The sequence below is a fragment of the Hyla sarda genome, unplaced genomic scaffold (assembly GCF_029499605.1).
Source record: "Hyla sarda isolate aHylSar1 unplaced genomic scaffold, aHylSar1.hap1 scaffold_1846, whole genome shotgun sequence".
NCBI classification, from domain to species: Eukaryota; Metazoa; Chordata; class Amphibia; order Anura; family Hylidae; genus Hyla; species Hyla sarda.
In genome coordinates, this window is record NW_026608495.1 from 1 (window position 1) to 66245 (window position 66245).

The 66245-nt window shown below is 46.1% G+C and overlaps 25 non-coding genes across 25 annotated transcripts; all 25 read right to left on the reverse strand.

The window, feature by feature from the left end:
• Positions 1–1965: 1965 nt before the first annotated feature.
• On the reverse strand, positions 1966–2156 carry LOC130314716 (U2 spliceosomal RNA). Its single transcript, XR_008862348.1, has one exon. It is a non-coding gene; the product is annotated as a U2 spliceosomal RNA (small nuclear RNA).
• Positions 2157–4255: 2099 nt separating this feature from the next.
• On the reverse strand, positions 4256–4446 carry LOC130314728 (U2 spliceosomal RNA). The gene has a single exon (XR_008862359.1). It is a non-coding gene; the product is annotated as a U2 spliceosomal RNA (small nuclear RNA).
• A 2080-nt stretch (positions 4447–6526) lies between these two features.
• LOC130314741 (U2 spliceosomal RNA) lies at positions 6527–6717 on the reverse strand. The gene has a single exon (XR_008862370.1). It is a non-coding gene; the product is annotated as a U2 spliceosomal RNA (small nuclear RNA).
• Positions 6718–8794: 2077 nt separating this feature from the next.
• LOC130314742 (U2 spliceosomal RNA) lies at positions 8795–8985 on the reverse strand. Its single transcript, XR_008862371.1, has one exon. It is a non-coding gene; the product is annotated as a U2 spliceosomal RNA (small nuclear RNA).
• Positions 8986–11068: 2083 nt separating this feature from the next.
• LOC130314743 (U2 spliceosomal RNA) lies at positions 11069–11259 on the reverse strand. The gene has a single exon (XR_008862372.1). It is a non-coding gene; the product is annotated as a U2 spliceosomal RNA (small nuclear RNA).
• A 2083-nt stretch (positions 11260–13342) lies between these two features.
• LOC130314717 (U2 spliceosomal RNA) lies at positions 13343–13533 on the reverse strand. Its single transcript, XR_008862349.1, has one exon. It is a non-coding gene; the product is annotated as a U2 spliceosomal RNA (small nuclear RNA).
• A 2077-nt stretch (positions 13534–15610) lies between these two features.
• LOC130314719 (U2 spliceosomal RNA) lies at positions 15611–15801 on the reverse strand. The gene has a single exon (XR_008862350.1). It is a non-coding gene; the product is annotated as a U2 spliceosomal RNA (small nuclear RNA).
• A 2081-nt stretch (positions 15802–17882) lies between these two features.
• Positions 17883–18073, reverse strand: LOC130314720 (U2 spliceosomal RNA). The gene has a single exon (XR_008862351.1). It is a non-coding gene; the product is annotated as a U2 spliceosomal RNA (small nuclear RNA).
• Positions 18074–20163: 2090 nt separating this feature from the next.
• LOC130314721 (U2 spliceosomal RNA) lies at positions 20164–20354 on the reverse strand. Its single transcript, XR_008862352.1, has one exon. It is a non-coding gene; the product is annotated as a U2 spliceosomal RNA (small nuclear RNA).
• A 2086-nt stretch (positions 20355–22440) lies between these two features.
• Positions 22441–22631, reverse strand: LOC130314722 (U2 spliceosomal RNA). Its single transcript, XR_008862353.1, has one exon. It is a non-coding gene; the product is annotated as a U2 spliceosomal RNA (small nuclear RNA).
• Positions 22632–24715: 2084 nt separating this feature from the next.
• On the reverse strand, positions 24716–24906 carry LOC130314723 (U2 spliceosomal RNA). The gene has a single exon (XR_008862354.1). It is a non-coding gene; the product is annotated as a U2 spliceosomal RNA (small nuclear RNA).
• Positions 24907–26989: 2083 nt separating this feature from the next.
• LOC130314724 (U2 spliceosomal RNA) lies at positions 26990–27180 on the reverse strand. The gene has a single exon (XR_008862355.1). It is a non-coding gene; the product is annotated as a U2 spliceosomal RNA (small nuclear RNA).
• A 2087-nt stretch (positions 27181–29267) lies between these two features.
• LOC130314725 (U2 spliceosomal RNA) lies at positions 29268–29458 on the reverse strand. The gene has a single exon (XR_008862356.1). It is a non-coding gene; the product is annotated as a U2 spliceosomal RNA (small nuclear RNA).
• Positions 29459–31544: 2086 nt separating this feature from the next.
• On the reverse strand, positions 31545–31738 carry LOC130314739 (U2 spliceosomal RNA). Its single transcript, XR_008862369.1, has one exon. It is a non-coding gene; the product is annotated as a U2 spliceosomal RNA (small nuclear RNA).
• Positions 31739–38772: 7034 nt separating this feature from the next.
• On the reverse strand, positions 38773–38963 carry LOC130314726 (U2 spliceosomal RNA). Its single transcript, XR_008862357.1, has one exon. It is a non-coding gene; the product is annotated as a U2 spliceosomal RNA (small nuclear RNA).
• Positions 38964–41048: 2085 nt separating this feature from the next.
• On the reverse strand, positions 41049–41239 carry LOC130314727 (U2 spliceosomal RNA). Its single transcript, XR_008862358.1, has one exon. It is a non-coding gene; the product is annotated as a U2 spliceosomal RNA (small nuclear RNA).
• Positions 41240–43316: 2077 nt separating this feature from the next.
• On the reverse strand, positions 43317–43507 carry LOC130314730 (U2 spliceosomal RNA). The gene has a single exon (XR_008862360.1). It is a non-coding gene; the product is annotated as a U2 spliceosomal RNA (small nuclear RNA).
• A 2082-nt stretch (positions 43508–45589) lies between these two features.
• On the reverse strand, positions 45590–45780 carry LOC130314731 (U2 spliceosomal RNA). The gene has a single exon (XR_008862361.1). It is a non-coding gene; the product is annotated as a U2 spliceosomal RNA (small nuclear RNA).
• Positions 45781–47877: 2097 nt separating this feature from the next.
• LOC130314732 (U2 spliceosomal RNA) lies at positions 47878–48068 on the reverse strand. The gene has a single exon (XR_008862362.1). It is a non-coding gene; the product is annotated as a U2 spliceosomal RNA (small nuclear RNA).
• Positions 48069–50162: 2094 nt separating this feature from the next.
• LOC130314733 (U2 spliceosomal RNA) lies at positions 50163–50353 on the reverse strand. The gene has a single exon (XR_008862363.1). It is a non-coding gene; the product is annotated as a U2 spliceosomal RNA (small nuclear RNA).
• Positions 50354–52454: 2101 nt separating this feature from the next.
• LOC130314734 (U2 spliceosomal RNA) lies at positions 52455–52645 on the reverse strand. The gene has a single exon (XR_008862364.1). It is a non-coding gene; the product is annotated as a U2 spliceosomal RNA (small nuclear RNA).
• Positions 52646–54729: 2084 nt separating this feature from the next.
• LOC130314735 (U2 spliceosomal RNA) lies at positions 54730–54920 on the reverse strand. The gene has a single exon (XR_008862365.1). It is a non-coding gene; the product is annotated as a U2 spliceosomal RNA (small nuclear RNA).
• A 5126-nt stretch (positions 54921–60046) lies between these two features.
• LOC130314736 (U2 spliceosomal RNA) lies at positions 60047–60237 on the reverse strand. Its single transcript, XR_008862366.1, has one exon. It is a non-coding gene; the product is annotated as a U2 spliceosomal RNA (small nuclear RNA).
• A 2100-nt stretch (positions 60238–62337) lies between these two features.
• On the reverse strand, positions 62338–62528 carry LOC130314737 (U2 spliceosomal RNA). Its single transcript, XR_008862367.1, has one exon. It is a non-coding gene; the product is annotated as a U2 spliceosomal RNA (small nuclear RNA).
• Positions 62529–64624: 2096 nt separating this feature from the next.
• On the reverse strand, positions 64625–64815 carry LOC130314738 (U2 spliceosomal RNA). The gene has a single exon (XR_008862368.1). It is a non-coding gene; the product is annotated as a U2 spliceosomal RNA (small nuclear RNA).
• Positions 64816–66245: the final 1430 nt, after the last annotated feature.

A 66245-nucleotide genomic window follows, 5' to 3' on the forward strand; every position in this document is an offset into this window, starting at 1 on the left:
ACCTAAACCCATACCATTATTGCTAAGCAGCAAGACAGGGGGCCCATTGCACTCCCACGGGGCCTTTTTAAATGCAATCCATAACCCGGATTTGCCAGGAACCCTTCTTACTCCTCCTACTTGCATGTGACACTGGGCTTAGGATCTGCATAGGAAACACACACACAAGCACACACCTACCTTTGTTGCCTGCAGATGCCTCCTTGGCTGTCCCCAAACGGTATCAAACCAACACCCACGGGAAGCTGTAAGCATAGAGGACATGCCTGCACCCCATTGGACTTACCTGTGTGGGTTAAATCCGGGTTATTTGACAACCTATGGCGGTGATGGTTCTGCTCAGGCAGAGCAGTGCTGATGCTCCTCATAAAGCTGTCGCTGCTGTGAAGGTTCTAGGTGACATCACAAATCCCTTTGGTTACATACACAACAAAGCTGGGTTGTTGTTGTTTACACTCTGCAAGGCCTGTGGAAGTGAGTGACATCATAGCACTGTAGTTCTGAGGGTTCTAGATGGATGCAACAATCTCCTGTTGCTTCTATGAAGGCCATAATAGACGACATCACCAAACAGCTCCATAGTCACATACACAGCAAAGGAGAGATGTTGTTTACACCTAGTGATGTCAGTGGTATTGAGTGACATCACAGCACAGTGCTAAGGCTCCTGGGCCTGGACACAGCAGCGGCTGCAATATCTCAACGGAGAATACGTTTATATATATGTGTGTGTGTGCGCGTATATATATATATATATATATATATATATATATATATATATATATTTCTCCGCCGAAATCACTTTTAAACCCATTTCCCACCTTTTTTTCCCTTCTCTTCCTCTTACTTTTTTTTCACTGTTTTTTTTACGTTTTTCTCCTTTTCGCCTCTTTTCTGGGCGTATTATTCTTCTTTTTCTTCTTTTTTTTCGTCTAATGCATACCCCATCAGTGCAGCAATGCTTATTCAATACCGCCAGCAGATGGAGACACTGGGGGATAATTTTCTAAGGATTTATACTGATTTTTCCTGTCTGAATTTGTCGCACAAGAAAGTTGCAGGCCAAATATGTGTGACATTTCTGCGACTTTAGCTTCTAGAGCATTTTTACAACATTATACATAGGTGCTGAATACATAAAAAGCGACTGTTCAGCGACAGACAAGTCGCATCGGCTGAAAGTAGGCCAGAATGTCAGTCCATGTTGGAGCACGGTTTAGATACAGTCTAAAGTATAGATCTCAAAGTCTGTGCACAGAATTTAGCAAGGGCCTCGGCACCTTCTGATGCATCAGGTAGGTGCACAATAGCATAGCCTAACCCTCTGTACTTTGGTCTATATTGATGCGGGACATAGACAGCCAGCTGATGACCAATCCATTAGTGCAATGGATGGCTGGAAAGCATTTGTCTTTGCCTTTGCAATACCACAGAAGCAATGCATGGTCAATGTACAGCAATGACACACCTGTGTGAACAGCCAGGAGACCCCCCCCCCCCCCCCCCCCATGTTATGTTACATAGTTACATAGTTAGTACGGTCGAAAAAAGACATATGTCCATCAAGTTCAACCAGGGAATTAAGGGGTAGGGGTGTGGCGCGATATTGGGGAAGGGATGAGATTTTATATTTCTTCATAAGCATTAATCTTATTTTGTCAATTAGGAACATTCAGCACCCACCCGCTATCAAGGCAGCTGCCTATCATGTCATGCCCTACCTGCACAGGTGTGCTGGCTACTCAAATGATCCAATTAAGGAGGCCATTTAGTCAGCAGCAGCAGAAGTCCTGTGCCTGGACGCTCCAACAGCGGCCAGACACAAGCAGAAGCAGCAGAAGCAGCAGCAGCAGCACCACCTTTTGTTTTTTGGCTGCAGCAGCAAGGCCCACAGGGCTGGCTAGCTGGCTAGCCAGCAAGCAGGTAGCAATGAAAGTAGGAATCTTTCTTTTTAACCCTGTAAGGGGGTGGTGCACTGTACCCGAAGATACTGCCATATCGGGTCAATGCATAGGGCGACGGAAGCAAGCTTCGAAATCGGCCCCCGTTCTCAAAAATCCATTTAATATATGGTCCCCAGATAGGGGACGTATCAGATATTAAACTGATAAGAACAGATACTACACTTGATCTTAGCCAAAAGGCCGAGAAGCGATAACCGTGAAAGGGGCGGGCCCAACAAGGTCCCCTTCATGGGCACTATCACTGCTTGCTGTCAGGGAGGCTGCCCAGACAATTTTCCATGCACACTCTGGGCTGGGGGGCAGTCAACCACCCAGTACAACACAGCAGAACCTAAACCCATACCATTATTGCTAAGCAGCAAGACAGGGGCCCATTGCACTCCCACGGGGCCTTTTTTAAATGCAATCCATAACCCGGATTTGCCAGGAACCCTTCTTACTCCTCCTACTTGCATGTGACACTGGGCTTAGGATCTGCATAGGAAACACACACACAAGCACACACCTACCTTTGTTGCCTGCAGATGCCTCCTTGGCTGTCCCCAAACGGTATCAAACCAACACCCACGGGAAGCTGTAAGCATAGAGGACATGCCTGCACCCCATTGGACTTACCTGTGTGGGTTAAATCCGGGTTATTTGACAACCTATGGCGGGTGATGGTTCTGCTCAGGCAGAGCAGTGCTGATGCTCCTCATAAAGCTGTTGCTGCTGTGAAGGTTCTAGGTGACATCACAAATCCCTATGGTTACATACACAACAAAAGCTGGGTTGTTGTTGTTTACACTCTGCAAGGCCTGTGGAAGTGAGTGACATCATAGCACTGTAGTTCTGAGGGTTCTAGATGGATGCAACAATCTCCTGTTGCTTCTATGAAGGGCCGTAATAGACGACATCACCAAACAGCTCCATAGTCACATACACAGCAAAGGAGAGATGTTGTTTACACCTAGTGATGTCAGTGGTATTGAGTGACATCACAGCACAGTGCTAAGGCTCCTGGGCCTGGACACAGCAGCGGCTGCAATATCTCAACGGAGAATACGTTTATATATATGTGTGTGTGTGCGCGTATATATATATATATATATATAGTATATATATATATATATATATTTCTCCGCCGAAATCACTTTTAAACCCATTTCCACCTTTTTTTTCCCTTCTCTTCCTCTTACTTTTTTTTCACGTTTTTTTACGTTTTTCTCCTTTTCGCCTCTTTTCTGGGCGTATTATTCTTCTTTTTCTTTCTTTTTTTTCGTCTAATGCATACCCCATCAGTGCAGCAATGCTTATTCAATACCGCCAGCAGATGGAGACACTGGGGGATAATTTTCTAAGGATTTATACTGATTTTTCCTGTCTGAATTTGTCGCACAGAAAGTTGCAGGCCAAATATGTGTGACATTTCTGCGACTTTAGCTTCTAGAGCATTTTTACAACATTATACATAGGTGCTGAATACATAAAAAGCGACTGTTCAGCGACAGACAAGTCGCATCGGCTGAAAGTAGGCCAGAATGTCAGTCCATGTTGGAGCAGGTTTAGATACAGTCTAAAGTATAGATCTCAAAGTCTGTGCACAGAATTTAGCAAGGGCCTCGCACCTTCTGATGCATCAGGTAGGTGCACAATAGCATAGCCTAACCCTCTGTACTTTGGTCTATATTGATGCGGGACATAGACAGCCAGCTGATGACCAATCCATTAGTGCAATGGATGGCTGGAAGCATTTGTCTTTGCCTTTGCAATACCACAGAAGCAATGCATGGTCAATGTACAGCAATGACACACCTGTGTGAACAGCCAGGAGACCCCCCCCCCCCCCCCCCCCATGTTATGTTACATAGTTACATAGTTAGTACGGTCGAAAAAAGACATATGTCCATCAAGTTCAACCAGGGAATTAAGGGGTAGGGGTGTGGCGCGATATTGGGGAAGGGATGAGATTTTATATTTCTTCATAAGCATTAATCTTATTTTGTCAATTAGGAACATTCAGCACCCACCCGCTATCAAGGCAGCTGCCTATCATGTCATGCCCTACCTGCACAGGTGTGCTGGCTACTCAAATGATCCAATTAAGGAGGCCATTTAGTCAGCAGCAGCAGAAGTCCTGTGCCTGGACGCTCCAACAGCGGCCAGACACAAGCAGAAGCAGCAGAAGCAGCAGCAGCAGCACCACCTTTTGTTTTTTGGCTGCAGCAGCAAGGCCCACAGGGCTGGCTAGCTGGCTAGCCAGCAAGCAGGTAGCAATGAAAGTAGGAATCTTTCTTTTTAACCCTGTAAGGGGGTGGTGCACTGTACCCGAAGATACTGCCATATCGGGTCAATGCATAGGGCGACGGAAGCAAGCTTCGAAATCGGCCCCCGTTCTCAAAAATCCATTTAATATATGGTCCCCAGATAGGGGACGTATCAGATATTAAACTGATAAGAACAGATACTACACTTGATCTTAGCCAAAAGGCCGAGAAGCGATAACCGTGAAAGGGGCGGGCCCAACAAGGTCCCCTTCATGGGCACTATCACTGCTTGCTGTCAGGGAGGCTGTCAGACAATTTTCCATGCACACTCTGGGCTGGGGGGCAGTCAACCACCAGTACACACAGCAGAACCTAAACCCATACCATTATTGCTAAGCAGCAAGACAGGGGCCCATTGCACTCCCACGGGGCCTTTTTAAATGCAATCCATAACCCGGATTTGCCAGGAACCCTTCTTACTCCTCCTACTTGCATGTGACACTGGGCTTAGGATCTGCATAGGAAACACACACACAAGCACACACCTACCTTTGTTGCCTGCAGATGCCTCCTTGGCTGTCCCCAAACGGTATCAAACCAACACCCACGGGAAGCTGTAAGCATAGAGGACATGCCTGCACCCCATTGGACTTACCTGTGTGGGTTAAATCCGGGTTATTTGACAACCTATGGCGGTGATGGTTCTGCTCAGGCAGAGCAGTGCTGATGCTCCTCATAAAGCTGTCGCTGCTGTGAAGGTTCTAGGTGACATCACAAATCCCTATGGTTACATACACAACAAAGCTGGGTTGTTGTTGTTTACACTCTGCAAGGCCTGTGGAAGTGAGTGACATCATAGCACTGTAGTTCTGAGGGTTCTAGATGGATGCAACAATCTCCTGTTGCTTCTATGAAGGCCATAATAGACGACATCACCAAACAGCTCCATAGTCACATACACAGCAAAGGAGAGATGTTGTTTACACCTAGTGATGTCAGTGGTATTGAGTGACATCACAGCACAGTGCTAAGGCTCCTGGGCCTGGACACAGCAGCGGCTGCAATATCTCAACGGAGAATACGTTTATATATATGTGTGTGTGTGCGCGTATATATATATATATATATATATATATATATATATATATATATTTCTCCGCCGAAATCACTTTTAAACCCATTTCCACCTTTTTTTCCCTTCTCTTCCTCTTACTTTTTTTTCACGTTTTTTTACGTTTTTCTCCTTTTCGCCTCTTTTCTGGGCGTATTATTCTTCTTTTTCTTCTTTTTTTTCGTCTAATGCATACCCCATCAGTGCAGCAATGCTTATTCAATACCGCCAGCAGATGGAGACACTGGGGGATAATTTTCTAAGGATTTATACTGATTTTTCCTGTCTGAATTTGTCGCACAGAAAGTTGCAGGCCAAATATGTGTGACATTTCTGCGACTTTAGCTTCTAGAGCATTTTTACAACATTATACATAGGTGCTGAATACATAAAAAGCGACTGTTCAGCGACAGACAAGTCGCATCGGCTGAAAGTAGGCCAGAATGTCAGTCCATGTTGGAGCAGGTTTAGATACAGTCTAAAGTATAGATCTCAAAGTCTGTGCACAGAATTTAGCAAGGGCCTCGCACCTTCTGATGCATCAGGTAGGTGCACAATAGCATAGCCTAACCCTCTGTACTTTGGTCTATATTGATGCGGGACATAGACAGCCAGCTGATGACCAATCCATTAGTGCAATGGATGGCTGGAAGCATTTGTCTTTGCCTTTGCAATACCACAGAAGCAATGCATGGTCAATGTACAGCAATGACACACCTGTGTGAACAGCCAGGAGACCCCCCCCCCCATGTTATGTTACATAGTTACATAGTTAGTACGGTCGAAAAAAGACATATGTCCATCAAGTTCAACCAGGGAATTAAGGGGTAGGGGTGTGGCGCGATATTGGGGAAGGGATGAGATTTTATATTTCTTCATAAGCATTAATCTTATTTTGTCAATTAGGAACATTCAGCACCCACCCGCTATCAAGGCAGCTGCCTATCATGTCATGCCCTACCTGCACAGGTGTGCTGGCTACTCAAATGATCCAATGAAGGAGGCCATTTAGTCAGCAGCAGCAGAAGTCCTGTGCCTGGACGCTCCAACAGCGGCCAGACACAAGCAGAAGCAGCAGAAGCAGCAGCAGCAGCACCACCTTTTGTTTTTTGGCTGCAGCAGCAAGGCCCACAGGGCTGGCTAGCTGGCTAGCCAGCAAGCAGGTAGCAATGAAAGTAGGAATCTTTCTTTTTAACCCTGTAAGGGGGTGGTGCACTGTACCCGAAGATACTGCCATATCGGGTCAATGCATAGGGCGACGGAAGCAAGCTTCGAAATCGGCCCCCGTTCTCAAAAATCCATTTAATATATGGTCCCCAGATAGGGGACGTATCAGATATTAAACTGATAAGAACAGATACTACACTTGATCTTAGCCAAAAGGCCGAGAAGCGATAACCGTGAAAGGGGCGGGCCCAACAAGGTCCCCTTCATGGGCACTATCACTGCTTGCTGTCAGGGAGGCTGCCAGACAATTTTCCATGCACACTCTGGGCTGGGGGGCAGTCAACCACCAGTACACACAGCAGAACCTAAACCCATACCATTATTGCTAAGCAGCAAGACAGGGGCCCATTGCACTCCCACGGGGCCTTTTTAAATGCAATCCATAACCCGGATTTGCCAGGAACCCTTCTTACTCCTCCTACTTGCATGTGACACTGGGCTTAGGATCTGCATAGGAAACACACACACAAGCACACACCTACCTTTGTTGCCTGCAGATGCCTCCTTGGCTGTCCCCAAACGGTATCAAACCAACACCCACGGGAAGCTGTAAGCATAGAGGACATGCCTGCACCCCATTGGACTTACCTGTGTGGGTTAAATCCGGGTTATTTGACAACCTATGGCGGTGATGGTTCTGCTCAGGCAGAGCAGTGCTGATGCTCCTCATAAAGCTGTCGCTGCTGTGAAGGTTCTAGGTGACATCACAAATCCCTATGGTTACATACACAACAAAGCTGGGTTGTTGTTGTTTACACTCTGCAAGGCCTGTGGAAGTGAGTGACATCATAGCACTGTAGTTCTGAGGGTTCTAGATGGATGCAACAATCTCCTGTTGCTTCTATGAAGGCCATAATAGACGACATCACCAAACAGCTCCATAGTCACATACACAGCAAAGGAGAGATGTTGTTTACACCTAGTGATGTCAGTGGTATTGAGTGACATCACAGCACAGTGCTAAGGCTCCTGGGCCTGGACACAGCAGCGGCTGCAATATCTCAACGGAGAATACGTTTATATATATGTGTGTGTGTGCGCGTATATATATATATATATATATATATATATATATATATTTCTCCGCCGAAATCACTTTTAAACCCATTTCCACCTTTTTTTCCCTTCTCTTCCTCTTACTTTTTTTTCACGTTTTTTTACGTTTTTCTCCTTTTCGCCTCTTTTCTGGGCGTATTATTCTTCTTTTTCTTCTTTTTTTTCGTCTAATGCATACCCCATCAGTGCAGCAATGCTTATTCAATACCGCCAGCAGATGGAGACACTGGGGGATAATTTTCTAAGGATTTATACTGATTTTTCCTGTCTGAATTTGTCGCACAGAAAGTTGCAGGCCAAATATGTGTGACATTTCTGCGACTTTAGCTTCTAGAGCATTTTTACAACATTATACATAGGTGCTGAATACATAAAAAGCGACTGTTCAGCGACAGACAAGTCGCATCGGCTGAAAGTAGGCCAGAATGTCAGTCCATGTTGGAGCAGGTTTAGATACAGTCTAAAGTATAGATCTCAAAGTCTGTGCACAGAATTTAGCAAGGGCCTCGCACCTTCTGATGCATCAGGTAGGTGCACAATAGCATAGCCTAACCCTCTGTACTTTGGTCTATATTGATGCGGGACATAGACAGCCAGCTGATGACCAATCCATTAGTGCAATGGATGGCTGGAAGCATTTGTCTTTGCCTTTGCAATACCACAGAAGCAATGCATGGTCAATGTACAGCAATGACACACCTGTGTGAACAGCCAGGAGACCCCCCCCCCCCCCATGTTATGTTACATAGTTACATAGTTAGTACGGTCGAAAAAAGACATATGTCCATCAAGTTCAACCAGGGAATTAAGGGGTAGGGGTGTGGCGCGATATTGGGGAAGGGATGAGATTTTATATTTCTTCATAAGCATTAATCTTATTTTGTCAATTAGGAACATTCAGCACCCACCCGCTATCAAGGCAGCTGCCTATCATGTCATGCCCTACCTGCACAGGTGTGCTGGCTACTCAAATGATCCAATTAAGGAGGCCATTTAGTCAGCAGCAGCAGAAGTCCTGTGCCTGGACGCTCCAACAGCGGCCAGACACAAGCAGAAGCAGCAGAAGCAGCAGCAGCAGCACCACCTTTTGTTTTTTGGCTGCAGCAGCAAGGCCCACAGGGCTGGCTAGCTGGCTAGCCAGCAAGCAGGTAGCAATGAAAGTAGGAATCTTTCTTTTTAACCCTGTAAGGGGGTGGTGCACTGTACCCGAAGATACTGCCATATCGGGTCAATGCATAGGGCGACGGAAGCAAGCTTCGAAATCGGCCCCCGTTCTCAAAAATCCATTTAATATATGGTCCCCAGATAGGGGACGTATCAGATATTAAACTGATAAGAACAGATACTACACTTGATCTTAGCCAAAAGGCCGAGAAGCGATAACCGTGAAAGGGGCGGGCCCAACAAGGTCCCCTTCATGGGCACTATCACTGCTTGCTGTCAGGGAGGCTGCCAGACAATTTTCCATGCACACTCTGGGCTGGGGGGCAGTCAACCACCAGTACACACAGCAGAACCTAAACCCATACCATTATTGCTAAGCAGCAAGACAGGGGCCCATTGCACTCCCACGGGGCCTTTTTAAATGCAATCCATAACCCGGATTTGCCAGGAACCCTTCTTACTCCTCCTACTTGCATGTGACACTGGGCTTAGGATCTGCATAGGAAACACACACACAAGCACACACCTACCTTTGTTGCCTGCAGATGCCTCCTTGGCTGTCCCCAAACGGTATCAAACCAACACCCACGGGAAGCTGTAAGCATAGAGGACATGCCTGCACCCCATTGGACTTACCTGTGTGGGTTAAATCCGGGTTATTTGACAACCTATGGCGGTGATGGTTCTGCTCAGGCAGAGCAGTGCTGATGCTCCTCATAAAGCTGTCGCTGCTGTGAAGGTTCTAGGTGACATCACAAATCCCTATGGTTACATACACAACAAAGCTGGGTTGTTGTTGTTTACACTCTGCAAGGCCTGTGGAAGTGAGTGACATCATAGCACTGTAGTTCTGAGGGTTCTAGATGGATGCAACAATCTCCTGTTGCTTCTATGAAGGCCATAATAGACGACATCACCAAACAGCTCCATAGTCACATACACAGCAAAGGAGAGATGTTGTTTACACCTAGTGATGTCAGTGGTATTGAGTGACATCACAGCACAGTGCTAAGGCTCCTGGGCCTGGACACAGCAGCGGCTGCAATATCTCAACGGAGAATACGTTTATATATATGTGTGTGTGTGCGCGTATATATATATATATATATATATATATATATATATATATATATTTCTCCGCCGAAATCACTTTTAAACCCATTTCCACCTTTTTTTCCCTTCTCTTCCTCTTACTTTTTTTTCACGTTTTTTTACGTTTTTCTCCTTTTCGCCTCTTTTCTGGGCGTATTATTCTTCTTTTTCTTCTTTTTTTTCGTCTAATGCATACCCCATCAGTGCAGCAATGCTTATTCAATACCGCCAGCAGATGGAGACACTGGGGGATAATTTTCTAAGGATTTATACTGATTTTTCCTGTCTGAATTTGTCGCACAGAAAGTTGCAGGCCAAATATGTGTGACATTTCTGCGACTTTAGCTTCTAGAGCATTTTTACAACATTATACATAGGTGCTGAATACATAAAAAGCGACTGTTCAGCGACAGACAAGTCGCATCGGCTGAAAGTAGGCCAGAATGTCAGTCCATGTTGGAGCAGGTTTAGATACAGTCTAAAGTATAGATCTCAAAGTCTGTGCACAGAATTTAGCAAGGGCCTCGCACCTTCTGATGCATCAGGTAGGTGCACAATAGCATAGCCTAACCCTCTGTACTTTGGTCTATATTGATGCGGGACATAGACAGCCAGCTGATGACCAATCCATTAGTGCAATGGATGGCTGGAAGCATTTGTCTTTGCCTTTGCAATACCACAGAAGCAATGCATGGTCAATGTACAGCAATGACACACCTGTGTCAGCCAGGAGACCCCCCCCCCCCCCCCCATGTTATGTTACATAGTTACATAGTTAGTACGGTCGAAAAAAGACATATGTCCATCAAGTTCAACCAGGGAATTAAGGGGTAGGGGTGTGGCGCGATATTGGGGAAGGGATGAGATTTTATATTTCTTCATAAGCATTAATCTTATTTTGTCAATTAGGAACATTCAGCACCCACCCGCTATCAAGGCAGCTGCCTATCATGTCATGCCCTACCTGCACAGGTGTGCTGGCTACTCAAATGATCCAATTAAGGAGGCCATTTAGTCAGCAGCAGCAGAAGTCCTGTGCCTGGACGCTCCAACAGCGGCCAGACACAAGCAGAAGCAGCAGAAGCAGCAGCAGCAGCACCACCTTTTGTTTTTTGGCTGCAGCAGCAAGGCCCACAGGGCTGGCTAGCTGGCTAGCCAGCAAGCAGGTAGCAATGAAAGTAGGAATCTTTCTTTTTAACCCTGTAAGGGGGTGGTGCACTGTACCCGAAGATACTGCCATATCGGGTCAATGCATAGGGCGACGGAAGCAAGCTTCGAAATCGGCCCCCGTTCTCAAAAATCCATTTAATATATGGTCCCCAGATAGGGGACGTATCAGATATTAAACTGATAAGAACAGATACTACACTTGATCTTAGCCAAAAGGCCGAGAAGCGATAACCGTGAAAGGGGCGGGCCCAACAAGGTCCCCTTCATGGGCACTATCACTGCTTGCTGTCAGGGAGGCTGCCAGACAATTTTCCATGCACACTCTGGGCTGGGGGGCAGTCAACCACCAGTACACACAGCAGAACCTAAACCCATACCATTATTGCTAAGCAGCAAGACAGGGGCCCATTGCACTCCCACGGGGCCTTTTTAAATGCAATCCATAACCCGGATTTGCCAGGAACCCTTCTTACTCCTCCTACTTGCATGTGACACTGGGCTTAGGATCTGCATAGGAAACACACACACAAGCACACACCTACCTTTGTTGCCTGCAGATGCCTCCTTGGCTGTCCCCAAACGGTATCAAACCAACACCCACGGGAAGCTGTAAGCATAGAGGACATGCCTGCACCCCATTGGACTTACCTGTGTGGGTTAAATCCGGGTTATTTGACAACCTATGGCGGTGATGGTTCTGCTCAGGCAGAGCAGTGCTGATGCTCCTCATAAAGCTGTCGCTGCTGTGAAGGTTCTAGGTGACATCACAAATCCCTATGGTTACATACACAACAAAGCTGGGTTGTTGTTGTTTACACTCTGCAAGGCCTGTGGAAGTGAGTGACATCATAGCACTGTAGTTCTGAGGGTTCTAGATGGATGCAACAATCTCCTGTTGCTTCTATGAAGGCCATAATAGACGACATCACCAAACAGCTCCATAGTCACATACACAGCAAAGGAGAGATGTTGTTTACACCTAGTGATGTCAGTGGTATTGAGTGACATCACAGCACAGTGCTAAGGCTCCTGGGCCTGGACACAGCAGCGGCTGCAATATCTCAACGGAGAATACGTTTATATATATGTGTGTGTGTGCGCGTATATATATATATATATATATATATATATATATATATATATATATTTCTCCGCCGAAATCACTTTTAAACCCATTTCCACCTTTTTTTCCCTTCTCTTCCTCTTACTTTTTTTTCACGTTTTTTTACGTTTTTCTCCTTTTCGCCTCTTTTCTGGGCGTATTATTCTTCTTTTTCTTCTTTTTTTTCGTCTAATGCATACCCCATCAGTGCAGCAATGCTTATTCAATACCGCCAGCAGATGGAGACACTGGGGGATAATTTTCTAAGGATTTATACTGATTTTTCCTGTCTGAATTTGTCGCACAGAAAGTTGCAGGCCAAATATGTGTGACATTTCTGCGACTTTAGCTTCTAGAGCATTTTTACAACATTATACATAGGTGCTGAATACATAAAAAGCGACTGTTCAGCGACAGACAAGTCGCATCGGCTGAAAGTAGGCCAGAATGTCAGTCCATGTTGGAGCAGGTTTAGATACAGTCTAAAGTATAGATCTCAAAGTCTGTGCACAGAATTTAGCAAGGGCCTCGCACCTTCTGATGCATCAGGTAGGTGCACAATAGCATAGCCTAACCCTCTGTACTTTGGTCTATATTGATGCGGGACATAGACAGCCAGCTGATGACCAATCCATTAGTGCAATGGATGGCTGGAAGCATTTGTCTTTGCCTTTGCAATACCACAGAAGCAATGCATGGTCAATGTACAGCAATGACACACCTGTGTGAACAGCCAGGAGACCCCCCCCCCCCATGTTATGTTACATAGTTACATAGTTAGTACGGTCGAAAAAAGACATATGTCCATCAAGTTCAACCAGGGAATTAAGGGGTAGGGGTGTGGCGCGATATTGGGGAAGGGATGAGATTTTATATTTCTTCATAAGCATTAATCTTATTTTGTCAATTAGGAACATTCAGCACCCACCCGCTATCAAGGCAGCTGCCTATCATGTCATGCCCTACCTGCACAGGTGTGCTGGCTACTCAAATGATCCAATTAAGGAGGCCATTTAGTCAGCAGCAGCAGAAGTCCTGTGCCTGGACGCTCCAACAGCGGCCAGACACAAGCAGAAGCAGCAGAAGCAGCAGCAGCAGCACCACCTTTTGTTTTTTGGCTGCAGCAGCAAGGCCCACAGGGCTGGCTAGCTGGCTAGCCAGCAAGCAGGTAGCAATGAAAGTAGGAATCTTTCTTTTTAACCCTGTAAGGGGGTGGTGCACTGTACCCGAAGATACTGCCATATCGGGTCAATGCATAGGGCGACGGAAGCAAGCTTCGAAATCGGCCCCCGTTCTCAAAAATCCATTTAATATATGGTCCCCAGATAGGGGACGTATCAGATATTAAACTGATAAGAACAGATACTACACTTGATCTTAGCCAAAAGGCCGAGAAGCGATAACCGTGAAAGGGGCGGGCCCAACAAGGTCCCCTTCATGGGCACTATCACTGCTTGCTGTCAGGGAGGCTGCCAGACAATTTTCCATGCACACTCTGGGCTGGGGGACAGTCAACCACCAGTACACACAGCAGAACCTAAACCCATACCATTATTGCTAAGCAGCAAGACAGGGGCCCATTGCACTCCCACGGGGCCTTTTTAAATGCAATCCATAACCCGGATTTGCCAGGAACCCTTCTTACTCCTCCTACTTGCATGTGACACTGGGCTTAGGATCTGCATAGGAAACACACACACAAGCACACACCTACCTTTGTTGCCTGCAGATGCCTCCTTGGCTGTCCCCAAACGGTATCAAACCAACACCCACGGGAAGCTGTAAGCATAGAGGACATGCCTGCACCCCATTGGACTTACCTGTGTGGGTTAAATCCGGGTTATTTGACAACCTATGGCGGTGATGGTTCTGCTCAGGCAGAGCAGTGCTGATGCTCCTCATAAAGCTGTCGCTGCTGTGAAGGTTCTAGGTGACATCACAAATCCCTATGGTTACATACACAACAAAGCTGGGTTGTTGTTGTTTACACTCTGCAAGGCCTGTGGAAGTGAGTGACATCATAGCACTGTAGTTCTGAGGGTTCTAGATGGATGCAACAATCTCCTGTTGCTTCTATGAAGGCCATAATAGACGACATCACCAAACAGCTCCATAGTCACATACACAGCAAAGGAGAGATGTTGTTTACACCTAGTGATGTCAGTGGTATTGAGTGACATCACAGCACAGTGCTAAGGCTCCTGGGCCTGGACACAGCAGCGGCTGCAATATCTCAACGGAGAATACGTTTATATATATGTGTGTGTGTGCGCGTATATATATATATATATATATATATATATATATATATATTTCTCCGCCGAAATCACTTTTAAACCCATTTCCACCTTTTTTTCCCTTCTCTTCCTCTTACTTTTTTTTCACGTTTTTTTACGTTTTTCTCCTTTTCGCCTCTTTTCTGGGCGTATTATTCTTCTTTTTCTTCTTTTTTTTCGTCTAATGCATACCCCATCAGTGCAGCAATGCTTATTCAATACCGCCAGCAGATGGAGACACTGGGGGATAATTTTCTAAGGATTTATACTGATTTTTCCTGTCTGAATTTGTCGCACAGAAAGTTGCAGGCCAAATATGTGTGACATTTCTGCGACTTTAGCTTCTAGAGCATTTTTACAACATTATACATAGGTGCTGAATACATAAAAAGCGACTGTTCAGCGACAGACAAGTCGCATCGGCTGAAAGTAGGCCAGAATGTCAGTCCATGTTGGAGCAGGTTTAGATACAGTCTAAAGTATAGATCTCAAAGTCTGTGCACAGAATTTAGCAAGGGCCTCGCACCTTCTGATGCATCAGGTAGGTGCACAATAGCATAGCCTAACCCTCTGTACTTTGGTCTATATTGATGCGGGACATAGACAGCCAGCTGATGACCAATCCATTAGTGCAATGGATGGCTGGAAGCATTTGTCTTTGCAATACCACAGAAGCAATGCATGGTCAATGTACAGCAATGACACACCTGTGTGAACAGCCAGGAGACCCCCCCCCCCCCCCCCCATGTTATGTTACATAGTTACATAGTTAGTACGGTCGAAAAAAGACATATGTCCATCAAGTTCAACCAGGGAATTAAGGGGTAGGGGTGTGGCGCGATATTGGGGAAGGGATGAGATTTTATATTTCTTCATAAGCATTAATCTTATTTTGTCAATTAGGAACATTCAGCACCCACCCGCTATCAAGGCAGCTGCCTATCATGTCATGCCCTACCTGCACAGGTGTGCTGGCTACTCAAATGATCCAATTAAGGAGGCCATTTAGTCAGCAGCAGCAGAAGTCCTGTGCCTGGACGCTCCAACAGCGGCCAGACACAAGCAGAAGCAGCAGAAGCAGCAGCAGCAGCACCACCTTTTGTTTTTTGGCTGCAGCAGCAAGGCCCACAGGGCTGGCTAGCTGGCTAGCCAGCAAGCAGGTAGCAATGAAAGTAGGAATCTTTCTTTTTAACCCTGTAAGGGGGTGGTGCACTGTACCCGAAGATACTGCCATATCGGGTCAATGCATAGGGCGACGGAAGCAAGCTTCGAAATCGGCCCCCGTTCTCAAAAATCCATTTAATATATGGTCCCCAGATAGGGGACGTATCAGATATTAAACTGATAAGAACAGATACTACACTTGATCTTAGCCAAAAGGCCGAGAAGCGATAACCGTGAAAGGGGCGGGCCCAACAAGGTCCCCTTCATGGGCACTATCACTGCTTGCTGTCAGGGAGGCTGCCAGACAATTTTCCATGCACACTCTGGGCTGGGGGGCAGTCAACCACCAGTACACACAGCAGAACCTAAACCCATACCATTATTGCTAAGCAGCAAGACAGGGGCCCATTGCACTCCCACGGGGCCTTTTTAAATGCAATCCATAACCCGGATTTGCCAGGAACCCTTCTTACTCCTCCTACTTGCATGTGACACTGGGCTTAGGATCTGCATAGGAAACACACACACAAGCACACACCTACCTTTGTTGCCTGCAGATGCCTCCTTGGCTGTCCCCAAACGGTATCAAACCAACACCCACGGGAAGCTGTAAGCATAGAGGACATGCCTGCACCCCATTGGACTTACCTGTGTGGGTTAAATCCGGGTTATTTGACAACCTATGGCGGTGATGGTTCTGCTCAGGCAGAGCAGTGCTGATGTCCTCATAAAGCTGTCGCTGCTGTGAAGGTTCTAGGTGACATCACAAATCCCTATGGTTACATACACAACAAAGCTGGGTTGTTGTTGTTTACACTCTGCAAGGCCTGTGGAAGTGAGTGACATCATAGCACTGTAGTTCTGAGGGTTCTAGATGGATGCAACAATCTCCTGTTGCTTCTATGAAGGCCATAATAGACGACATCACCAAACAGCTCCATAGTCACATACACAGCAAAGGAGAGATGTTGTTTACACCTAGTGATGTCAGTGGTATTGAGTGACATCACAGCACAGTGCTAAGGCTCCTGGGCCTGGACACAGCAGCGGCTGCAATATCTCAACGGAGAATACGTTTATATATATGTGTGTGTGTGCGCGTATATATATATATATATATATATATATATATATATATATATATATATATTCTCCGCCGAAATCACTTTTAAACCAGTTCCACCTTTTTTTCCCTTCTCTTCCTCTTACTTTTTTTTCACGTTTTTTTACGTTTTTCTCCTTTTCGCCTCTTTTCTGGGCGTATTATTCTTCTTTTTCTTCTTTTTTTTCGTCTAATGCATACCCCATCAGTGCAGCAATGCTTATTCAATACCGCCAGCAGATGGAGACACTGGGGGATAATTTTCTAAGGATTTATACTGATTTTTCCTGTCTGAATTTGTCGCACAGAAAGTTGCAGGCCAAATATGTGTGACATTTCTGCGACTTTAGCTTCTAGAGCATTTTTACAACATTATACATAGGTGCTGAATACATAAAAAGCGACTGTTCAGCGACAGACAAGTCGCATCGGCTGAAAGTAGGCCAGAATGTCAGTCCATGTTGGAGCAGGTTTAGATACAGTCTAAAGTATAGATCTCAAAGTCTGTGCACAGAATTTAGCAAGGGCCTCGCACCTTCTGATGCATCAGGTAGGTGCACAATAGCATAGCCTAACCCTCTGTACTTTGGTCTATATTGATGCGGGACATAGACAGCCAGCTGATGACCAATCCATTAGTGCAATGGATGGCTGGAAGCATTTGTCTTTGCCTTTGCAATACCACAGAAGCAATGCATGGTCAATGTACAGCAATGACACACCTGTGTGAACAGCCAGGAGACCCCCCCCCATGTTATGTTACATAGTTACATAGTTAGTACGGTCGAAAAAAGACATATGTCCATCAAGTTCAACCAGGGAATTAAGGGGTAGGGGTGTGGCGCGATATTGGGGAAGGGATGAGATTTTATATTTCTTCATAAGCATTAATCTTATTTTGTCAATTAGGAACATTCAGCACCCACCCGCTATCAAGGCAGCTGCCTATCATGTCATGCCCTACCTGCACAGGTGTGCTGGCTACTCAAATGATCCAATTAAGGAGGCCATTTAGTCAGCAGCAGCAGAAGTCCTGTGCCTGGACGCTCCAACAGCGGCCAGACACAAGCAGAAGCAGCAGAAGCAGCAGCAGCAGCACCACCTTTTGTTTTTTGGCTGCAGCAGCAAGGCCCACAGGGCTGGCTAGCTGGCTAGCCAGCAAGCAGGTAGCAATGAAAGTAGGAATCTTTCTTTTTAACCCTGTAAGGGGGTGGTGCACTGTACCCGAAGATACTGCCATATCGGGTCAATGCATAGGGCGACGGAAGCAAGCTTCGAAATCGGCCCCCGTTCTCAAAAATCCATTTAATATATGGTCCCCAGATAGGGGACGTATCAGATATTAAACTGATAAGAACAGATACTACACTTGATCTTAGCCAAAAGGCCGAGAAGCGATAACCGTGAAAGGGGCGGGCCCAACAAGGTCCCCTTCATGGGCACTATCACTGCTTGCTGTCAGGGAGGCTGCCAGACAATTTTCCATGCACACTCTGGGCTGGGGGGCAGTCAACCACCAGTACACACAGCAGAACCTAAACCCATACCATTATTGCTAAGCAGCAAGACAGGGGCCCATTGCACTCCCACGGGGCCTTTTTAAATGCAATCCATAACCCGGATTTGCCAGGAACCCTTCTTACTCCTCCTACTTGCATGTGACACTGGGCTTAGGATCTGCATAGGAAACACACAACACAAGCACACACCTACCTTTGTTGCCTGCAGATGCCTCCTTGGCTGTCCCCAAACGGTATCAAACCAACACCCACGGGAAGCTGTAAGCATAGAGGACATGCCTGCACCCCATTGGACTTACCTGTGTGGGTTAAATCCGGGTTATTTGACAACCTATGGCGGTGATGGTTCTGCTCAGGCAGAGCAGTGCTGATGCTCCTCATAAAGCTGTCGCTGCTGTGAAGGTTCTAGGTGACATCACAAATCCCTATGGTTACATACACAACAAAGCTGGGTTGTTGTTGTTTACACTCTGCAAGGCCTGTGGAAGTGAGTGACATCATAGCACTGTAGTTCTGAGGGTTCTAGATGGATGCAACAATCTCCTGTTGCTTCTATGAAGGCCATAATAGACGACATCACCAAACAGCTCCATAGTCACATACACAGCAAAGGAGAGATGTTGTTTACACCTAGTGATGTCAGTGGTATTGAGTGACATCACAGCACAGTGCTAAGGCTCCTGGGCCTGGACACAGCAGCGGCTGCAATATCTCAACGGAGAATACGTTTATATATATGTGTGTGTGTGCGCGTATATATATATATATATATATATATATATATATATATATATATATATTTCTCCGCCGAAATCACTTTTAAACCCATTTCCACCTTTTTTTCCCTTCTCTTCCTCTTACTTTTTTTTCACGTTTTTTTACGTTTTTCTCCTTTTCGCCTCTTTTCTGGGCGTATTATTCTTCTTTTTCTTCTTTTTTTTCGTCTAATGCATACCCCATCAGTGCAGCAATGCTTATTCAATACCGCCAGCAGATGGAGACACTGGGGGATAATTTTCTAAGGATTTATACTGATTTTTCCTGTCTGAATTTGTCGCACAGAAAGTTGCAGGCCAAATATGTGTGACATTTCTGCGACTTTAGCTTCTAGAGCATTTTTACAACATTATACATAGGTGCTGAATACATAAAAAGCGACTGTTCAGCGACAGACAAGTCGCATCGGCTGAAAGTAGGCCAGAATGTCAGTCCATGTTGGAGCAGGTTTAGATACAGTCTAAAGTATAGATCTCAAAGTCTGTGCACAGAATTTAGCAAGGGCCTCGCACCTTCTGATGCATCAGGTAGGTGCACAATAGCATAGCCTAACCCTCTGTACTTTGGTCTATATTGATGCGGGACATAGACAGCCAGCTGATGACCAATCCATTAGTGCAATGGATGGCTGGAAGCATTTGTCTTTGCCTTTGCAATACCACAGAAGCAATGCATGGTCAATGTACAGCAATGACACACCTGTGTGAACAGCCAGGAGACCCCCCCCCCCCCCCCATGTTATGTTACATAGTTACATAGTTAGTACGGTCGAAAAAAGACATATGTCCATCAAGTTCAACCAGGGAATTAAGGGGTAGGGGTGTGGCGCGATATTGGGGAAGGGATGAGATTTTATATTTCTTCATAAGCATTAATCTTATTTTGTCAATTAGGAACATTCAGCACCCACCCGCTATCAAGGCAGCTGCCTATCATGTCATGCCCTACCTGCACAGGTGTGCTGGCTACTCAAATGATCCAATTAAGGAGGCCATTTAGTCAGCAGCAGCAGAAGTCCTGTGCCTGGACGCTCCAACAGCGGCCAGACACAAGCAGAAGCAGCAGAAGCAGCAGCAGCAGCACCACCTTTTGTTTTTTGGCTGCAGCAGCAAGGCCCACAGGGCTGGCTAGCTGGCTAGCCAGCAAGCAGGTAGCAATGAAAGTAGGAATCTTTCTTTTTAACCCTGTAAGGGGGTGGTGCACTGTACCCGAAGATACTGCCATATCGGGTCAATGCATAGGGCGACGGAAGCAAGCTTCGAAATCGGCCCCCGTTCTCAAAAATCCATTTAATATATGGTCCCCAGATAGGGGACGTATCAGATATTAAACTGATAAGAACAGATACTACACTTGATCTTAGCCAAAAGGCCGAGAAGCGATAACCGTGAAAGGGGCGGGCCCAACAAGGTCCCCTTCATGGGCACTATCACTGCTTGCTGTCAGGGAGGCTGCCAGACAATTTTCCATGCACACTCTGGGCTGGGGGGCAGTCAACCACCAGTACACACAGCAGAACCTAAACCCATACCATTATTGCTAAGCAGCAAGACAGGGGCCCATTGCACTCCCACGGGGCCTTTTTAAATGCAATCCATAACCCGGATTTGCCAGGAACCCTTCTTACTCCTCCTACTTGCATGTGACACTGGGCTTAGGATCTGCATAGGAAACACACACACAAGCACACACCTACCTTTGTTGCCTGCAGATGCCTCCTTGGCTGTCCCCAAACGGTATCAAACCAACACCCACGGGAAGCTGTAAGCATAGAGGACATGCCTGCACCCCATTGGACTTACCTGTGTGGGTTAAATCCGGGTTATTTGACAACCTATGGCGGTGATGGTTCTGCTCAGGCAGAGCAGTGCTGATGCTCCTCATAAAGCTGTCGCTGCTGTGAAGGTTCTAGGTGACATCACAAATCCCTATGGTTACATACACAACAAAGCTGGGTTGTTGTTGTTTACACTCTGCAAGGCCTGTGGAAGTGAGTGACATCATAGCACTGTAGTTCTGAGGGTTCTAGATGGATGCAACAATCTCCTGTTGCTTCTATGAAGGCCATAATAGACGACATCACCAAACAGCTCCATAGTCACATACACAGCAAAGGAGAGATGTTGTTTACACCTAGTGATGTCAGTGGTATTGAGTGACATCACAGCACAGTGCTAAGGCTCCTGGGCCTGGACACAGCAGCGGCTGCAATATCTCAACGGAGAATACGTTTATATATATGTGTGTGTGTGCGCGTATATATATATATATATATATATATATATATATATATATATATATTTCTCCGCCGAAATCACTTTTAAACCCATTTCCACCTTTTTTTCCCTTCTCTTCCTCTTACTTTTTTTTCACGTTTTTTTACGTTTTTCTCCTTTTCGCCTCTTTTCTGGGCGTATTATTCTTCTTTTTCTTCTTTTTTTTCGTCTAATGCATACCCCATCAGTGCAGCAATGCTTATTCAATACCGCCAGCAGATGGAGACACTGGGGGATAATTTTCTAAGGATTTATACTGATTTTTCCTGTCTGAATTTGTCGCACAGAAAGTTGCAGGCCAAATATGTGTGACATTTCTGCGACTTTAGCTTCTAGAGCATTTTTACAACATTATACATAGGTGCTGAATACATAAAAAGCGACTGTTCAGCGACAGACAAGTCGCATCGGCTGAAAGTAGGCCAGAATGTCAGTCCATGTTGGAGCAGGTTTAGATACAGTCTAAAGTATAGATCTCAAAGTCTGTGCACAGAATTTAGCAAGGGCCTCGCACCTTCTGATGCATCAGGTAGGTGCACAATAGCATAGCCTAACCCTCTGTACTTTGGTCTATATTGATGCGGGACATAGACAGCCAGCTGATGACCAATCCATTAGTGCAATGGATGGCTGGAAGCATTTGTCTTTGCCTTTGCAATACCACAGAAGCAATGCATGGTCAATGTACAGCAATGACACACCTGTGTGAACAGCCAGGAGACCCCCCCCCCCCCCCATGTTATGTTACATAGTTACATAGTTAGTACGGTCGAAAAAAGACATATGTCCATCAAGTTCAACCAGGGAATTAAGGGGTAGGGGTGTGGCGCGATATTGGGGAAGGGATGAGATTTTATATTTCTTCATAAGCATTAATCTTATTTTGTCAATTAGGAACATTCAGCACCCACCCGCTATCAAGGCAGCTGCCTATCATGTCATGCCCTACCTGCACAGGTGTGCTGGCTACTCAAATGATCCAATTAAGGAGGCCATTTAGTCAGCAGCAGCAGAAGTCCTGTGCCTGGACGCTCCAACAGCGGCCAGACACAAGCAGAAGCAGCAGAAGCAGCAGCAGCAGCACCACCTTTTGTTTTTTGGCTGCAGCAGCAAGGCCCACAGGGCTGGCTAGCTGGCTAGCCAGCAAGCAGGTAGCAATGAAAGTAGGAATCTTTCTTTTTAACCCTGTAAGGGGGTGGTGCACTGTACCCGAAGATACTGCCATATCGGGTCAATGCATAGGGCGACGGAAGCAAGCTTCGAAATCGGCCCCCGTTCTCAAAAATCCATTTAATATATGGTCCCCAGATAGGGGACGTATCAGATATTAAACTGATAAGAACAGATACTACACTTGATCTTAGCCAAAAGGCCGAGAAGCGATAACCGTGAAAGGGGCGGGCCCAACAAGGTCCCCTTCATGGGCACTATCACTGCTTGCTGTCAGGGAGGCTGCCAGACAATTTTCCATGCACACTCTGGGCTGGGGGGCAGTCAACCACCAGTACACACAGCAGAACCTAAACCCATACCATTATTGCTAAGCAGCAAGACAGGGGCCCATTGCACTCCCACGGGGCCTTTTTAAATGCAATCCATAACCCGGATTTGCCAGGAACCCTTCTTACTCCTCCTACTTGCATGTGACACTGGGCTTAGGATCTGCATAGGAAACACACACACAAGCACACACCTACCTTTGTTGCCTGCAGATGCCTCCTTGGCTGTCCCCAAACGGTATCAAACCAACACCCACGGGAAGCTGTAAGCATAGAGGACATGCCTGCACCCCATTGGACTTACCTGTGTGGGTTAAATCCGGGTTATTTGACAACCTATGGCGGTGATGGTTCTGCTCAGGCAGAGCAGTGCTGATGCTCCTCATAAAGCTGTCGCTGCTGTGAAGGTTCTAGGTGACATCACAAATCCCTATGGTTACATACACAACAAAGCTGGGTTGTTGTTGTTTACACTCTGCAAGGCCTGTGGAAGTGAGTGACATCATAGCACTGTAGTTCTGAGGGTTCTAGATGGATGCAACAATCTCCTGTTGCTTCTATGAAGGCCATAATAGACGACATCACCAAACAGCTCCATAGTCACATACACAGCAAAGGAGAGATGTTGTTTACACCTAGTGATGTCAGTGGTATTGAGTGACATCACAGCACAGTGCTAAGGCTCCTGGGCCTGGACACAGCAGCGGCTGCAATATCTCAACGGAGAATACGTTTATATATATGTGTGTGTGTGCGCGTATATATATATATATATATATATATATATATATATATATATATATTTCTCCGCCGAAATCACTTTTAAACCCATTTCCACCTTTTTTTCCCTTCTCTTCCTCTTACTTTTTTTTCACGTTTTTTTACGTTTTTCTCCTTTTCGCCTCTTTTCTGGGCGTATTATTCTTCTTTTTCTTCTTTTTTTTCGTCTAATGCATACCCCATCAGTGCAGCAATGCTTATTCAATACCGCCAGCAGATGGAGACACTGGGGGATAATTTTCTAAGGATTTATACTGATTTTTCCTGTCTGAATTTGTCGCACAGAAAGTTGCAGGCCAAATATGTGTGACATTTCTGCGACTTTAGCTTCTAGAGCATTTTTACAACATTATACATAGGTGCTGAATACATAAAAAGCGACTGTTCAGCGACAGACAAGTCGCATCGGCTGAAAGTAGGCCAGAATGTCAGTCCATGTTGGAGCAGGTTTAGATACAGTCTAAAGTATAGATCTCAAAGTCTGTGCACAGAATTTAGCAAGGGCCTCGCACCTTCTGATGCATCAGGTAGGTGCACAATAGCATAGCCTAACCCTCTGTACTTTGGTCTATATTGATGCGGGACATAGACAGCCAGCTGATGACCAATCCATTAGTGCAATGGATGGCTGGAAGCATTTGTCTTTGCCTTTGCAATACCACAGAAGCAATGCATGGTCAATGTACAGCAATGACACACCTGTGTGAACAGCCAGGAGACCCCCCCCCCCCATGTTATGTTACATAGTTACATAGTTAGTACGGTCGAAAAAAGACATATGTCCATCAAGTTCAACCAGGGAATTAAGGGGTAGGGGTGTGGCGCGATATTGGGGAAGGGATGAGATTTTATATTTCTTCATAAGCATTAATCTTATTTTGTCAATTAGGAACATTCAGCACCCACCCGCTATCAAGGCAGCTGCCTATCATGTCATGCCCTACCTGCACAGGTGTGCTGGCTACTCAAATGATCCAATTAAGGAGGCCATTTAGTCAGCAGCAGCAGAAGTCCTGTGCCTGGACGCTCCAACAGCGGCCAGACACAAGCAGAAGCAGCAGAAGCAGCAGCAGCAGCACACACCTTTTGTTTTTTGGCTGCAGCAGCAAGGCCCACAGGGCTGGCTAGCTGGCTAGCCAGCAAGCAGGTAGCAATGAAAGTAGGAATCTTTCTTTTTAACCCTGTAAGGGGGTGGTGCACTGTACCCGAAGATACTGCCATATCGGGTCAATGCATAGGGCGACGGAAGCAAGCTTCGAAATCGGCCCCCGTTCTCAAAAATCCATTTAATATATGGTCCCCAGATAGGGGACGTATCAGATATTAAACTGATAAGAACAGATACTACACTTGATCTTAGCCAAAAGGCCGAGAAGCGATAACCGTGAAAGGGGCGGGCCCAACAAGGTCCCCTTCATGGGCACTATCACTGCTTGCTGTCAGGGAGGCTGCCAGACAATTTTCCATGCACACTCTGGGCTGGGGGGCAGTCAACCACCAGTACACACAGCAGAACCTAAACCCATACCATTATTGCTAAGCAGCAAGACAGGGGCCCATTGCACTCCCACGGGGCCTTTTTAAATGCAATCCATAACCCGGATTTGCCAGGAACCCTTCTTACTCCTCCTACTTGCATGTGACACTGGGCTTAGGATCTGCATAGGAAACACACACACAAGCACACACCTACCTTTGTTGCCTGCAGATGCCTCCTTGGCTGTCCCCAAACGGTATCAAACCAACACCCACGGGAAGCTGTAAGCATAGAGGACATGCCTGCACCCCATTGGACTTACCTGTGTGGGTTAAATCCGGGTTATTTGACAACCTATGGCGGTGATGGTTCTGCTCAGGCAGAGCAGTGCTGATGCTCCTCATAAAGCTGTCGCTGCTGTGAAGGTTCTAGGTGACATCACAAATCCCTATGGTTACATACACAACAAAGCTGGGTTGTTGTTGTTTACACTCTGCAAGGCCTGTGGAAGTGAGTGACATCATAGCACTGTAGTTCTGAGGGTTCTAGATGGATGCAACAATCTCCTGTTGCTTCTATGAAGGCCATAATAGACGACATCACCAAACAGCTCCATAGTCACATACACAGCAAAGGAGAGATGTTGTTTACACCTAGTGATGTCAGTGGTATTGAGTGACATCACAGCACAGTGCTAAGGCTCCTGGGCCTGGACACAGCAGCGGCTGCAATATCTCAACGGAGAATACGTTTATATATATGTGTGTGTGTGCGCGTATATATATATATATATATATATATATATATATATATATATATATCTCCGCCGAAATCACTTTTAAACCCATTTCCACCTTTTTTTCCCTTCTCTTCCTCTTACTTTTTTTTCACGTTTTTTTACGTTTTTCTCCTTTTCGCCTCTTTTCTGGGCGTATTATTCTTCTTTTTCTTCTTTTTTTTCGTCTAATGCATACCCCATCAGTGCAGCAATGCTTATTCAATACCGCCAGCAGATGGAGACACTGGGGGATAATTTTCTAAGGATTTATACTGATTTTTCCTGTCTGAATTTGTCGCACAGAAAGTTGCAGGCCAAATATGTGTGACATTTCTGCGACTTTAGCTTCTAGAGCATTTTTACAACATTATACATAGGTGCTGAATACATAAAAAGCGACTGTTCAGCGACAGACAAGTCGCATCGGCTGAAAGTAGGCCAGAATGTCAGTCCATGTTGGAGCAGGTTTAGATACAGTCTAAAGTATAGATCTCAAAGTCTGTGCACAGAATTTAGCAAGGGCCTCGCACCTTCTGATGCATCAGGTAGGTGCACAATAGCATAGCCTAACCCTCTGTACTTTGGTCTATATTGATGCGGGACATAGACAGCCAGCTGATGACCAATCCATTAGTGCAATGGATGGCTGGAAGCATTTGTCTTTGCCTTTGCAATACCACAGAAGCAATGCATGGTCAATGTACAGCAATGACACACCTGTGTGAACAGCCAGGAGACCCCCCCCCCCCCCATGTTATGTTACATAGTTACATAGTTAGTACGGTCGAAAAAAGACATATGTCCATCAAGTTCAACCAGGGAATTAAGGGGTAGGGGTGTGGCGCGATATTGGGGAAGGGATGAGATTTTATATTTCTTCATAAGCATTAATCTTATTTTGTCAATTAGGAACATTCAGCACCCACCCGCTATCAAGGCAGCTGCCTATCATGTCATGCCCTACCTGCACAGGTGTGCTGGCTACTCAAATGATCCAATTAAGGAGGCCATTTAGTCAGCAGCAGCAGAAGTCCTGTGCCTGGACGCTCCAACAGCGGCCAGACACAAGCAGAAGCAGCAGAAGCAGCAGCAGCAGCACCACCTTTTGTTTTTTGGCTGCAGCAGCAAGGCCCACAGGGCTGGCTAGCTGGCTAGCCAGCAAGCAGGTAGCAATGAAAGTAGGAATCTTTCTTTTTAACCCTGTAAGGGGGTGGTGCACTGTACCCGAAGATACTGCCATATCGGGTCAATGCATAGGGCGACGGAAGCAAGCTTCGAAATCGGCCCCCGTTCTCAAAAATCCATTTAATATATGGTCCCCAGATAGGGGACGTATCAGATATTAAACTGATAAGAACAGATACTACACTTGATCTTAGCCAAAAGGCCGAGAAGCGATAACCGTGAAAGGGGCGGGCCCAACAAGGTCCCCTTCATGGGCACTATCACTGCTTGCTGTCAGGGAGGCTGCCAGACAATTTTCCATGCACACTCTGGGCTGGGGGGCAGTCAACCACCAGTACACACAGCAGAACCTAAACCCATACCATTATTGCTAAGCAGCAAGACAGGGGCCCATTGCACTCCCACGGGGCCTTTTTAAATGCAATCCATAACCCGGATTTGCCAGGAACCCTTCTTACTCCTCCTACTTGCATGTGACACTGGGCTTAGGATCTGCATAGGAAACACACACACAAGCACACACCTACCTTTGTTGCCTGCAGATGCCTCCTTGGCTGTCCCCAAACGGTATCAAACCAACACCCACGGGAAGCTGTAAGCATAGAGGACATGCCTGCACCCCATTGGACTTACCTGTGTGGGTTAAATCCGGGTTATTTGACAACCTATGGCGGTGATGGTTCTGCTCAGGCAGAGCAGTGCTGATGCTCCTCATAAAGCTGTCGCTGCTGTGAAGGTTCTAGGTGACATCACAAATCCCTATGGTTACATACACAACAAAGCTGGGTTGTTGTTGTTTACACTCTGCAAGGCCTGTGGAAGTGAGTGACATCATAGCACTGTAGTTCTGAGGGTTCTAGATGGATGCAACAATCTCCTGTTGCTTCTATGAAGGCCATAATAGACGACATCACCAAACAGCTCCATAGTCACATACACAGCAAAGGAGAGATGTTGTTTACACCTAGTGATGTCAGTGGTATTGAGTGACATCACAGCACAGTGCTAAGGCTCCTGGGCCTGGACACAGCAGCGGCTGCAATATCTCAACGGAGAATACGTTTATATATATGTGTGTGTGTGCGCGTATATATATATATATATATATATATATATATATATATATATATATTTCTCCGCCGAAATCACTTTTAAACCCATTTCCACCTTTTTTTCCCTTCTCTTCCTCTTACTTTTTTTTCACGTTTTTTTACGTTTTTCTCCTTTTCGCCTCTTTTCTGGGCGTATTATTCTTCTTTTTCTTCTTTTTTTTCGTCTAATGCATACCCCATCAGTGCAGCAATGCTTATTCAATACCGCCAGCAGATGGAGACACTGGGGGATAATTTTCTAAGGATTTATACTGATTTTTCCTGTCTGAATTTGTCGCACAGAAAGTTGCAGGCCAAATATGTGTGACATTTCTGCGACTTTAGCTTCTAGAGCATTTTTACAACATTATACATAGGTGCTGAATACATAAAAAGCGACTGTTCAGCGACAGACAAGTCGCATCGGCTGAAAGTAGGCCAGAATGTCAGTCCATGTTGGAGCAGGTTTAGATACAGTCTAAAGTATAGATCTCAAAGTCTGTGCACAGAATTTAGCAAGGGCCTCGCACCTTCTGATGCATCAGGTAGGTGCACAATAGCATAGCCTAACCCTCTGTACTTTGGTCTATATTGATGCGGGACATAGACAGCCAGCTGATGACCAATCCATTAGTGCAATGGATGGCTGGAAGCATTTGTCTTTGCCTTTGCAATACCACAGAAGCAATGCATGGTCAATGTACAGCAATGACACACCTGTGTGAACAGCCAGGAGACCCCCCCCCCCCCCCCATGTTATGTTACATAGTTACATAGTTAGTACGGTCGAAAAAAGACATATGTCCATCAAGTTCAACCAGGGAATTAAGGGGTAGGGGTGTGGCGCGATATTGGGGAAGGGATGAGATTTTATATTTCTTCATAAGCATTAATCTTATTTTGTCAATTAGGAACATTCAGCACCCACCCGCTATCAAGGCAGCTGCCTATCATGTCATGCCCTACCTGCACAGGTGTGCTGGCTACTCAAATGATCCAATTAAGGAGGCCATTTAGTCAGCAGCAGCAGAAGTCCTGTGCCTGGACGCTCCAACAGCGGCCAGACACAAGCAGAAGCAGCAGAAGCAGCAGCAGCAGCACCACCTTTTGTTTTTTGGCTGCAGCAGCAAGGCCCACAGGGCTGGCTAGCTGGCTAGCCAGCAAGCAGGTAGCAATGAAAGTAGGAATCTTTCTTTTTAACCCTGTAAGGGGGTGGTGCACTGTACCCGAAGATACTGCCATATCGGGTCAATGCATAGGGCGACGGAAGCAAGCTTCGAAATCGGCCCCCGTTCTCAAAAATCCATTTAATATATGGTCCCCAGATAGGGGACGTATCAGATATTAAACTGATAAGAACAGATACTACACTTGATCTTAGCCAAAAGGCCGAGAAGCGATAACCGTGAAAGGGGCGGGCCCAACAAGGTCCCCTTCATGGGCACTATCACTGCTTGCTGTCAGGGAGGCTGCCAGACAATTTTCCATGCACACTCTGGGCTGGGGGGCAGTCAACCACCAGTACACACAGCAGAACCTAAACCCATACCATTATTGCTAAGCAGCAAGACAGGGGCCCATTGCACTCCCACGGGGCCTTTTTAAATGCAATCCATAACCCGGATTTGCCAGGAACCCTTCTTACTCCTCCTACTTGCATGTGACACTGGGCTTAGGATCTGCATAGGAAACACACACACAAGCACACACCTACCTTTGTTGCCTGCAGATGCCTCCTTGGCTGTCCCCAAACGGTATCAAACCAACACCCACGGGAAGCTGTAAGCATAGAGGACATGCCTGCACCCCATTGGACTTACCTGTGTGGGTTAAATCCGGGTTATTTGACAACCTATGGCGGTGATGGTTCTGCTCAGGCAGAGCAGTGCTGATGCTCCTCATAAAGCTGTCGCTGCTGTGAAGGTTCTAGGTGACATCACAAATCCCTATGGTTACATACACAACAAAGCTGGGTTGTTGTTGTTTACACTCTGCAAGGCCTGTGGAAGTGAGTGACATCATAGCACTGTAGTTCTGAGGGTTCTAGATGGATGCAACAATCTCCTGTTGCTTCTATGAAGGCCATAATAGACGACATCACCAAACAGCTCCATAGTCACATACACAGCAAAGGAGAGATGTTGTTTACACCTAGTGATGTCAGTGGTATTGAGTGACATCACAGCACAGTGCTAAGGCTCCTGGGCCTGGACACAGCAGCGGCTGCAATATCTCAACCTCAACGGAGAATACGTTTATATATATGTGTGTGTGTGCGCGTATATATATATATATATATATATATATATATATATATATATATATTTCTCCGCCGAAATCACTTTTAAACCCATTTCCACCTTTTTTTCCCTTCTCTTCCTCTTACTTTTTTTTCACGTTTTTTTACGTTTTTCTCCTTTTCGCCTCTTTTCTGGGCGTATTATTCTTCTTTTTCTTCTTTTTTTTCGTCTAATGCATACCCCATCAGTGCAGCAATGCTTATTCAATACCGCCAGCAGATGGAGACACTGGGGGATAATTTTCTAAGGATTTATACTGATTTTTCCTGTCTGAATTTGTCGCACAGAAAGTTGCAGGCCAAATATGTGTGACATTTCTGCGACTTTAGCTTCTAGAGCATTTTTACAACATTATACATAGGTGCTGAATACATAAAAAGCGACTGTTCAGCGACAGACAAGTCGCATCGGCTGAAAGTAGGCCAGAATGTCAGTCCATGTTGGAGCAGGTTTAGATACAGTCTAAAGTATAGATCTCAAAGTCTGTGCACAGAATTTAGCAAGGGCCTCGCACCTTCTGATGCATCAGGTAGGTGCACAATAGCATAGCCTAACCCTCTGTACTTTGGTCTATATTGATGCGGGACATAGACAGCCAGCTGATGACCAATCCATTAGTGCAATGGATGGCTGGAAGCATTTGTCTTTGCCTTTGCAATACCACAGAAGCAATGCATGGTCAATGTACAGCAATGACACACCTGTGTGAACAGCCAGGAGACCCCCCCCCATGTTATGTTACATAGTTACATAGTTAGTACGGTCGAAAAAAGACATATGTCCATCAAGTTCAACCAGGGAATTAAGGGGTAGGGGTGTGGCGCGATATTGGGGAAGGGATGAGATTTTATATTTCTTCATAAGCATTAATCTTATTTTGTCAATTAGGAACATTCAGCACCCACCCGCTATCAAGGCAGCTGCCTATCATGTCATGCCCTACCTGCACAGGTGTGCTGGCTACTCAAATGATCCAATTAAGGAGGCCATTTAGTCAGCAGCAGCAGAAGTCCTGTGCCTGGACGCTCCAACAGCGGCCAGACACAAGCAGAAGCAGCAGAAGCAGCAGCAGCAGCACCACCTTTTGTTTTTTGGCTGCAGCAGCAAGGCCCACAGGGCTGGCTAGCTGGCTAGCCAGCAAGCAGGTAGCAATGAAAGTAGGAATCTTTCTTTTTAACCCTGTAAGGGGGTGGTGCACTGTACCCGAAGATACTGCCATATCGGGTCAATGCATAGGGCGACGGAAGCAAGCTTCGAAATCGGCCCCCGTTCTCAAAAATCCATTTAATATATGGTCCCCAGATAGGGGACGTATCAGATATTAAACTGATAAGAACAGATTTTTTTTTTTTTTTTTTTTTTAAACCCTCAGATAAGGGATGAAAGTACTCAAAACAATACTTTCAAAACTGGCATTACAAACTTTCTGTAACACACAACCCTCTCATCATCGGGAACTTTATTTATAATCAAAAACAGACAAAATTACAAGTACATGAAAAACATCAAGATAAATCAACAGAATGAATCCATTTTTTCGTTTTCCAAATACCCTCCGCATCAATCCCACCCCTCCTAGCATCCCACAAATAACACAAATAAAGCTTTCCTAACACCATCCTCACACTATTATTTACACTTATTTCCTTTCTCAAAAACAAATAAACATTCCGAACATCCCATAAGACTTCTTTAATACACGACAACAATAACCACAACACTCTTTCATTCTGACCACCACTCACACATAATCCAAACATCATCATTTCATAATACAAAAATTCCACACCTGTTAATTCCTTGCACAAAGGCCCAAGTTTTCTCACAACCTCACGAGCATACTTACAATTCCAAAAAAGATGAATAACACTTTCAAAACCATTACAATTCTCCCTAGGACACACATCACATCTCACCAAACCCCTTGCTTTCTGAAACTCTCTCACTGGCAACACCCCATGCAAACTTTGCCATACAATCTCCTTTTGCTTATTAGACATACCATCCATCCTCACTTTCTTCCAAACTTTTTCCACATCCGCTCCTCTCACAGAATTAATATTACATACAACCTCTTTACTCTCAATCATTTTCATCACCAAACGTTTATTCTTCAAAACACTCACCTCTTCTTCTATCAACTCAAATTTCTCCAAAAACCTCACAACCCACTCATACCATTTAGGAACCTCAAAAGCAATAGGCCTATTCAAATCCCTCTCACACCACTTCAACCTGACAAAAAATCTACCAGCCAGAAATCTTGTCATACAGGACACCTTTCTATCACTCCCAATAATAGCTAAAATAAAAACTAAAATATTCACTCCAAAGTACACCTCCAAATTTGGAAAACTCATACCACCCTTCTTCCAATTTTTCACCACTATTTCTCTCCTCAACCTCTCAACTTTAGAACCCCAAAAAAAGACAAACAGAACCCTGTTCAAGCTCCTCAAACCCATATAATGGGGAGGAAAAATCATAGCAACATACAGAAAAATTGGTAACACAACACTTTTAATAACTACAATCTTCCCAATGAAGGAAAGACTTCTCAAACTCCAATAATTTAGACGCAACTCCACCTTCTTTTTCGCCTCCTCCCAACTCTCTTTCCCATCCAAATCGTCACTAAACTTAATCCCCAACACTTTAATAGACCCCTCCACAACATTCACCCCAACATCTCTACTTAATCTACTCTCACCAAAACACTTACATTCACTCTTTAACCAATTAACCTTAAAAGCAGATGCACCACAAAAAATAGACACTAAAAGTTTCACCCTCCTCACAGCGGACTCAGAATCACACAGGACACATACATCATCCATATAAGCATTAACTTTAAACTCCCTTCCATCACTACCAGGAATGCGTACACCTCTCACTATCTTATCCCTCCTAATCATACATACCAGAGGCTCAATAGCACATATAAATGCCACTGGTGATAAAGGACACCCCTGCCTAACCCCTGAGAACACATTCACTCTTCTCCCCACACATCCATTAACAAGCATCCTACTATATATTTTATCATACAAACTCCTAACTCTCCACACAAAGTCACTCGGAAAACCCATACGCAACAACACCCTGAACAAGAAACTATGAGACAGCCTATCATACGCTTTTTCAAAATCTAATGACAACAAACACACATCTTGCTTCCTACTCTTACAATCCCACAAACAATCTCTCAACAAACACAAACTCTCCTGTATACGACGTCCAGGCACAGCACAAAACTGATCATCACCCACCACGCTTTCAACAACATCTCTCATCCGATTGGCAATAATTTTCGCATAGATCTTATAATCACAATTAAGTAATGTAATTGGACGCCAATTCTTTAAACTTTTTAAATCCCCTTTTTTCGGAATCAGCACAACCACACCCCCACGCATACTCTCCGCAACCTCCATATTCTCCCACATAAACTGACACACTTCAACTACATCCTTCCCCACCACATTCCATAACAACCGATAAAATTCCACAGGCAAACCATCCTCACCTGGAGTCTTATTTGCTGACATTTTCTGCACTACATCCCAAACTTCCTCACTTGATATACCACGCATAACAAAAGCCTGCTCAGCCTCTCCAAGTTTCCTTTCCAACACACTCAATACCTCATTCTCCAAATTCTCATCCCTCCACTTCTCTCCATACAATTCTTCATAAAAAACTGCAACTTCCTCACTCACACCATCACCAGACACAACACTACCATCCTCTTTCACAATCACATCAATAACCGGCTTTTTTGAAAAAACTTTTTTGAAAAAATAACGTGAACATTTTTCATCATGTTCCCTCTTATCTAATTTAGCTCTATACATAATACTCCTCCCTTTCTCCAACACAAACTCATTAATGTCCCTTTTAACACTCACAATTTCATTCTGAACATCCACACCACAGTCTCTCAATCTATACAAAAAGGATAGACGGGCATTTAACTTAACATATTGTTCCCTCTTAATAGCAGCAATTTTATAACCAAAAGACCTAAAAAAGGATTTTGTTTTCTTTTTAACCCATTCCCACCACAAAATAATGTTATCAAACTCACTTTTCCTTTCACGCCATTTTTTATATATGCATTCATACTGGTCTCTCACATCCACACTATCTAAATGTTTAATATTCATCTTCCACAAACCTCTCCCATACACAGCATTCTGACCCACATCAATCTCACACAGCAAAGACTCATGGTCCGAATAACAAACAGACCTCTGTCTGTAACTTAATGCATTAACATTCTCAGACAAAAAACAATAATCTAACTTAGAGTGAACATTCCCCCTATCTGCATGATAAGTGCATAAATTAGGACTAACTTTGCATAAATCCTGAATATCTTTAAACCTAAAATCTGAAACTAACTCAAATAATTTTCTTCCTGATATATCAAATGCTTTCTTACATAAGTCCACATTCATATCTCCAACTAAAATAATAGGTATTTTACCTTGAACATAAAATTTTAATTTCTCAAACAAATTTTTTCTTTCATTTTTGCATGCAGAAGCATACACATTTATAACACGAAACATAATACCTTTATAACATAAATTAACAGAAATACACCTACCAGGCTCAATAACTAAATAACTTTCAACAGAAATTTCAGGTGATTTAATTAAAACACCCACACCATCATTCTTATTCACTGAACTCCCAGACCACACACACCGACCATACACCCATTCATCCTGACTTACTGCGAACTCAATACCACATTCCTGCAAACAGAAAATTGAAGCATTCTCTTGTGCTAAAAAACTTAAAATAGCAGCTCTCCTAGCCTTATTTTTAAATACTCTCACATTTTGAGAACAAATAATAATGCTCATAACTATATACAAACACAAAGCAGGTATAACATAACCATTAGAAAATAGGTGATTCACTACCTGATATCATTTGCATATCAAGTCCCGGCAAACCTATTGAGAACACATAGTAAAACACAAAGCAGGTATAACAAAGTCATTAGAAAACAGGTGCTTCACCACCTGATAACATTTCATATCAAGTCCCGGCATATCTATTCACCACTTTCAGCAGTCTCCATAATGTCCGTTTCCAGCACTTCAAATGTGTTCCTGGTTTCTGGCGCCAAATTCGTACTCTCCTCACCACGTCTTTTTTTGGCGGACTTCCCACCATGCACCAGCTTGAAGCCATCATTATTTTCATCCTGGACATTATGTTTCCCACCACCCTCCCTGTTACACAAACTAGTCTCTCCAGAGGACTGAAACTCCTCTATGTTAGCAGGATCAGAGGGATGAACAGATTCAGCTGTGTGAACAGGGCTCTGCACTCCCTCAATCACCTCCTCCAGCTTCCTAAAGGCATCAGCCACAGCAACTTGTACATCCACAGGTTTCTGAGGAATAACTTTCAGTTTTTGAGGGGCCAACTTCCTCACAATTTCCGCCCCTCTTGCAGCACTTGCATAGCTTGGTCTTTTTGTACCAGGACAGTCTTTATAAACATGCCCTTCCTCACGGCACAGGTCACATTTTTTTGTGTTGGGGCAACTCCCCGCATGGTGACCAGTACCATTACAGTTCCGGCACACCTGTCCCTTAAGGCAGCTCTCTTTCACGTGGCCAAAAGAAAAACAATTGCGGCAATAATAAGGCTGTCCAGCATAGGATAAATATCCCCTATGTCCAGCAACTGAAAAACTAGCTGGGGGATGTTTAAAGCCACCAACACAACTGGGATCCACTTTCAGTTTCACAACAAATTTATATTTGCAATTAAAGATTCCCAGTACATTGGTCTGTTTTTCACCTCCACGCACAGAGTCACAATATTGGCGCAGAAAACTTTCAATTATAGCCACATCCGTGAAAGGGTTATAAACATGCACAAGGACAGTTTTTTCTTGAAACCCAAACAAAGGAGTAATCTTCACTCCCTCCATCATGGGGTCCTTGCTGAAATTTCTCAAACGTTCATAAACATCAAGGCACCTACCTTCCTGCTCAAAGGTGACCTCATAAGAACCCTTGCGAGGAGCCTCATTAACGCTGAATATTTCTGACTTGTCCACTCCAAGCTTCAGCATGATGATGTCCCGAACCAGGTAAACAACATTGTTCTTCACAGCACTTCCGGGATCCACCTCCAAACGAATGGTATTCTTCAGACCAGCCATCTCTCCAGGCAGAACTGTCGGCACGAAACCACAGAAAGAGAATCCCTTCCAGCAAACTGGGTAAACCCAGAGATCGCACCCTCAGGCGAGACCAAGGCAACTGCACTTGATCTTAGCCAAAAGGCAGAGAAGCGATAACCGTGAAAGGGGCGGGCCCAACAAGGTCCCCTTCATGGGCACTATCACTGCTTGCTGTCAGGGAGGCTGCCAGACAATTTTCCATGCACACTCTGGGCTGGGGGGCAGTCAACCACCAGTACACACAGCAGAACCTAAACCCATACCATTATTGCTAAGCAGCAAGACAGGGGCCCATTGCACTCCCACGGGGCCTTTTTAAATGCAATCCATAACCCGGATTTGCCAGGAACCCTTCTTACTCCTCCTACTTGCATGTGACACTGGGCTTAGGATCTGCATAGGAAACACACACACAAGCACACACCTACCTTTGTTGCCTGCAGATGCCTCCTTGGCTGTCCCCAAACGGTATCAAACCAACACCCACGGGAAGCTGTAAGCATAGAGGACATGCCTGCACCCCATTGGACTTACCTGTGTGGGTTAAATCCGGGTTATTTGACAACCTATGGCGGTGATGGTTCTGCTCAGGCAGAGCAGTGCTGATGCTCCTCATAAAGCTGTCGCTGCTGTGAAGGTTCTAGGTGACATCACAAATCCCTATGGTTACATACACAACAAAGCTGGGTTGTTGTTGTTTACACTCTGCAAGGCCTGTGGAAGTGAGTGACATCATAGCACTGTAGTTCTGAGGGTTCTAGATGGATGCAACAATCTCCTGTTGCTTCTATGAAGGCCATAATAGACGACATCACCAAACAGCTCCATAGTCACATATACAGCAAAGGAGAGATGTTGTTTACACCTAGTGATGTCAGTGGTATTGAGTGACATCACAGCACAGTGCTAAGGCTCCTGGGCCTGGACACAGCAGCGGCTGCAATATCTCAACGGAGAATACGTTTATATATATGTGTGTGTGTGCGCGTATATATATATATATATATATATATATATATATATATATATATATTTCTCCGCCGAAATCACTTTTAAACCCATTTCCACCTTTTTTTCCCTTCTCTTCCTCTTACTTTTTTTTCACGTTTTTTTTACGTTTTTCTCCTTTTCGCCTCTTTTCTGGGCGTATTATTCTTCTTTTTCTTCTTTTTTTTCGTCTAATGCATACCCCATCAGTGCAGCAATGCTTATTCAATACCGCCAGCAGATGGAGACACTGGGGGATAATTTTCTAAGGATTTATACTGATTTTTCCTGTCTGAATTTGTCGCACAGAAAGTTGCAGGCCAAATATGTGTGACATTTCTGCGACTTTAGCTTCTAGAGCATTTTTACAACATTATACATAGGTGCTGAATACATAAAAAGCGACTGTTCAGCGACAGACAAGTCGCATCGGCTGAAAGTAGGCCAGAATGTCAGTCCATGTTGGAGCAGGTTTAGATACAGTCTAAAGTATAGATCTCAAAGTCTGTGCACAGAATTTAGCAAGGGCCTCGCACCTTCTGATGCATCAGGTAGGTGCACAATAGCATAGCCTAACCCTCTGTACTTTGGTCTATATTGATGCGGGACATAGACAGCCAGCTGATGACCAATCCATTAGTGCAATGGATGGCTGGAAGCATTTGTCTTTGCCTTTGCAATACCACAGAAGCAATGCATGGTCAATGTACAGCAATGACACACCTGTGTGAACAGCCAGGAGACCCCCCCCCCCCCCCCCATGTTATGTTACATAGTTACATAGTTAGTACGGTCGAAAAAAGACATATGTCCATCAAGTTCAACCAGGGAATTAAGGGGTAGGGGTGTGGCGCGATATTGGGGAAGGGATGAGATTTTATATTTCTTCATAAGCATTAATCTTATTTTGTCAATTAGGAACATTCAGCACCCACCCGCTATCAAGGCAGCTGCCTATCATGTCATGCCCTACCTGCACAGGTGTGCTGGCTACTCAAATGATCCAATTAAGGAGGCCATTTAGTCAGCAGCAGCAGAAGTCCTGTGCCTGGACGCTCCAACAGCGGCCAGACACAAGCAGAAGCAGCAGCAGCAGCAGCAGCACCACCTTTTGTTTTTTGGCTGCAGCAGCAAGGCCCACAGGGCTGGCTAGCTGGCTAGCCAGCAAGCAGGTAGCAATGAAAGTAGGAATCTTTCTTTTTAACCCTGTAAGGGGGTGGTGCACTGTACCCGAAGATACTGCCATATCGGGTCAATGCATAGGGCGACGGAAGCAAGCTTCGAAATCGGCCCCCGTTCTCAAAAATCCATTTAATATATGGTCCCCAGATAGGGGACGTATCAGATATTAAACTGATAAGAACAGATACTACACTTGATCTTAGCCAAAAGGCCGAGAAGCGATAACCGTGAAAGGGGCGGGCCCAACAAGGTCCCCTTCATGGGCACTATCACTGCTTGCTGTCAGGGAGGCTGCCAGACAATTTTCCATGCACACTCTGGGCTGGGGGGCAGTCAACCACCAGTACACACAGCAGAACCTAAACCCATACCATTATTGCTAAGCAGCAAGACAGGGGCCCATTGCACTCCCACGGGGCCTTTTTAAATGCAATCCATAACCCGGATTTGCCAGGAACCCTTCTTACTCCTCCTACTTGCATGTGACACTGGGCTTAGGATCTGCATAGGAAACACACACACAAGCACACACCTACCTTTGTTGCCTGCAGATGCCTCCTTGGCTGTCCCCAAACGGTATCAAACCAACACCCACGGGAAGCTGTAAGCATAGAGGACATGCCTGCACCCCATTGGACTTACCTGTGTGGGTTAAATCCGGGTTATTTGACAACCTATGGCGGTGATGGTTCTGCTCAGGCAGAGCAGTGCTGATGCTCCTCATAAAGCTGTCGCTGCTGTGAAGGTTCTAGGTGACATCACAAATCCCTATGGTTACATACACAACAAAGCTGGGTTGTTGTTGTTTACACTCTGCAAGGCCTGTGGAAGTGAGTGACATCATAGCACTGTAGTTCTGAGGGTTCTAGATGGATGCAACAATCTCCTGTTGCTTCTATGAAGGCCATAATAGACGACATCACCAAACAGCTCCATAGTCACATACACAGCAAAGGAGAGATGTTGTTTACACCTAGTGATGTCAGTGGTATTGAGTGACATCACAGCACAGTGCTAAGGCTCCTGGGCCTGGACACAGCAGCGGCTGCAATATCTCAACGGAGAATACGTTTATATATATGTGTGTGTGTGCGCGTATATATATATATATATATATATATATATATATATATATATATTTCTCCGCCGAAATCACTTTTAAACCCATTTCCACCTTTTTTTCCCTTCTCTTCCTCTTACTTTTTTTTCACGTTTTTTTACGTTTTTCTCCTTTTCGCCTCTTTTCTGGGCGTATTATTCTTCTTTTTCTTCTTTTTTTTCGTCTAATGCATACCCCATCAGTGCAGCAATGCTTATTCAATACCGCCAGCAGATGGAGACACTGGGGGATAATTTTCTAAGGATTTATACTGATTTTTCCTGTCTGAATTTGTCGCACAGAAAGTTGCAGGCCAAATATGTGTGACATTTCTGCGACTTTAGCTTCTAGAGCATTTTTACAACATTATACATAGGTGCTGAATACATAAAAAGCGACTGTTCAGCGACAGACAAGTCGCATCGGCTGAAAGTAGGCCAGAATGTCAGTCCATGTTGGAGCAGGTTTAGATACAGTCTAAAGTATAGATCTCAAAGTCTGTGCACAGAATTTAGCAAGGGCCTCGCACCTTCTGATGCATCAGGTAGGTGCACAATAGCATAGCCTAACCCTCTGTACTTTGGTCTATATTGATGCGGGACATAGACAGCCAGCTGATGACCAATCCATTAGTGCAATGGATGGCTGGAAGCATTTGTCTTTGCCTTTGCAATACCACAGAAGCAATGCATGGTCAATGTACAGCAATGACACACCTGTGTGAACAGCCAGGAGACCCCCCCCCCCCCCCCATGTTATGTTACATAGTTACATAGTTAGTACGGTCGAAAAAAGACATATGTCCATCAAGTTCAACCAGGGAATTAAGGGGTAGGGGTGTGGCGCGATATTGAGGAAGGGATGAGATTTTATATTTCTTCATAAGCATTAATCTTATTTTGTCAATTAGGAACATTCAGCACCCACCCGCTATCAAGGCAGCTGCCTATCATGTCATGCCCTACCTGCACAGGTGTGCTGGCTACTCAAATGATCCAATTAAGGAGGCCATTTAGTCAGCAGCAGCAGAAGTCCTGTGCCTGGACGCTCCAACAGCGGCCAGACACAAGCAGAAGCAGCAGAAGCAGCAGCAGCAGCACCACCTTTTGTTTTTTGGCTGCAGCAGCAAGGCCCACAGGGCTGGCTAGCTGGCTAGCCAGCAAGCAGGTAGCAATGAAAGTAGGAATCTTTCTTTTTAACCCTGTAAGGGGGTGGTGCACTGTACCCGAAGATACTGCCATATCGGGTCAATGCATAGGGCGACGGAAGCAAGCTTCGAAATCGGCCCCCGTTCTCAAAAATCCATTTAATATATGGTCCCCAGATAGGGGACGTATCAGATATTAAACTGATAAGAACAGATACTACACTTGATCTTAGCCAAAAGGCCGAGAAGCGATAACCGTGAAAGGGGCGGGCCCAACAAGGTCCCCTTCATGGGCACTATCACTGCTTGCTGTCAGGGAGGCTGCCAGACAATTTTCCATGCACACTCTGGGCTGGGGGGCAGTCAACCACCAGTACACACAGCAGAACCTAAACCCATACCATTATTGCTAAGCAGCAAGACAGGGGCCCATTGCACTCCCACGGGGCCTTTTTAAATGCAATCCATAACCCGGATTTGCCAGGAACCCTTCTTACTCCTCCTACTTGCATGTGACACTGGGCTTAGGATCTGCATAGGAAACACACACACAAGCACACACCTACCTTTGTTGCCTGCAGATGCCTCCTTGGCTGTCCCCAAACGGTATCAAACCAACACCCACGGGAAGCTGTAAGCATAGAGGACATGCCTGCACCCCATTGGACTTACCTGTGTGGGTTAAATCCGGGTTATTTGACAACCTATGGCGGTGATGGTTCTGCTCAGGCAGAGCAGTGCTGATGCTCCTCATAAAGCTGTCGCTGCTGTGAAGGTTCTAGGTGACATCACAAATCCCTATGGTTACATACACAACAAAGCTGGGTTGTTGTTGTTTACACTCTGCAAGGCCTGTGGAAGTGAGTGACATCATAGCACTGTAGTTCTGAGGGTTCTAGATGGATGCAACAATCTCCTGTTGCTTCTATGAAGGCCATAATAGACGACATCACCAAACAGCTCCATAGTCACATACACAGCAAAGGAGAGATGTTGTTTACACCTAGTGATGTCAGTGGTATTGAGTGACATCACAGCACAGTGCTAAGGCTCCTGGGCCTGGACACAGCAGCGGCTGCAATATCTCAACGGAGAATACGTTTATATATATGTGTGTGTGTGCGCGTATATATATATATATATATATATATATATATATATTTCTCCGCCGAAATCACTTTTAAACCCATTTCCACCTTTTTTTCCCTTCTCTTCCTCTTACTTTTTTTTCACGTTTTTTTACGTTTTTCTCCTTTTCGCCTCTTTTCTGGGCGTATTATTCTTCTTTTTCTTCTTTTTTTTCGTCTAATGCATACCCCATCAGTGCAGCAATGCTTATTCAATACCGCCAGCAGATGGAGACACTGGGGGATAATTTTCTAAGGATTTATACTGATTTTTCCTGTCTGAATTTGTCGCACAGAAAGTTGCAGGCCAAATATGTGTGACATTTCTGCGACTTTAGCTTCTAGAGCATTTTTACAACATTATACATAGGTGCTGAATACATAAAAAGCGACTGTTCAGCGACAGACAAGTCGCATCGGCTGAAAGTAGGCCAGAATGTCAGTCCATGTTGGAGCAGGTTTAGATACAGTCTAAAGTATAGATCTCAAAGTCTGTGCACAGAATTTAGCAAGGGCCTCGCACCTTCTGATGCATCAGGTAGGTGCACAATAGCATAGCCTAACCCTCTGTACTTTGGTCTATATTGATGCGGGACATAGACAGCCAGCTGATGACCAATCCATTAGTGCAATGGATGGCTGGAAGCATTTGTCTTTGCCTTTGCAATACCACAGAAGCAATGCATGGTCAATGTACAGCAATGACACACCTGTGTGAACAGCCAGGAGACCCCCCCCCCCCCCCCATGTTATGTTACATAGTTACATAGTTAGTACGGTCGAAAAAAGACATATGTCCATCAAGTTCAACCAGGGAATTAAGGGGTAGGGGTGTGGCGCGATATTGGGGAAGGGATGAGATTTTATATTTCTTCATAAGCATTAATCTTATTTTGTCAATTAGGAACATTCAGCACCCACCCGCTATCAAGGCAGCTGCCTATCATGTCATGCCCTACCTGCACAGGTGTGCTGGCTACTCAAATGATCCAATTAAGGAGGCCATTTAGTCAGCAGCAGCAGAAGTCCTGTGCCTGGACGCTCCAACAGCGGCCAGACACAAGCAGAAGCAGCAGAAGCAGCAGCAGCAGCACCACCTTTTGTTTTTTGGCTGCAGCAGCAAGGCCCACAGGGCTGGCTAGCTGGCTAGCCAGCAAGCAGGTAGCAATGAAAGTAGGAATCTTTCTTTTTAACCCTGTAAGGGGGTGGTGCACTGTACCCGAAGATACTGCCATATCGGGTCAATGCATAGGGCGACGGAAGCAAGCTTCGAAATCGGCCCCCGTTCTCAAAAATCCATTTAATATATGGTCCCCAGATAGGGGACGTATCAGATATTAAACTGATAAGAACAGATACTACACTTGATCTTAGCCAAAAGGCCGAGAAGCGATAACCGTGAAAGGGGCGGGCCCAACAAGGTCCCCTTCATGGGCACTATCACTGCTTGCTGTCAGGGAGGCTGCCAGACAATTTTCCATGCACACTCTGGGCTGGGGGGCAGTCAACCACCAGTACACACAGCAGAACCTAAACCCATACCATTATTGCTAAGCAGCAAGACAGGGGCCCATTGCACTCCCACGGGGCCTTTTTAAATGCAATCCATAACCCGGATTTGCCAGGAACCCTTCTTACTCCTCCTACTTGCATGTGACACTGGGCTTAGGATCTGCATAGGAAACACACACACAAGCACACACCTACCTTTGTTGCCTGCAGATGCCTCCTTGGCTGTCCCCAAACGGTATCAAACCAACACCCACGGGAAGCTGTAAGCATAGAGGACATGCCTGCACCCCATTGCACTTACCTGTGTGGGTTAAATCCGGGTTATTTGACAACCTATGGCGGTGATGGTTCTGCTCAGGCAGAGCAGTGCTGATGCTCCTCATAAAGCTGTCGCTGCTGTGAAGGTTCTAGGTGACATCACAAATCCCTATGGTTACATACACAACAAAGCTGGGTTGTTGTTGTTTACACTCTGCAAGGCCTGTGGAAGTGAGTGACATCATAGCACTGTAGTTCTGAGGGTTCAAGATGGATGCAACAATCTCCTGTTGCTTCTATGAAGGCCGTAATAGACGACATCACCAAACAGCTCCATAGTCACATACACAGCAAAGGAGAGATGTTGTTTACACCTAGTGATGTCAGTGGTATTGAGTGACATCACAGCACAGTGCTAAGGCTCCTGGGCCTGGACACAGCAGCGGCTGCAATATCTCAACGGAGAATACGTTTATATCTATGTGTGTGTGTGCGCATATATATATATATATATATATATATATATATATATATATATTTCTCCGCCGAAATCACTTTTAAACCCATTTCCACCTTTTTTTCCCTTCTCTTCCTCTTACTTTTTTTTCACGTTTTTTTACGTTTTTCTCCTTTTCGCCTCTTTTCTGGGCGTATTATTCTTCTTTTTCTTCTTTTTTTTCGTCTAATGCATACCCCATCAGTGCAGCAATGCTTATTCAATACCGCCAGCAGATGGAGACACTGGGGGATCATTTTCTAAGGATTTATACTGATTTTTCCTGTCTGAATTTGTCGCACAGAAAGTTGCAGGCCAAATATGTGTGACATTTCTGCGACTTTAGCTTCTAGAGCATTTTTACAACATTATACATAGGTGCTGAATACATAAAAAGCGACTGTTCAGCGACAGACAAGTCGCATCGGCTGAAAGTAGGCCAGAATGTCAGTCCATGTTGGAGCAGGTTTAGATACAGTCTAAAGCATAGATCTCAAAGTCTGTGCACAGAATTTAGCAAGGGCCTCGCACCTTCTGATGCATCAGGTAGGTGCACAATAGCATAGCCTAACCCTCTGTACTTTGGTCTATATTGATGCGGGACATAGACAGCCAGCTGATGACCAATCCATTAGTGCAATGGATGGCTGGAAGCATTTGTCTTTGCCTTTGCAATACCACAGAAGCAATGCATGGTCAATGTACAGCAATGACACACCTGTGTGAACAGCCAGGAGACCCCCCCCCATGTTATGTTACATAGTTACATAGTTAGTACGGTCGAAAAAAGACATATGTCCATCAAGTTCAACCAGGGAATTAAGGGGTAGGGGTGTGGCGCGATATTGGGGAAGGGATGAGATTTTATATTTCTTCATAAGCATTAATCTTATTTTGTCAATTAGGAACATTCAGCACCCACCCGCTATCAAGGCAGCTGCCTATCATGTCATGCCCTACCTGCACAGGTGTGCTGGCTACTCAAATGATCCAATTAAGGAGGCCATTTAGTCAGCAGCAGCAGAAGTCCTGTGCCTGGACGCTCCAACAGGGGCCAGACACAAGCAGAAGCAGAAGCAGCAGAAGCAGCAGCAGCACCACCTTTTGTTTTTTGGCTGCAGCAGCAGCAAGGCCCACAGGGCTGGCTAGCTGGCTAGCCAGCAAGCAGGTAGCAATGAAAGTAGGAATCTTTCTTTTTAACCCTGTAAGGGGGTGGTGCACTGTACCCGAAGATACTGCCATATCGGGTCAATGCATAGGGCGACGGAAGCAAGCTTCGAAATCGGCCCCCGTTCTCAAAAATCCATTTAATATATGGTCCCCAGATAGGGGACGTATCAGATATTAAACTGATAAGAACAGATACTACACTTGATCTTAGCCAAAAGGCCGAGAAGCGATAACCGTGAAAGGGGCGGGCCCAACAAGGTCCCCTTCATGGGCACTATCACTGCTTGCTGTCAGGGAGGCTGCCAGACAATTTTCCATGCACACTCTGGGCTGGGGGGCAGTCAACCACCAGTACACACAGCAGAACCTAAACCCATACCATTATTGCTAAGCAGCAAGACAGGGGCCCATTGCACTCCCACGGGGCCTTTTTAAATGCAATCCATAACCCGGATTTGCCAGGAACCCTTCTTACTCCTCCTACTTGCATGTGACACTGGGCTTAGGATCTGCATAGGAAACACACACACAAGCACACACCTACCTTTGTTGCCTGCAGATGCCTCCTTGGCTGTCCCCAAACGGTATCAAACCAACACCCACGGGAAGCTGTAAGCATAGAGGACATGCCTGCACCCCATTGGACTTACCTGTGTGGGTTAAATCCGGGTTATTTGACAACCTATGGCGGTGATGGTTCTGCTCAGGCAGAGCAGTGCTGATGCTCCTCATAAAGCTGTCGCTGCTGTGAAGGTTCTAGGTGACATCACAAATCCCTATGGTTACATACACAACAAAGCTGGGTTGTTGTTGTTTACACTCTGCAAGGCCTGTGGAAGTGAGTGACATCATAGCACTGTAGTTCTGAGGGTTCAAGATGGATGCAACAATCTCCTGTTGCTTCTATGAAGGCCGTAATAGACGACATCACCAAACAGCTCCATAGTCACATACACAGCAAAGGAGAGATGTTGTTTACACCTAGTGATGTCAGTGGTATTGAGTGACATCACAGCACAGTGCTAAGGCTCCTGGGCCTGGACACAGCAGCGGCTGCAATATCTCAACGGAGAATACGTTTATATATATGTGTGTGTGTGCGCATATATATATATATATATATATATATATATATATATATATATATATATATATTTCTCCGCCGAAATCACTTTTAAACCCATTTCCACCTTTTTTTCCCTTCTCTTCCTCTTACTTTTTTTTCACGTTTTTTTACGTTTTTCTCCTTTTCGCCTCTTTTCTGGGCGTATAATTCTTCTTTTTCTTCTTTTTTTTCGTCTAATGCATACCCCATCAGTGCAGCAATGCTTATTCAATACCGCCAGCAGATGGAGACACTGGGGGATCATTTTCTAAGGATTTATACTGATTTTTCCTGTCTGAATTTGTCGCACAGAAAGTTGCAGGCCAAATATGTGTGACATTTCTGCGACTTTAGCTTCTAGAGCATTTTTACAACATTATACATAGGTGCTGAATACATAAAAAGCGACTGTTCAGCGACAGACAAGTCGCATCGGCTGAAAGTAGGCCAGAATGTCAGTCCATGTTGGAGCAGGTTTAGATACAGTCTAAAGCATAGATCTCAAAGTCTGTGCACAGAATTTAGCAAGGGCCTCGCACCTTCTGATGCATCAGGTAGGTGCACAATAGCATAGCCTAACCCTCTGTACTTTGGTCTATATTGATGCGGGACATAGACAGCCAGCTGATGACCAATCCATTAGTGCAATGGATGGCTGGAAGCATTTGTCTTTGCCTTTGCAATACCACAGAAGCAATGCATGGTCAATGTACAGCAATGACACACCTGTGTGAACAGCCAGGAGACCCCCCCCCCCCCCATGTTATGTTACATAGTTACATAGTTAGTACGGTCGAAAAAAGACATATGTCCATCAAGTTCAACCAGGGAATTAAGGGGTAGGGGTGTGGCGCGATATTGGGGAAGGGATGAGATTTTATATTTCTTCATAAGCATTAATCTTATTTTGTCAATTAGGAACATTCAGCACCCACCCGCTATCAAGGCAGCTGCCTATCATGTCATGCCCTACCTGCACAGGTGTGCTGGCTACTCAAATGATCCAATTAAGGAGGCCATTTAGTCAGCAGCAGCAGAAGTCCTGTGCCTGGACGCTCCAACAGGGGCCAGACACAAGCAGAAGCAGAAGCAGCAGAAGCAGCAGCAGCACCACCTTTTGTTTTTTGGCTGCAGCAGCAGCAAGGCCCACAGGGCTGGCTAGCTGGCTAGCCAGCAAGCAGGTAGCAATGAAAGTAGGAATCTTTCTTTTTAACCCTGTAAGGGGGTGGTGCACTGTACCCGAAGATACTGCCATATCGGGTCAATGCATAGGGCGACGGAAGCAAGCTTCGAAATCGGCCCCCGTTCTCAAAAATCCATTTAATATATGGTCCCCAGATAGGGGACGTATCAGATATTAAACTGATAAGAACAGATACTACACTTGATCTTAGCCAAAAGGCCGAGAAGCGATAACCGTGAAAGGGGCGGGCCCAACAAGGTCCCCTTCATGGGCACTATCACTGCTTGCTGTCAGGGAGGCTGCCAGACAATTTTCCATGCACACTCTGGGCTGGGGGGCAGTCAACCACCAGTACACACAGCAGAACCTAAACCCATACCATTATTGCTAAGCAGCAAGACAGGGGCCCATTGCACTCCCACGGGGCCTTTTTAAATGCAATCCATAACCCGGATTTGCCAGGAACCCTTCTTACTCCTCCTACTTGCATGTGACACTGGGCTTAGGATCTGCATAGGAAACACACACACAAGCACACACCTACCTTTGTTGCCTGCAGATGCCTCCTTGGCTGTCCCCAAACGGTATCAAACCAACACCCACGGGAAGCTGTAAGCATAGAGGACATGCCTGCACCCCATTGGACTTACCTGTGTGGGTTAAATCCGGGTTATTTGACAACCTATGGCGGTGATGGTTCTGCTCAGGCAGAGCAGTGCTGATGCTCCTCATAAAGCTGTCGCTGCTGTGAAGGTTCTAGGTGACATCACAAATCCCTATGGTTACATACACAACAAAGCTGGGTTGTTGTTGTTTACACTCTGCAAGGCCTGTGGAAGTGAGTGACATCATAGCACTGTAGTTCTGAGGGTTCAAGATGGATGCAACAATCTCCTGTTGCTTCTATGAAGGCCGTAATAGACGACATCACCAAACAGCTCCATAGTCACATACACAGCAAAGGAGAGATGTTGTTTACACCTAGTGATGTCAGTGGTATTGAGTGACATCACAGCACAGTGCTAAGGCTCCTGGGCCTGGACACAGCAGCGGCTGCAATATCTCAACGGAGAATACGTTTATATCTATGTGTGTGTGTGCGCATATATATATATATATATATATATATATATATATATATATTTCTCCGCCGAAATCACTTTTAAACCCATTTCCACCTTTTTTTCCCTTCTCTTCCTCTTACTTTTTTTTCACGTTTTTTTACGTTTTTCTCCTTTTCGCCTCTTTTCTGGGCGTATTATTCTTCTTTTTCTTCTTTTTTTTCGTCTAATGCATACCCCATCAGTGCAGCAATGCTTATTCAATACCGCCAGCAGATGGAGACACTGGGGGATCATTTTCTAAGGATTTATACTGATTTTTCCTGTCTGAATTTGTCGCACAGAAAGTTGCAGGCCAAATATGTGTGACATTTCTGCGACTTTAGCTTCTAGAGCATTTTTACAACATTATACATAGGTGCTGAATACATAAAAAGCGACTGTTCAGCGACAGACAAGTCGCATCGGCTGAAAGTAGGCCAGAATGTCAGTCCATGTTGGAGCAGGTTTAGATACAGTCTAAAGCATAGATCTCAAAGTCTGTGCACAGAATTTAGCAAGGGCCTCGCACCTTCTGATGCATCAGGTAGGTGCACAATAGCATAGCCTAACCCTCTGTACTTTGGTCTATATTGATGCGGGACATAGACAGCCAGCTGATGACCAATCCATTAGTGCAATGGATGGCTGGAAGCATTTGTCTTTGCCTTTGCAATACCACAGAAGCAATGCATGGTCAATGTACAGCAATGACACACCTGTGTGAACAGCCAGGAGACCCCCCCCCCCCCCCCCCCCCCCATGTTATGTTACATAGTTACATAGTTAGTACGGTCGAAAAAAGACATATGTCCATCAAGTTCAACCAGGGAATTAAGGGGTAGGGGTGTGGCGCGATATTGGGGAAGGGATGAGATTTTATATTTCTTCATAAGCATTAATCTTATTTTGTCAATTAGGAACATTCAGCACCCACCCGCTATCAAGGCAGCTGCCTATCATGTCATGCCCTACCTGCACAGGTGTGCTGGCTACTCAAATGATCCAATTAAGGAGGCCATTTAGTCAGCAGCAGCAGAAGTCCTGTGCCTGGACGCTCCAACAGGGGCCAGACACAAGCAGAAGCAGAAGCAGCAGAAGCAGCAGCAGCACCACCTTTTGTTTTTTGGCTGCAGCAGCAGCAAGGCCCACAGGGCTGGCTAGCTGGCTAGCCAGCAAGCAGGTAGCAATGAAAGTAGGAATCTTTCTTTTTAACCCTGTAAGGGGGTGGTGCACTGTACCCGAAGATACTGCCATATCGGGTCAATGCATAGGGCGACGGAAGCAAGCTTCGAAATCGGCCCCCGTTCTCAAAAATCCATTTAATATATGGTCCCCAGATAGGGGACGTATCAGATATTAAACTGATAAGAACAGATACTACACTTGATCTTAGCCAAAAGGCCGAGAAGCGATAACCGTGAAAGGGGCGGGCCCAACAAGGTCCCCTTCATGGGCACTATCACTGCTTGCTGTCAGGGAGGCTGCCAGACAATTTTCCATGCACACTCTGGGCTGGGGGGCAGTCAACCACCAGTACACACAGCAGAACCTAAACCCATACCATTATTGCTAAGCAGCAAGACAGGGGCCCATTGCACTCCCACGGGGCCTTTTTAAATGCAATCCATAACCCGGATTTGCCAGGAACCCTTCTTACTCCTCCTACTTGCATGTGACACTGGGCTTAGGATCTGCATAGGAAACACACACACAAGCACACACCTACCTTTGTTGCCTGCAGATGCCTCCTTGGCTGTCCCCAAACGGTATCAAACCAACACCCACGGGAAGCTGTAAGCATAGAGGACATGCCTGCACCCCATTGGACTTACCTGTGTGGGTTAAATCCGGGTTATTTGACAACCTATGGCGGTGATGGTTCTGCTCAGGCAGAGCAGTGCTGATGCTCCTCATAAAGCTGTCGCTGCTGTGAAGGTTCTAGGTGACATCACAAATCCCTATGGTTACATACACAACAAAGCTGGGTTGTTGTTGTTTACACTCTGCAAGGCCTGTGGAAGTGAGTGACATCATAGCACTGTAGTTCTGAGGGTTCAAGATGGATGCAACAATCTCCTGTTGCTTCTATGAAGGCCGTAATAGACGACATCACCAAACAGCTCCATAGTCACATACACAGCAAAGGGAGAGATGTTGTTTACACCTAGTGATGTCAGTGGTATTGAGTGACATCACAGCACAGTGCTAAGGCTCCTGGGCCTGGACACAGCAGCGGCTGCAATATCTCAACGGAGAATACGTTTATATCTATGTGTGTGTGTGCGCATATATATATATATATATATATATATATATATATATATATATATATATTTCTCCGCCGAAATCACTTTTAAACCCATTTCCACCTTTTTTTCCCTTCTCTTCCTCTTACTTTTTTTTCACGTTTTTTTACGTTTTTCTCCTTTTCGCCTCTTTTCTGGGCGTATTATTCTTCTTTTTCTTCTTTTTTTTTGTCTAATGCATACCCCATCAGTGCAGCAATGCTTATTCAATACCGCCAGCAGATGGAGACACTGGGGGATCATTTTCTAAGGATTTATACTGATTTTTCCTGTCTGAATTTGTCGCACAGAAAGTTGCAGGCCAAATATGTGTGACATTTCTGCGACTTTAGCTTCTAGAGCATTTTTACAACATTATACATAGGTGCTGAATACATAAAAAGCGACTGTTCAGCGACAGACAAGTCGCATCGGCTGAAAGTAGGCCAGAATGTCAGTCCATGTTGGAGCAGGTTTAGATACAGTCTAAAGCATAGATCTCAAAGTCTGTGCACAGAATTTAGCAAGGGCCTCGCACCTTCTGATGCATCAGGTAGGTGCACAATAGCATAGCCTAACCCTCTGTACTTTGGTCTATATTGATGCGGGACATAGACAGCCAGCTGATGACCAATCCATTAGTGCAATGGATGGCTGGAAGCATTTGTCTTTGCCTTTGCAATACCACAGAAGCAATGCATGGTCAATGTACAGCAATGACACACCTGTGTGAACAGCCAGGAGACCCCCCCCCCCCCCCCCCCCCATGTTATGTTACATAGTTACATAGTTAGTACGGTCGAAAAAAGACATATGTCCATCAAGTTCAACCAGGGAATTAAGGGGTAGGGGTGTGGCGCGATATTGGGGAAGGGATGAGATTTTATATTTCTTCATAAGCATTAATCTTATTTTGTCAATTAGGAACATTCAGCACCCACCCGCTATCAAGGCAGCTGCCTATCATGTCATGCCCTACCTGCACAGGTGTGCTGGCTACTCAAATGATCCAATTAAGGAGGCCATTTAGTCAGCAGCAGCAGAAGTCCTGTGCCTGGACGCTCCAACTGGGGCCAGACACAAGCAGAAGCAGAAGCAGCAGAAGCAGCAGCAGCACCACCTTTTGTTTTTTGGCTGCAGCAGCAGCAAGGCCCACAGGGCTGGCTAGCTGGCTAGCCAGCAAGCAGGTAGCAATGAAAGTAGGAATCTTTCTTTTTAACCCTGTAAGGGGGTGGTGCACTGTACCCGAAGATACTGCCATATCGGGTCAATGCATAGGGCGACGGAAGCAAGCTTCGAAATCGGCCCCCGTTCTCAAAAATCCATTTAATATATGGTCCCCAGATAGGGGACGTATCAGATATTAAACTGATAAGAACAGATACTACACTTGATCTTAGCCAAAAGGCCGAGAAGCGATAACCGTGAAAGGGGCGGGCCCAACAAGGTCCCCTTCATGGGCACTATCACTGCTTGCTGTCAGGGAGGCTGCCAGACAATTTTCCATGCACACTCTGGGCTGGGGGGCAGTCAACCACCAGTACACACAGCAGAACCTAAACCCATACCATTATTGCTAAGCAGCAAGACAGGGGCCCATTGCACTCCCACGGGGCCTTTTTAAATGCAATCCATAACCCGGATTTGCCAGGAACCCTTCTTACTCCTCCTACTTGCATGTGACACTGGGCTTAGGATCTGCATAGGAAACACACACACAAGCACACACCTACCTTTGTTGCCTGCAGATGCCTCCTTGGCTGTCCCCAAACGGTATCAAACCAACACCCACGGGAAGCTGTAAGCATAGAGGACATGCCTGCACCCCATTGGACTTACCTGTGTGGGTTAAATCCGGGTTATTTGACAACCTATGGCGGTGATGGTTCTGCTCAGGCAGAGCAGTGCTGATGCTCCTCATAAAGCTGTCGCTGCTGTGAAGGTTCTAGGTGACATCACAAATCCCTTTGGTTACATACACAACAAAGCTGGGTTGTTGTTGTTTACACTCTGCAAGGCCTGTGGAAGTGAGTGACATCATAGCACTGTAGTTCTGAGGGTTCAAGATGGATGCAACAATCTCCTGTTGCTTCTATGAAGGCCGTAATAGACGACATCACCAAACAGCTCCATAGTCACATACACAGCAAAGGAGAGATGTTGTTTACACCTAGTGATGTCAGTGGTATTGAGTGACATCACAGCACAGTGCTAAGGCTCCTGGGCCTGGACACAGCAGCGGCTGCAATATCTCAACGGAGAATACGTTTATATCTATGTGTGTGTGTGCGCATATATATATATATATATATATATATATATATATATATATATATTTCTCCGCCGAAATCACTTTTAAACCCATTTCCACCTTTTTTTCCCTTCTCTTCCTCTTACTTTTTTTTCACGTTTTTTTACGTTTTTCTCCTTTTCGCCTCTTTTCTGGGCGTATTATTCTTCTTTTTCTTCTTTTTTTTCGTCTAATGCATACCCCATCAGTGCAGCAATGCTTATTCAATACCGCCAGCAGATGGAGACACTGGGGGATAATTTTCTAAGGATTTATACTGATTTTTCCTGTCTGAATTTGTCGCACAGAAAGTTGCAGGCCAAATATGTGTGACATTTCTGCGACTTTAGCTTCTAGAGCATTTTTACAACATTATACATAGGTGCTGAATACATAAAAAGCGACTGTTCAGCGACAGACAAGTCGCATCGGCTGAAAGTAGGCCAGAATGTCAGTCCATGTTGGAGCAGGTTTAGATACAGTCTAAAGCATAGATCTCAAAGTCTGTGCACAGAATTTAGCAAGGGCCTCGCACCTTCTGATGCATCAGGTAGGTGCACAATAGCATAGCCTAACCCTCTGTACTTTGGTCTATATTGATGCGGGACATAGACAGCCAGCTGATGACCAATCCATTAGTGCAATGGATGGCTGGAAGCATTTGTCTTTGCCTTTGCAATACCACAGAAGCAATGCATGGTCAATGTACAGCAATGACACACCTGTGTGAACAGCCAGGAGACCCCCCCCCATGTTATGTTACATAGTTACATAGTTAGTACGGTCGAAAAAAGACATATGTCCATCAAGTTCAACCAGGGAATTAAGGGGTAGGGGTGTGGCGCGATATTGGGGAAGGGATGAGATTTTATATTTCTTCATAAGCATTAATCTTATTTTGTCAATTAGGAACATTCAGCACCCACCCGCTATCAAGGCAGCTGCCTATCATGTCATGCCCTACCTGCACAGGTGTGCTGGCTACTCAAATGATCCAATTAAGGAGGCCATTTAGTCAGCAGCAGCAGAAGTCCTGTGCCTGGACGCTCCAACAGGGGCCAGACACAAGCAGAAGCAGAAGCAGCAGAAGCAGCAGCAGCACCACCTTTTGTTTTTTGGCTGCAGCAGCAGCAAGGCCCACAGGGCTGGCTAGCTGGCTAGCCAGCAAGCAGGTAGCAATGAAAGTAGGAATCTTTCTTTTTAACCCTGTAAGGGGGTGGTGCACTGTACCCGAAGATACTGCCATATCGGGTCAATGCATAGGGCGACGGAAGCAAGCTTCGAAATCGGCCCCCGTTCTCAAAAATCCATTTAATATATGGTCCCCAGATAGGGGACGTATCAGATATTAAACTGATAAGAACAGATACTACACTTGATCTTAGCCAAAAGGCCGAGAAGCGATAACCGTGAAAGGGGCGGGCCCAACAAGGTCCCCTTCATGGGCACTATCACTGCTTGCTGTCAGGGAGGCTGCCAGACAATTTTCCATGCACACTCTGGGCTGGGGGGCAGTCAACCACCAGTACACACAGCAGAACCTAAACCCATACCATTATTGCTAAGCAGCAAGACAGGGGCCCATTGCACTCCCACGGGGCCTTTTTAAATGCAATCCATAACCCGGATTTGCCAGGAACCCTTCTTACTCCTCCTACTTGCATGTGACACTGGGCTTAGGATCTGCATAGGAAACACACACACAAGCACACACCTACCTTTGTTGCCTGCAGATGCCTCCTTGGCTGTCCCCAAACGGTATCAAACCAACACCCACGGGAAGCTGTAAGCATAGAGGACATGCCTGCACCCCATTGGACTTACCTGTGTGGGTTAAATCCGGGTTATTTGACAACCTATGGCGGTGATGGTTCTGCTCAGGCAGAGCAGTGCTGATGCTCCTCATAAAGCTGTCGCTGCTGTGAAGGTTCTAGGTGACATCACAAATCCCTATGGTTACATACACAACAAAGCTGGGTTGTTGTTGTTTACACTCTGCAAGGCCTGTGGAAGTGAGTGACATCATAGCACTGTAGTTCTGAGGGTTCAAGATGGATGCAACAATCTCCTGTTGCTTCTATGAAGGCCGTAATAGACGACATCACCAAACAGCTCCATAGTCACATACACAGCAAAGGAGAGATGTTGTTTACACCTAGTGATGTCAGTGGTATTGAGTGACATCACAGCACAGTGCTAAGGCTCCTGGGCCTGGACACAGCAGCGGCTGCAATATCTCAACGGAGAATACGTTTATATCTATGTGTGTGTGTGCGCATATATATATATATATATATATATATATATATATATATATATATATATATATTTCTCCGCCGAAATCACTTTTAAACCCATTTCCACCTTTTTTTCCCTTCTCTTCCTCTTACTTTTTTTTCACGTTTTTTTACGTTTTTCTCCTTTTCGCCTCTTTTCTGGGCGTATTATTCTTCTTTTTCTTCTTTTTTTTCGTCTAATGCATACCCCATCAGTGCAGCAATGCTTATTCAATACCGCCAGCAGATGGAGACACTGGGGGATCATTTTCTAAGGATTTATACTGATTTTTCCTGTCTGAATTTGTCGCACAGAAAGTTGCAGGCCAAATATGTGTGACATTTCTGCGACTTTAGCTTCTAGAGCATTTTTACAACATTATACATAGGTGCTGAATACATAAAAAGCGACTGTTCAGCGACAGACAAGTCGCATCGGCTGAAAGTAGGCCAGAATGTCAGTCCATGTTGGAGCAGGTTTAGATACAGTCTAAAGCATAGATCTCAAAGTCTGTGCACAGAATTTAGCAAGGGCCTCGCACCTTCTGATGCATCAGGTAGGTGCACAATAGCATAGCCTAACCCTCTGTACTTTGGTCTATATTGATGCGGGACATAGACAGCCAGCTGATGACCAATCCATTAGTGCAATGGATGGCTGGAAGCATTTGTCTTTGCCTTTGCAATACCACAGAAGCAATGCATGGTCAATGTACAGCAATGACACACCTGTGTGAACAGCCAGGAGACCCCCCCCCCCCCCCCCCATGTTATGTTACATAGTTACATAGTTAGTACGGTCGAAAAAAGACATATGTCCATCAAGTTCAACCAGGGAATTAAGGGGTAGGGGTGTGGCGCGATATTGGGGAAGGGATGAGTGTCACGATTCGGCTTCCAGGTAGTGGATCCTCTGTGCCAGAGAGGGATTGGCGTGGACCGTGCTAGTGGACCGGTTCTAAGCCACTACTGGTTTTCACCAGAGCCCGCCGCAAAGCGGGATGGTCTTGCTGCGGCGGTAGTGACCAGGTCGTATCCACTAGCAACGGCTCACCTCTCTGGCTGCTGAAGATGGGCGCGGTACAAGGGAGTAGGCAGAAGCAAGGTCAGACGTAGCAGAAGGTCGGGGGCAGGCGGCAAGGTTCGTAGTCAGGATGGGTAGCAGAAGTTCAGGTACACAGGCTTTGGACACACTAAACGCTTTCACTGGCACAAGGCAACAAGATCCGGCCAGGGAGTGCATGGGAGGAGGTCAGATAAAGGCAGGGAGCAGATGGGAGCCAATTAAGCTAATTGGGCCAGGCACCAATCATTGGTGCGCTGGCCCTTTAAGTCGCAGAGAGCTGGCGCGCGCGCGCCCTAGAGAGCGGAGCCGCGCGCGCCAGCAGATGACAGCAGGGGACCGGGACGGGTAAGTGACCTGGGATGCGATTCGCGAGCGGGCGCGTCCCGCTGTGCGAACCGCATCCCCGACGGCCATGACAGTGCAGCGCTCCCGGTCAGCGGGACTCACCGGGGCGCTGCGGGGAGAGAGACGCCGTGAGCGCTCCGGGGAGGAGCGGGGACCCGGAGCGCTAGGCGTAACAGTACCCCCCCCCTTAGGTCTCCCCTTTTCTTTGACCGGCAACTGCCTCCCCTGGGATGAGGACACCGGGAAAAAATGGAGGGTTTCCTCAACGGCAGGCAGTACAGCAGGAGTGGGAATGGGGAGGGAGGGCAGAGGGCGAAGCCTGGCACGGGGCAGTGTGACACCAGGACGGGGGCCATGAGGAGGCACAGAGGTTTGCCTGACGGGACTGGGAGGGGGGGAGAGGCACTTCCTATGGCAGGCAGAGTCCCAGTTCTTTATCTCCCCGGTGGTCCAATCAAGGGTGGGGGAATGAAGCCGGAGCCATGGCAGACCGAGGAGGACCTCAGAGGTACAACTGGGGAGGATGAAGAACTCAATCCTTTCGTGGTGGGGTCCGATAGACATCAGGAGGGGTTCTGTGCGGTAACGCACGGTGCAGTCCAATCTGGCTCCGTTGACCGCGGAAATGTAGAGCGGTTTGGCGAGACGGGTCACCGGGATGCTGAATTTATTAACAAAGGACTCCAACATAAAATTCCCGGAGGCACCAGAGTCCAAGCAGGCCACGGCTGAGATGGAGGAGTTGGCTGTAGGGGAAATCCGCACGGGCACCGTGAGACGTGGAGAAGAAGACTTAGAAGCAAAAGATGCCACACCCACGTGAGCTGGGTGCGTGCGTGCGTTTCCCAGGCGTGGAGGACGGATAGGGCAATCCACCAAGAAATGCTCAGTACTGGCACAGTACAGACAGAGATTTTCTTCTCTACGGCGATTCCTCTCTTCCTGGGTCAGGCGAGACCGATCCACTTGCATGGCCTCCTCGGCGGGAGGCCCAGGCGAAGACTGCAAAGGATGCTGTGGGAGAGGTGCCCAGAGATCTAAGTCTTTTTCCTGGCGGAGCTCTTGGTGTCGCTCAGAAAAACGCATGTCAATGCGGGTAGCCAAATGGATGAGTTCTTGGAGGTTGGCAGGAATCTCTCGTGCGGCCAGCACATCCTTGATGCGACTGGATAGGCCTTTTTTAAAGGTCGCGCAGAGAGCCTCATTATTCCAGGATAGTTCAGATGCAAAAGTACGGAATTGTATGGCGTACTCGCCAACGGAAGAATTACCCTGGACCAGGTTCAGCAGGGCAGTCTCAGCAGAAGAGGCTCGGGCAGGTTCCTCAAAGACACTTCGGACTTCAGCAAAAAAGGACTGGACTGTGGCTGTGGCAGGATCATTGCGGTCCCAGAGCGGTGTGGCCCAAGACAAGGCCTTTCCTGAAAGAAGGCTTACTACGAACGCCACCTTAGACCGTTCTGTAGGAAACAAGTCTGACAACATCTCCATATGCAGGGAACACTGAGACAAAAATCCACGGCAGAGTCTGGAGTCCCCATCAAATTTGTCCGGCAGGGACAAGCGGAGGTTAGGAGCGGCCACTCGCTGCGGAGGAGGTGCAGGAGCTGGCGGAGGAGATGGTTGCTGCTGTAGCAGGGGCAGAATTTGCTGTAACATGGCGGTCAACTGCGACAGCTGCTGTCCTTGTTGGGCAATCTGCTGCGATTGCTGAGCGACCACCGTGGGAAGATCAGCGAGACTTGGCAGCGGCACCTCAGCGGGATCCATGGCCGGATCTACTGTCACGATTCGGCTTCCAGGTAGTGGATCCTCTGTGCCAGAGAGGGATTGGCGTGGACCGTGCTAGTGGACCGGTTCTAAGCCACTACTGGTTTTCACCAGAGCCCGCCGCAAAGCGGGATGGTCTTGCTGCGGCGGTAGTGACCAGGTCGTATCCACTAGCAACGGCTCACCTCTCTGGCTGCTGAAGATGGGCGCGGTACAAGGGAGTAGGCAGAAGCAAGGTCAGACGTAGCAGAAGGTCGGGGGCAGGCGGCAAGGTTCGTAGTCAGGATGGGTAGCAGAAGTTCAGGTACACAGGCTTTGGACACACTAAACGCTTTCACTGGCACAAGGCAACAAGATCCGGCCAGGGAGTGCATGGGAGGAGGTCAGATAAAGGCAGGGAGCAGATGGGAGCCAATTAAGCTAATTGGGCCAGGCACCAATCATTGGTGCGCTGGCCCTTTAAGTCGCAGAGAGCTGGCGCGCGCGCGCCCTAGAGAGCGGAGCCGCGCGCGCCAGCAGATGACAGCAGGGGACCGGGACGGGTAAGTGACCTGGGATGCGATTCGCGAGCGGGCGCGTCCCGCTGTGCGAACCGCATCCCCGACGGCCATGACAGTGCAGCGCTCCCGGTCAGCGGGACTGACCGGGGCGCTGCGGGGAGAGAGACGCCGTGAGCGCTCCGGGGAGGAGCGGGGACCCGGAGCGCTAGGCGTAACAATGAGATTTTATATTTCTTCATAAGCATTAATCTTATTTTGTCAATTAGGAACATTCAGCACCCACCCGCTATCAAGGCAGCTGCCTATCATGTCATGCCCTACCTGCACAGGTGTGCTGGCTACTCAAATGATCCAATTAAGGAGGCCATTTAGTCAGCAGCAGCAGAAGTCCTGTGCCTGGACGCTCCAACAGGGGCCAGACACAAGCAGAAGCAGAAGCAGCAGAAGCAGCAGCAGCAGCACCACCTTTTGTTTTTTGGCTGCAGCAGCAGCAAGGCCCACAGGGCTGGCTAGCTGGCTAGCCAGCAAGCAGGTAGCAATGAAAGTAGGAATCTTTCTTTTTAACCCTGTAAGGGGGTGGTGCACTGTACCCGAAGATACTGCCATATCGGGTCAATGCATAGGGCGACGGAAGCAAGCTTCGAAATCGGCCCCCGTTCTCAAAAATCCATTTAATATATGGTCCCCAGATAGGGGACGTATCAGATATTAAACTGATAAGAACAGATACTACACTTGATCTTAGCCAAAAGGCCGAGAAGCGATAACCGTGAAAGGGGCGGGCCCAACAAGGTCCCCTTCATGGGCACTATCACTGCTTGCTGTCAGGGAGGCTGCCAGACAATTTTCCATGCACACTCTGGGCTGGGGGGCAGTCAACCACCAGTACACACAGCAGAACCTAAACCCATACCATTATTGCTAAGCAGCAAGACAGGGGCCCATTGCACTCCCACGGGGCCTTTTTAAATGCAATCCATAACCCGGATTTGCCAGGAACCCTTCTTACTCCTCCTACTTGCATGTGACACTGGGCTTAGGATCTGCATAGGAAACACACACACAAGCACACACCTACCTTTGTTGCCTGCAGATGCCTCCTTGGCTGTCCCCAAACGGTATCAAACCAACACCCACGGGAAGCTGTAAGCATAGAGGACATGCCTGCACCCCATTGGACTTACCTGTGTGGGTTAAATCCGGGTTATTTGACAACCTATGGCGGTGATGGTTCTGCTCAGGCAGAGCAGTGCTGATGCTCCTCATAAAGCTGTCGCTGCTGTGAAGGTTCTAGGTGACATCACAAATCCCTATGGTTACATACACAACAAAGCTGGGTTGTTGTTGTTTACACTCTGCAAGGCCTGTGGAAGTGAGTGACATCATAGCACTGTAGTTCTGAGGGTTCAAGATGGATGCAACAATCTCCTGTTGCTTCTATGAAGGCCGTAATAGACGACATCACCAAACAGCTCCATAGTCACATACACAGCAAAGGAGAGATGTTGTTTACACCTAGTGATGTCAGTGGTATTGAGTGACATCACAGCACAGTGCTAAGGCTCCTGGGCCTGGACACAGCAGCGGCTGCAATATCTCAACGGAGAATACGTTTATATCTATGTGTGTGTGTGCGCATATATATATATATATATATATATATATATATATATATATATATATTTCTCCGCCGAAATCACTTTTAAACCCATTTCCACCTTTTTTTCCCTTCTCTTCCTCTTACTTTTTTTTCACGTTTTTTTACGTTTTTCTCCTTTTCGCCTCTTTTCTGGGCGTATTATTCTTCTTTTTCTTCTTTTTTTTCGTCTAATGCATACCCCATCAGTGCAGCAATGCTTATTCAATACCGCCAGCAGATGGAGACACTGGGGGATCATTTTCTAAGGATTTATACTGATTTTTCCTGTCTGAATTTGTCGCACAGAAAGTTGCAGGCCAAATATGTGTGACATTTCTGCGACTTTAGCTTCTAGAGCATTTTTACAACATTATACATAGGTGCTGAATACATAAAAAGCGACTGTTCAGCGACAGACAAGTCGCATCGGCTGAAAGTAGGCCAGAATGTCAGTCCATGTTGGAGCAGGTTTAGATACAGTCTAAAGCATAGATCTCAAAGTCTGTGCACAGAATTTAGCAAGGGCCTCGCACCTTCTGATGCATCAGGTAGGTGCACAATAGCATAGCCTAACCCTCTGTACTTTGGTCTATATTGATGCGGGACATAGACAGCCAGCTGATGACCAATCCATTAGTGCAATGGATGGCTGGAAGCATTTGTCTTTGCCTTTGCAATACCACAGAAGCAATGCATGGTCAATGTACAGCAATGACACACCTGTGTGAACAGCCAGGAGACCCCCCCCCCCCCCCCCCCCCCATGTTATGTTACATAGTTACATAGTTAGTACGGTCGAAAAAAGACATATGTCCATCAAGTTCAACCAGGGAATTAAGGGGTAGGGGTGTGGCGCGATATTGGGGAAGGGATGAGATTTTATATTTCTTCATAAGCATTAATCTTATTTTGTCAATTAGGAACATTCAGCACCCACCCGCTATCAAGGCAGCTGCCTATCATGTCATGCCCTACCTGCACAGGTGTGCTGGCTACTCAAATGATCCAATTAAGGAGGCCATTTAGTCAGCAGCAGCAGAAGTCCTGTGCCTGGACGCTCCAACAGGGGCCAGACACAAGCAGAAGCAGAAGCAGCAGAAGGCAGCAGCAGCACCACCTTTTGTTTTTTGGCTGCAGCAGCAGCAAGGCCCACAGGGCTGGCTAGCTGGCTAGCCAGCAAGCAGGTAGCAATGAAAGTAGGAATCTTTCTTTTTAACCCTGTAAGGGGGTGGTGCACTGTACCCGAAGATACTGCCATATCGGGTCAATGCATAGGGCGACGGAAGCAAGCTTCGAAATCGGCCCCCGTTCTCAAAAATCCATTTAATATATGGTCCCCAGATAGGGGACGTATCAGATATTAAACTGATAAGAACAGATACTACACTTGATCTTAGCCAAAAGGCCGAGAAGCGATAACCGTGAAAGGGGCGGGCCCAACAAGGTCCCCTTCATGGGCACTATCACTGCTTGCTGTCAGGGAGGCTGCCAGACAATTTTCCATGCACACTCTGGGCTGGGGGGCAGTCAACCACCAGTACACACAGCAGAACCTAAACCCATACCATTATTGCTAAGCAGCAAGACAGGGGCCCATTGCACTCCCACGGGGCCTTTTTAAATGCAATCCATAACCCGGATTTGCCAGGAACCCTTCTTACTCCTCCTACTTGCATGTGACACTGGGCTTAGGATCTGCATAGGAAACACACACACAAGCACACACCTACCTTTGTTGCCTGCAGATGCCTCCTTGGCTGTCCCCAAACGGTATCAAACCAACACCCACGGGAAGCTGTAAGCATAGAGGACATGCCTGCACCCCATTGGACTTACCTGTGTGGGTTAAATCCGGGTTATTTGACAACCTATGGCGGTGATGGTTCTGCTCAGGCAGAGCAGTGCTGATGCTCCTCATAAAGCTGTCGCTGCTGTGAAGGTTCTAGGTGACATCACAAATCCCTATGGTTACATACACAACAAAGCTGGGTTGTTGTTGTTTACACTCTGCAAGGCCTGTGGAAGTGAGTGACATCATAGCACTGTAGTTCTGAGGGTTCAAGATGGATGCAACAATCTCCTGTTGCTTCTATGAAGGCCGTAATAGACGACATCACCAAACAGCTCCATAGTCACATACACAGCAAAGGAGAGATGTTGTTTACACCTAGTGATGTCAGTGGTATTGAGTGACATCACAGCACAGTGCTAAGGCTCCTGGGCCTGGACACAGCAGCGGCTGCAATATCTCAACGGAGAATACGTTTATATCTATGTGTGTGTGTGCGCATATATATATATATATATATATATATATATATATATATATATTTCTCCGCCGAAATCACTTTTAAACCCATTTCCACCTTTTTTTCCCTTCTCTTCCTCTTACTTTTTTTTCACGTTTTTTTACGTTTTTCTCCTTTTCGCCTCTTTTCTGGGCGTATTATTCTTCTTTTTCTTCTTTTTTTTCGTCTAATGCATACCCCATCAGTGCAGCAATGCTTATTCAGTACCGCCAGCAGATGGAGACACTGGGGGATCATTTTCTAAGGATTTATACTGATTTTTCCTGTCTGAATTTGTCGCACAGAAAGTTGCAGGCCAAATATGTGTGACATTTCTGCGACTTTAGCTTCTAGAGCATTTTTACAACATTATACATAGGTGCTGAATACATAAAAAGCGACTGTTCAGCGACAGACAAGTCGCATCGGCTGAAAGTAGGCCAGAATGTCAGTCCATGTTGGAGCAGGTTTAGATACAGTCTAAAGCATAGATCTCAAAGTCTGTGCACAGAATTTAGCAAGGGCCTCGCACCTTCTGATGCATCAGGTAGGTGCACAATAGCATAGCCTAACCCTCTGTACTTTGGTCTATATTGATGCGGGACATAGACAGCCAGCTGATGACCAATCCATTAGTGCAATGGATGGCTGGAAGCATTTGTCTTTGCCTTTGCAATACCACAGAAGCAATGCATGGTCAATGTACAGCAATGACACACCTGTGTGAACAGCCAGGAGACCCCCCCTCCCCCCCCCCCCCCCATGTTATGTTACATAGTTACATAGTTAGTACGGTCGAAAAAAGACATATGTCCATCAAGTTCAACCAGGGAATTAAGGGGTAGGGGTGTGGCGCGATATTGGGGAAGGGATGAGATTTTATATTTCTTCATAAGCATTAATCTTATTTTGTCAATTAGGAACATTCAGCACCCACCCGCTATCAAGGCAGCTGCCTATCATGTCATGCCCTACCTGCACAGGTGTGCTGGCTACTCAAATGATCCAATTAAGGAGGCCATTTAGTCAGCAGCAGCAGAAGTCCTGTGCCTGGACGCTCCAACAGGGGCCAGACACAAGCAGAAGCAGAAGCAGCAGAAGCAGCAGCAGCACCACCTTTTGTTTTTTGGCTGCAGCAGCAGCAAGGCCCACAGGGCTGGCTAGCTGGCTAGCCAGCAAGCAGGTAGCAATGAAAGTAGGAATCTTTCTTTTTAACCCTGTAAGGGGGTGGTGCACTGTACCCGAAGATACTGCCATATCGGGTCAATGCATAGGGCGACGGAAGCAAGCTTCGAAATCGGCCCCCGTTCTCAAAAATCCATTTAATATATGGTCCCCAGATAGGGGACGTATCAGATATTAAACTGATAAGAACAGATACTACACTTGATCTTAGCCAAAAGGCCGAGAAGCGATAACCGTGAAAGGGGCGGGCCCAACAAGGTCCCCTTCATGGGCACTATCACTGCTTGCTGTCAGGGAGGCTGCCAGACAATTTTCCATGCACACTCTGGGCTGGGGGGCAGTCAACCACCAGTACACACAGCAGAACCTAAACCCATACCATTATTGCTAAGCAGCAAGACAGGGGCCCATTGCACTCCCACGGGGCCTTTTTAAATGCAATCCATAACCCGGATTTGCCAGGAACCCTTCTTACTCCTCCTACTTGCATGTGACACTGGGCTTAGGATCTGCATAGGAAACACACACACAAGCACACACCTACCTTTGTTGCCTGCAGATGCCTCCTTGGCTGTCCCCAAACGGTATCAAACCAACACCCACGGGAAGCTGTAAGCATAGAGGACATGCCTGCACCCCATTGGACTTACCTGTGTGGGTTAAATCCGGGTTATTTGACAACCTATGGCGGTGATGGTTCTGCTCAGGCAGAGCAGTGCTGATGCTCCTCATAAAGCTGTCGCTGCTGTGAAGGTTCTAGGTGACATCACAAATCCCTATGGTTACATACACAACAAAGCTGGGTTGTTGTTGTTTACACTCTGCAAGGCCTGTGGAAGTGAGTGACATCATAGCACTGTAGTTCTGAGGGTTCAAGATGGATGCAACAATCTCCTGTTGCTTCTATGAAGGCCGTAATAGACGACATCACCAAACAGCTCCATAGTCACATACACAGCAAAGGAGAGATGTTGTTTACACCTAGTGATGTCAGTGGTATTGAGTGACATCACAGCACAGTGCTAAGGCTCCTGGGCCTGGACACAGCAGCGGCTGCAATATCTCAACGGAGAATACGTTTATATCTATGTGTGTGTGTGCGCATATATATATATATTTATATATATATATATATATATATATATTTCTCCGCCGAAATCACTTTTAAACCCATTTCCACCTTTTTTTCCCTTCTCTTCCTCTTACTTTTTTTTCACGTTTTTTTACGTTTTTCTCCTTTTCGCCTCTTTTCTGGGCGTATTATTCTTCTTTTTCTTCTTTTTTTTCGTCTAATGCATACCCCATCAGTGCAGCAATGCTTATTCAATACCGCCAGCAGATGGAGACACTGGGGGATCATTTTCTAAGGATTTATACTGATTTTTCCTGTCTGAATTTGTCGCACAGAAAGTTGCAGGCCAAATATGTGTGACATTTCTGCGACTTTAGCTTCTAGAGCATTTTTACAACATTATACATAGGTGCTGAATACATAAAAAGCGACTGTTCAGCGACAGACAAGTCGCATCGGCTGAAAGTAGGCCAGAATGTCAGTCCATGTTGGAGCAGGTTTAGATACAGTCTAAAGTATAGATCTCAAAGTCTGTGCACAGAATTTAGCAAGGGCCTCGCACCTTCTGATGCATCAGGTAGGTGCACAA